The following is a 72,089-nucleotide window of genomic DNA, read 5'->3' as shown; positions in this document are numbered from 1 at the left end:
CTTTCATGGAGTCTGTTTGGAAACGCTGCATATTCTCCATGTGGCCACATGGGTTTCTAGCAGCACCTTTGGTTTCCTCCCATATCACAAACTTGCTGGTAGGTGAGTTAATTCACCACTGAAAATAACCCTCACTTAACACCCCACCAGCCTCCACATCCAGCACATAACTCTCTGAAACATCTACCATCTCCAAAGTGATGCCACCACAAGCACAGCTTTCCGTCCACCCCCCCCCCCCCTTCCTGCTTTCAGCAGAGATCGGTCCCTATGCAACCCCCTTGTCCATTCGTCCCTCCCCACTGATTTTCTTCCTGGCACTTATCCTTGCAAGAGGAACAAGTCCTGACACTTCACCTGTGAGTCTGTTGGAGTCATTCATATACTGTGTCCGGTGCTCCCGATGTAGCCTCCTGTATATCAGTGAGACCCAACATAGATTGGGAGACCACTTTGTCGAGCACCAATGCTCTATCTGCCAGAAAAAGTGGGATCTCCTGATGGCCACCCATTTTAAATCCACTTCCCATTCCCATTCTAATATGTCCCTCCATGGCCTCCTCCATTGTATTCCATTTGGGTAGCTTCCAACCTGATGGCATGAACATTGATTTCTCGAAGTTCTGGTAACCACCCCCCCCCCCACTCCATCTCTCCTTCACCATTTCCCATCCCCTTTTCCCTCTCTCACCTTATCTCTTTGCCCACCCATCGCCTCTCGCTGGTACTCCTCCCCCCTTTTAATTCTTCCATGGCCCTCTGTCTCTCTCACCAATCAACTTCCCACCTCTTTACTTGATCCCGCCCCCTTCAGGTTTCATCTATCACCTTGTTTTTCTCTCCCCCCACCTTTTAAATCTACTCCTCAGCTTTTTTTTCTGCGGTTCTGGTGAAGGTTTTCAGACTGAAACATCAACTGTATTCTTCTTCCAGAGATGTTGCCTGGCCTGCTGATTCCTCCAGCATTTTGTGTGTATAACGCTCTAGTTAACAGTTTATAGGAATATTAGTAGGGAAATGAGGGAGGATCTCATTCAAACCTACCCAATATTGAAAGGCCGAGGTAGATTGACATGAAAATGATGTTTCAAAGCCTCAGAATAGAGGAATGTCAGTTCAGATCAGAGATGAGAAGAATGATGAATCTATGGAATTTATTGCCTCAGACAGCTGTGAAGGCCAAGTCATTGGGTGTATCTAAAGCAGAGGTTAATAGGTTCTTGTTTTGTAAGGGCTCAAGGGTTACAAATAGAAGACAGGAGAATGGGGTTGAGAGGGAAAGTAAATCAGCCATGATCAAATGGCAGAGCAGCTCAATGGGCTAAATGACTTAATTCTGTTCCTATGTTTTATGCAAAATGAAATGATGGGAATGCTCTGAGAGCTGGTATAGGCTTGATAATCCAAGTGATCTCCATACACATAAGGAAATATAAGAAAAAATGTTAAAAGTTATAAGGGAAGAGATCTCAAGGTCATAGGTGCAGCAAACCTAATTTAAGAGTAAGCTTAAGTTGAGAAATAAGCGTAAATGTATTAAGTCTAAGTTGGGCTTATCCTCAAATTGAACAGATGTGCAAACATACATAGTAAGCCATAATCAAGGTTAAACAACAGATGTTGATTAAAATTGGAAAGATTAAATGATGTTAAGTTAGGACAACATCACAGATACATTAAACATGCCTCAACGATCTTTGAACAACAAATTGACAATCTGCAGAAACGTAATTAATGAAGGGAATAATTGAGAACAAACAAAATAAATACTTTAAGTATTGAAGTATGAAGTACCAGTGAATTTTAAACATTTTCTAAATAAACCTTGTAAGATATTTCTTGGCCAAAACAAAGTTTGCATTATTTAATAGACCAAAGACTATATCATCAGAATGAAGAATTAATCAAGTTTTGGATTGGCACAAAGAGAGGGAGAGCATAATGTCAGCAGAATATTCAGTTTCTCACCTGCTCTTGCAGTCACAGTGTTAGTGCTGCTGGTCTACTTAAGCTTCTGTTCTGTAGTGATGCTGGAGACATAAAGATGAACACTTCATTGAACATCAAGACAGGCAGACTCTTGTTGGAGATGATCATTGCCTGACTCTTTGACAGCATGAATGCTTATCAGCCTATGCTAAATGTTGTCCAGAGTTATGAATGAATTTAAATGTTGTGCAGTCATCATAGCTAACTCAGAAACAAAACTTCAGAAACTACTCACTATAGTGGCAGTAGAAAGTAATCACAGAGGCCTCTCAATCAACACCAAAAGACAGAAAGCATGGTCATCTCCAGAAAGACAAACATCCCACAATGCGTGATCAAGATCGGAAATACAAACATCAAACAAGTCAACAAATTCAGATATCTTGGCAGCCTAATAACAAGTAATGGCAGGTGCGACACAGATATTAAATACAGAATAGCAATGGCGAAAGAAGCTTTCCAAAAAATGAAGACCATACTAACAGACAGAAAGATGAGCACGTACACTAAAAACAGAATAATGAAGTGTTACATTTATTCTATCCTGACTTATGGAAGTGAATGCTGGACCATTTCTCCAGCAATGGAACAGAGACTAGAAGCAGCTGAATTATGGTTCTACAGGAGAATGTTAAAAATATCATGGACCACACACACATCAAATGAAATTCTCAGAAGGGTCCTAGCAGTTTGATCACTCATACCAACAATAAGAGAAAGACAACTCAGATTCCTAGGACACGTCATGCGGAAAGATGAACTAGAAAAACCCACACTCTCTGGAAAGATTGAGGGGAGCAAACCTAGAGGAAGACCTCGGCTTATGTACATCAAAAACATAACCAGGTGGCTACACATTGAGGAAATGGAAGACATCCAAAAAACGAAGGATAGATCTGTATGGGAAACCATGGTCACCAAAGTCCACATCGGATATGGTACCTAGACAGACAGCAGTTATCACCAAACATCCCCAGTTATAATGGAAGACTAGTCATCCATGAAGTAGTTGAAGTTGGTCGGGTCAGGACGCTGGCCTGAGGAACTCCTGTGATAACCTTTCTTTACGATTCAGAGTGTCACCAAGAAAACCGTGTAAAACTGAGCATCAGCTAGAAGATTACTGAAGAATAAATGTTCCTTGATTAACATAAAACTTTCCACTTCTTTGCTGATGATTGAAGGTAGACTAATAGGTCATTGATCATATTGGAGGCGTTTTTTTGTGGGCAGGCCAACCTAGGAAATATACTACATTGTGGAGTAGATACTACTTTTATAGGGAGGGAACGTCGACTCAGACCATGAGAGGCTTACATCGGGCATTTTCGTGCCTTACAAGGCACAGATTGGAAGTCTGTGTGGGGTTCCACTCCTCACACAGACACTGGAGAAATGTATGGTTAAGTGCCTTGCTCAAGGACACAAACACGCTGCCACAGTTGAGGCTCAAACTAGCGACCTTCAGATCACTAGACGAATGCCTTAATCACTTGGCCACGTGCCCAAACACTTTTATAACTGCACAGGAAAAGCTTGGCTGGAGGTGTAACTAATTCTGGCGTGAGGTATTCAGTAGTACATCTGGGTCGTTAGTCGAGTCCCATGGATTTGCTGCATCCGGTGGTCTCATATACTTCCTAATGTAAGTTTCAAAGGTTCAGAAGTTCATTTATGATCAAAGCGTGTATCTGTATGAAACTCTGAAATTTGTCTTCTCCAGATAACCACAAAACAAGGAAAGAAGATGAAAATCATTCAGAGAGAAACAACAAATCCACCCCTCCTGCACAAAAAAGAACAGCATCCAAATCATCAATCCCCAAAACACCCCCACCTTGCACAAAATGGAACAGAAACATCAACCCCCAAAAAGTAAACCCCTCCCAGCACAAAAAAACTAACAGAACACAGCAGAAAATCAACCCCCAACCTCTTCCTCTCACACAACAAAAGGGAGAATGAATGGTGATTAAAAAAAGAACATAAAAACTGTAAGTCTGAAAAAGTCCACAGTCTATAATGCAATAGTTCAATCCAATCCAAAAACACAGAACCATGCCACCATCCTTCTGTCATTCATCAGAATTTGTGAAATTTATTACCATAGGTTCTTGATGGGACATGGCATCAAAGGTTACGGGGAGAAGGCCAGGGAATGGGGTTGAGAAGGGGCATGATTGAATGGCAGAACTGACTCGATGGGCCATCTGGCCTAATTCTGCTCCTATATCTTATGGTTTAAAAGAGAGGGACGCCACATCAGGCAGAGAAGCCTAGCTGCCTGCCACAGTGAGCCACACAGCGATAGGCCACTCCTACTCTAGCAGTGATCAAAAGAAAAGCAGTTGGCACTGAACTCTCGCTTGCCACACGCATTCGTCTCGATGCCTCAATCTTCCTAGACACTTCGGTCGGCGATTAATGGATGCCCTAATCAGTGAAATGGAGTCAAACATTGGCTCACGCCCCATCTCGAGTCCATCCATTTATGCGCTCGCTTCCAGAATCTTCTCAGAGACAGCAAAGCAGTGGATCATTCAAACGATCTCCAAACTGTAAATCACAGGCTCTTGCTTGTATTCATGAACACGAGAAAGTCTACAGAAATCCAAAGCAACACACACAAAATGCTGGAGGAACTCAGCAGGTCAGGAAGTATCTATGGAAATGAATAGATAGTCAACGTTTTGGGCCAAGACCCTTCTTTTATTTACCATCATAAAATTCTTCTCATGTCCTTTGATAAACTGGACACGAGAAGTGGAAATGTTTATATATGATAAAGGGATACATGTTACTGAGGAAGCCCTTATTGAAGTATAAATGTAGTCAACCATTGTGTGTACTTTTGGGAAGACAGCAATTCTGGCAGTGTTCAGTAATTGAGGTATCACTAACTCCTCACTGAAATCACAAAACTTTCACGTTCCTCTATGAGGGTACATTCTATCTAATGCTGCACTTAGCAGCCTGCTGAGAAAATTCAGATAACAGCAGGCAGCCACCAGAAATTATCTGTTATCCATAAAATTGCCAGCTACTTTGGCTTTCGCTTCCACAGAACAAGAAGGCACAAGAATGTTCCTGAATGTCGTCCACAGAGCGTCACATACCTGCTTTTCTTTTTGCACAGTTTCAGAAAACTTGACCCTAAAACAACATCTTTCACTGAAGAAGTTCAGGTACAAAATGGTGCCTACAGAAACTCCCTCTGTTGAGGGACTTTGAATCAGAATCAGGATCAGGATTAATATCACTGACTTATGTCCTGACAGCAGCTATACAATGCAATACAGAATAATGAAAAATAACTGTGAATACAGTAAGTATATATGTATTAAATAGTTAGAGTAAACAAGTAATGCAAAATAAGCAATAAGAAGTGAGACAGCCTCTGATAAAGATTCAAGAAATTGAATTATTAACTATTTCTCTCTCCACAAATACTGTTGAGTATTCTAAGCTTTTCCTGTTAGAAAAGTCCCCTTTTAAGTCACGGGTATAGCTCATCTGCAGTTCAATTTCCTGATTATTATTGTCTGGGTCTTTGAGCTCCAATCTATGTTGATATCAGCAAAAGTGTGCCTGGTATGGTCTCAGCATGGATGTGACTGGGAACATACCAGTTACACTGACACAAGAGATTTTGCAGATGCTGGAACTCAACAGTACGCACACAATATGCTGGAAGAACTCAGCAGGGCATGGAGAACTATGAAGTGTTTTGACGTGAAACTTTGACTCTTTATTCCTCTCCATAGATGCTGCTGGACCTGCGGAGTTCCTAAAGCATTTTGTGCCTGTTGCTCAGGCACACTGACAATGGCTGCAACCAAGGCTCTTCCATCTAATTTTACAACAGCCACAATTTCATTTGGAAATAATCTCTGATATCTTTACAATGGATAAGGTTGATCTTGGCCTGTACATTCTACACACAGGTGGAATCTTTTTTGTGATTTTACTTTATTTAAAATGTTTTAATCATTTTCAGATGATTTAGTATTTTTATACTTCTGCAATTTGTTTAAAAGTATTTGTTGTTTATTTGAATTTGGTAGTTTTGAAAGCATCAGAATGCCAGAGACATTAAGAAAATTGGCACCTTTGAGAGATGAACAGGGTGCAGCAATAGATAGAGCTGCTGCTCTGTCTCCAGTGATCTGGGTTCATATGTGATCACCATTGCTGTTCGCGTGGAGTTTGCATCTTGTCCTTGTGATCATATGAGTTGTCTCTGGGTGCTCCAGTTTTCTACCACATCACTAAGACGTTCAAGTCTGTAAGCTGATTGGCTGTTTTTAACCGCCCCTGGTGTAAGGGTGAGTGGTAGAATCAGGAGGATCGGGTGAATGAAAAATGGGATTAGCATAAATGGGTGCCTGGTGATTGACACAGGCTTATTGGGCCTAAGGACCTGTGTGAATTCCTACCAGGCATATGGCTTTACCTGCTGCCAACAGTTTGTTTGTGTAATAAGTTCTTTAGGCCTGTGCAGGACACCAGAAAGTGTTGGGCTCCAAAACTTTTAGAGCACCTGAGTTGGTTAATTGTTGTTTAATGGCAGTCATTAATCATTTAGAGTTCCTCGTGTATTTCTCAAGTGACTTGCTCTTTGTAATATGGTCTCCTGGAGACTTCTGCAAAGCTTATCAAGTATACTTTGATAGGCTCAGGGGTTCTGTGTTACTTGTAATCTTTAACCCTGGAGTTCCCAACTTGGGACCCCGGATCCCCTTGCTTAATGGTATTGACCCATGGCATAAAAAAGATTGGGAACACCTGATTTAAATGAATGCCCGAATAGTGCTAATCGCAGGGTCCTAGTTTTGAGAGTGTTACGTCTCGCAATGTCGCTTGGCCCAGCCACAGATATTCTTTTGGAATTATTAAGAAGCAACTTTCATCGTTGTCTCTACATCAGAGTAATCCTTTTCCTCTGCACTTGGGTTCAAATATTGCCAGCACACTTGGCGACAGTTTGGCCATTTTGTGTGTGAGGCTTGTTCCAGCTCACCCACATGACAGAATTGGATTGTGTGAGGTTATAGCTCTGCACTGAGCCTCACTAAGCAAGTAGTGGGTGCTGACTTCCATCATGTTCGGTCTTCTGAATGGAGATCAGTGAACGACCTCAGAGTGGAAGTGGTGAGACGCCTCAATAGATTTGGACTGTGATAACGACATCGTGCATCACAGCTGCAACTCTAATATTGCTTGTGTGAGCTGTAATCTTTGCTAAATAGCTGAACAAATAGTACAAGAACATGATGAAAAGGATAACCTTTCCAAACATAATAAAAATTGTCATTAGTTGGTTGATTCATGAAGTAGAAATACAAAGGTCACAGTGTGATCCTTATTAAACAGATGCACTGATAGAAAATTAACAAATTTTAAAGTCGAAAAATCACTTGGCTAAAGGCAAAATCCTTATGATCTATAAGTAGAAAGAAACTGAAGGTGGATAATAATTTTGCATTCAGTTTTACATAAAATCGTTCTGTGAAGAATACATTATATTTCCAATCAAAAATCTATGTTGTTAAAGGTAATTTGTCACAAGAAATGAGAAAATCTAGCACTGAACAATCTGTGACGTGTAACATGAATTACAAGATCTATGGCATAATGCACTGACAGATGAACATGTTGCCCATGTCAAAACCTTATCAAGCATTCATACTATGTGATGCTATATTGTGCAAGATGCAATAATGCGGTTTAAGGCTTATCAGAACATTGCAAATGCACCATCTACAAAGCCATATATTCTTCCTGAGACACACTGAGACAACTTCCACACTCTGCTTTCTTCAGATGAAAGCTAACATTTCATAAGCCATATAATTATAGTCACAGAGTAACACAGCATAGAAACAGGGCATTCAGCCTGTTCCAAACACTGCCTCCACCCTTAATTGTGGCTACTGGATTTTAATGGTCATTGCACATGGACCTCCCTCTCTTAGTCTATAGTTCATGGCTTCCCATAATCTGCAAAATGTTATGGCAGAAATTTCAGACTTTCCATAAAACCCCTCTTTACACTAACATAATCAAGAATTTAACATGTTAAATTTTAAATGCAATCATTGCCCTTGGTAAAATAGCAGAAAAAGAAACCTGATACAAATGTATATGAAAGCGCTTCCAGGATTATGTTGCTGACTTCTAACAGTCCACATAAAAATCTAATAGATCTCCTGAGACCTTCCAGAGAATTGTTTGCAGTAGTGCCAGAACGCATCTTACTAAGAACAATTGACAGAACTATAACAGCATAAGACTAACACATACAAAAGGCTTTAGGAACTCGGCAAGTCAGGCAGCATCTATGGAAGAGAGTGAAAAGTCAATGCTTTGAGCTGAGACTTCCCCAGGACTGGAAATGAAGGGAAAGGAGCTAGAATAAGAATGTGGGGGGAAGTGAAGGAGTGTAAGCTAATAGGTGATAGGTGACACCAGGTGAGGTGTAAGTTGGTTAGGTAGGGAGGGGGAATAAAGTTACAGGCTGGAAGGCAATAGGCGGAAGAAATTAAGGGCTGAAGTAGAATCCAAAAGGAGAGGACAGTGGGCCTTGGAAGAAAGGGATGGATCAGGGAATCAAAAGGCATTGATGGTAAGTGAGGAGAAGAGAAAGGGTGAGAGGGTAATCAGAAAGGGGAATGGAAAAAGAGAGAAGAGGGAGGGGGGAGTAATTACCAGAGGTCAGAGAAATTGATGTTTACGTCATCTGGTTGGAGGCTATCCAGATGGAATATGAGGCATTGTTCCTCCAACCTGAATTTGGCCTCATCATGGCAATAGAGGAGGCCATCAACAAACATGTAAGAATTGGAAGAGGAAGTCAAATTGAAATAGGTAGGTACGAGGAGATCCTGCCTTTTGTGGTGGACAGAACAAAGGTGCTGAGGAGGTCAGAGTATAAGACTGGGCTTCCCTGGACAAGAGAACCTGTGCAAGGTTTCTAAATTCACCTAGTCCTATTCAAACTGCATTCTTCACAACACTTCAAAATTATTTGAAAAAAGAATTGATGCTTTCTTTTAAATTGCTCAAAATTGAATTCACCTATTTACTTTATTAAATGTACAAATCACATCTAAAAGCAAATTTACCCGGAGAGGATTGCACCAGTAAATGAGGAAATCCTTGCAAGTGTGAGCCATAGGCTCATGTTGATTAAGTCTCTGCCCTTTGTACACATTGCCCATTGCTACTACCAAGTGGATGGCTTAGTGAGGTCCTTGGAACATCGCTGCTGGGGTTAGCGCTGAGAAGACAATCAAACTTAACTATCTAGATCAGTGGTTCCCAACCTGAGGTCCACGGACCCCTTGGTTAATGGTATGGGTCTATGGCATAAAAAAAGGTTGGGAACCCCTGAACTAGAGGAAGGTAAAGTTATAACAAGGTTTCTGTAGATGAACCTGCTGAAGGACCATTCCCAGATGTAATCATTCACTTGAGCAGCATTGAGTGCAAACCAAATGCAGTGCACTTTTCCTCCAGTTCCACTAAGTTAGGGCTGTTGGGAAGGCCTACAACATTAGCTGTGATCAGTCATACAAAAAGTAGGAGTGCATTGTGCAAGAGTTATTGTTAAATGGTGGATTAATTTGTCTGCACAATATCGTCAGTGTCTCCGACACAACGTCTGCTAGCCCTGGTAAGTGGCCTGTATCTCTTGGAGTAATCTATTGTGTCACTGCTCCCAACGTGGCCTCCTCTACATTGGTGAGAACAGTCGTACATTGGCGGACCACGTTGTTGAGCACCTCTACACTATCTGCCACAATTGAGACTTCCCGGAGGCCAAATATTTAAATTCCATTCCCATTCCCATTCCAACATGTCATTCATGTTGATTTATTCTTTTCCATAGATACTGCCTGGTCTGCTGAATACTTCTAGTATTTTGTGTGTGTTGCTTTGAATTTCCAGTATCTGGAGATTTACTCATGTTTATGCTAAATGGAACATTGTTTCTCTTTCTCTGATCACTTAAGCAAGACGTGAAAAACACTGGATCAATGACAAAGTCAAAGAAAATTTATTATCGAAGTATGTATATGTCACCTTAGATGATTGTGAGATTCATTTTCTTTGCAGACATTTTCAGAAAAATAAATAAATACAGTATAATTTATGAAAAACTATATGCAAATAAAAAACACAAGAAATTCTGCAGATGCTGGAAATTCAAAACTACACACACACACGCACAAAATGACTCAGAGTCAGAATCAGGTCTAACATCACTGGCATATGTTGTGTAATTTCTTAACTTAGCAGCAGCAGTACGATGCAATACATAATAACATAGAAAAAAATAAGTAAATCAATTACAGTGAGTATATATACTGTATATATGTATATCAAATAGTATATCAGGTTGCAAGCTACATTGAGGGAATACAAAGTGTTGCTCCTCCACCCTGAGGGTGGCCTCATCTTGGCACAACAAAGCAGTCTCCCAACTGATGACGGCTCTCATCAGTGTAGAGGAGACCACATCAGGAGCACCAGACACAATAGAAACACCAGTAGATTCACAGGTGAAGTGTCGCCTCGCCTGGAAGCAGTATTTGGGGTGAGGGAGTGGGTGAATGAGCAAGTGTAACACTTTGGCTGTTTGCAGGGATAAGTGCCGGGAGGGGGATTAGTGGGGAACAATGAACTGACAAGAGAATAACGAAGGGAGCGATCCCCTCAGAAAGTGGAGGGTGGGAGAAGGTGAAGATGTGTATGGTGGTAGGGTCCCTTTGGAGGTGGCGGAAGTTGTGGAGAATGGTGTGTTGGATATGGAGGCTCATGGGGTGGTAGGTAAGGACATAAGCTATTCTGTCACTGTTAAGGTGGCGGGAAGATGGGGTGAGCACAGATGTCCAGGAAATAGAGGAAATGTGGGTGAGGACAGCATCAATGGTGGAGGAAGAGAAACTACCCTTCCTGGAAAGGAACAGATCTGGCGGAGACAAGGGAACTGAGACACGGAATAGCATTTTACAGGACACATGGTGGGAAGAGGTAGGTCAAGATAGCCATGGGAATCAGTAGATTCATAAAAGATGTCGATCAGCAATTTGTCTCCAGAGATTGAGACAGAGAGATTGAAAAAGAAGAGGGAGGTGTGAGAAATGGACCAAGTGAGCTTAAGCGCATGGTGGAAGTTGGAGGTAAAGTTAAAAGAAAATTGACAAGCTTAGCATGGGTGCATGAAGCAGCACCTATGCAGTCGTCAATGTAGCAGGGGAAGATTTATGGACCATTACCAGAAAAGGCTGGAACATGGACCAACAGATAACTAATGTGCAAATAGACATAGAACATAGAACATAGAACATAGAAGAATACAGCACAGTACAGGCCCTTTGGCCCATAATGTTGTGCCGACCCTCAAACCTTGCCTCCCATATAACCTCCCCCCCACCTTAAATTCCTCCATATACCTGTCCAGTAGTCTCTTAAATTTCACTAGTGTATCTGCCTCCACCACTGACTCAGGCAGTGCATTCCACACACCAACCACTTTCTGAGTAAAAAACCTTCCTTAATATCCCCCTTGAACTTCCCACCCCTTACCTTAAAGCCATGTCCTCTTGTGTTGAGCAGTGGTACCCTGGGGAAGAGGTGCTGGTTATCCACTCTATCTATTCCTCTTATTATCTTGTACATCTCTATCATGTCTCCTCATATCCTCCTTTTCTCCAAAGAGTAAAGCCCTAGCTCCCTCAAATGAAGACAAACTATTCAAAACTAATAATAAAACATGTTGTAGACTCCTTGAAAGTGAATCTGTATGTTGTTGAATCAGATCAGAGTTGAGGTGAGTGAAGTTACCACGCCCATTCAGGAGACTGATGTTTGAAGGATAATAATTGTTCCTGAACTTGGTAGTGTGGATCCTAATTTTCTTGTATCTCCTTCCGGATGGTAATAGCAAGAAGAGATCATGTCCTGGATGGTGGATCTGCCTATACTTTGCACCTTCAATGGGTCCACATGCATAAAAAGACCAGGCCGGGGTAACTAAAGATAGATGGGAGTTCCCAGATATACTGAAGATTGTTATCATTCCCACTTCCTCTGCACTGTTGCTGACCTTTAGAGCAGCCTCTACAACAATCTGCGGCTGCCTTATGGTGAAGATACACAGAACTGAAGTGAGGATGATATAAACTCAGCTCACCCTTTAGCACTGAATGTGCAATTGTCTAATCTGAATTTGAATTCTTCATAGCAGAACATACCACTGAGTGTACTACATGGAATCAAAGGCTGATACTTTAAAATTTGGCAGCACAGTAGGCTGTGAAGGCCATGCTATTGTGTATATTTAAAGCGGAGGCTGATCAGTTCTTGATTCGTATGGGTATCAAAGGTTATGGGGAGAAAGCAGGAAAATGGATTTGAGAAGAATAATAAATCACCCATGATGGAATTGCAGAGCAAATCAAGATGGGCCAAATGGCCTAATTCTACTTCTACAGGTATGTCTTTTAGTCTGATGGTCTCACTGAGCAAAATGTGGAACAGTTCATTCCAGATCAGATCTTTTGGCTTGGCTTCCTCAATACTTGAGTACCGTACCTATGCTTTTCTGCAAGGCCACAGCTGCTATTGACCTGAAACCTGAGCTGCCATGTAAATCTGATGTAAATTAATTAAAACATTAATATGAATTAAAATAAAGAAAGCAATCTACTTACTTCCAATTACCATTTCCACGCAGGTTGTCAACTCCATTCAAATGAATAAGACCACAGTGGATATACTTAGCAAAGGGTATAAAGCTGAGATACTGTGCATTAAATGTACTTGGACACCCAGCTCAAGACAACCAGACTGAGCATTAACTTCAGGTTTTTCAAACAACCAGTCTTTCAAGTTAGCGGTGGACCTGACACACCTCTGGCTTGAGAAACTGAGTTGATATTTCTAGTCGATGCCGTGAAATAAAAATACAGAATGCTGAAGGAACTCAATGGTTCAAGCAGTGTCTAAGGACGCAGAAGGTGTCAATTGATATTTCAGGTCCAAACCCCTTATCAACACCAATGCACAATCTCGATCCAAAACTGAAATCATCCAGTGATCTGTATTTTTGTTCCTGATCACAGTTTCTTCTGTCTTGTCTGGAAATGATATTCCATGTTCTCAGTGCACAGATGCTATGCATCTCCAGTATTTTCTGTTTTTATATTAAACTTAACTTGAATGTCAATTAAGGTGAGCCTCAGTATAAATTGGACTTTGTGGCCTTAAACGTAATTAATTCTAATTCTGTGCTATTTACCTTGTTCATTGCATTCTATACACATAACTCTGATGGCGACCTGGCCATGCAGTAGATCAAATCAGACTGGAACTAAATTACGCTGAGTTGCTGCGGCTTTTTTTCCCAGTCCCTTCTTATTTGTGACTGATTTAACGAGACATGGTATAACAAAATGTGCTTACGTCAATTCTTTTCAGTGAGAAATTTCTGAGGTAAGCATTGTCTTAAGTGTTTTGCAAGTCTACTAAACCAGCAACACTAAAATATGTTAACACATTCCTCTGTAACAATCCACCCTCAACACCTCTCACCACTTTATTTCATCAAGAGAATTATGTAAAGAGCTGTGGCCATGAGACATGGGGTAAAGTTGGAGTGTAACTTCTGACTCAACTTTGACCAACCTCTCCCCGCCAACTTGACAGATATTTGAAAACCTCCAGCCACTGTGCTGGAATTTCTGGAATATAATGATATAAGCTGAGCACCTTCAGCCCCATTACACATCTGAGCCAATGTCCATATTTCCATGTCATTTTTAAGAAAAGAAATTAAGTCACTTTCAGGGATGATGAAATACAAGAGACAGAGCTGTTTCCACATCTGAAATTCCAAAAAAATTCTGATTTTTAAAAATGTATTCATTCTCAAGACAGGATAATGCAAAGGTGGTGATGAATCAGCATTTAGGAGGGAGATTGAAAATCTGGCTGAGTTGTGCCACAACAACCTCTCACTCAACGTCAGCAAGACCAAGGAGCTGATTATTGACTTCAGGAGAGGTAACTGGGGGTCCATGAGCCAGTCCTCATCGGGACATAAGAGATAGGGAGGGTGAGCGACTTTAATTTCCTCTGTGTTGTGAATTCAGAGGATCTATTCTAGGCCCAGCAGGGGAGAGTCATTACAAAGATAGCACAGAAGTGCCCCTTCATTATTAGAAGCTTGCAAAAATTTAGCATGTTATCTAAAACTTTGACAAACTTCTATGGATGTACGGTGGAGAGTGTATTGACTGGCTGCATCACAACCTGGTATGGAAACACCAGTGCTCTTGAATGGAAAATCCTGCAGAATGTAATGGACGTGGCCCAGTCTAACACAGGTAAATCCCTCCCCACCATTCAGCACATCTACAAGTAGCGCTGTCACAGGAAATCTGCATCCATCATCAAGGACCCCCACCACCCAAGCCATGCTCTCTTCTTGGTACTGCCATCAACAAGGTGGTACAGAAGCCTCAGGACTCACACCACCAGGTTCTGGAACAGCTTTTACCTCTCAACCATCTCAACCACCAGACTCTTGAAGCAGAGGAGATCTGTTCACTCAACCTCACTTGTCTAGTCACTGAAATGTTCCCACAATCTATGGACTCTCTTTCAAGGACTTCTCATCTCATGTTCTTGATATTTATTTCTTATTTATTTATTATTATATTTTCTAATTTGTATTTGCAAAATTTGCTGTCCTTTGCACACTGGTGGTTTGTCTGTCCTGTTGGGTGCAATCTTTTATTAATTCTATTGTGTTTCTTGAACTTACTGTGGCTGTGCACATGAAAATGAATCTCAACCCCCCCCTGGAAGTTTTCATGTTTTATTGTATTACAACATTGAATCACAGTGGATTTTGTTATAATGTGAGCTTTATTAAAAGTAAGTTAATACTAATTAGGATAATGGGGGTGGGGGTTTACTTCTGTTCTTTATACTTCCAGTGTGCTTTGTATATAGTGTTCCCGCCATGCTTTACAGGTTGTGAAAACCTTTTTATATACATATTGGTTTTGACATTCGAGATAAAGTTGTTTCTTTGGCATGAAGTTGTCGAGTGTGCCTTTTTCAAAGTAGAAGTTACCACATATTTTTGGCGACGAGGTGAACTGGTTTTGTGGACGTGTCGACGCGTTTTGAACGGGAGCAGCAGTGCCAATAAGGGCCCTCGTGTTCAGATGGCTGCATTTGGGACTATCGTTGAATTTGTGGAGGCAATGGAAGACTGGCCGGAGTATGAGGAAAGGCTAGGACACTTTTTCTGTACTAATGGAATTACTGAGGAGGCTAAGAAGCACTCTATTCTCCTGAGTGTGTGTAGGGCAAAGACTTACAAGCTAATAAGGAATTTAGCCACACCACAGAAACCAGGGGACATTCCATATGATGAACTGGTCAAGCTCGTGGGGAACAACTACAATCTGAAACCTTTGGTGATAATCCAACAGTGTAAGTTCCACAGCCATTTCAGGAAGCCAGGTCAGTCTGTGGCTAATTTCGTGGCCGAGCTTCGGCAGCTGTCGGAGCATTGTGATTTCGGAGCGGTGTTGGAAGACATGCTCCGTGATAGATTGGTATGCGGCATTAATAATGACGGCATACGATGCCGCCTGTGAGGGGAAACCCCACCGTTGACTTTCAAGAAAGCCTTAGAGATTGCCCAAGGCACGGAGATGGCTGCTAATAATGTCAAGGATATCCAGAAAGGACATGGGGGGGTCGCAGTCGGCGGCAGTGCACCAAGTCAGGATGGAGATTGGTAAACAGGCAAAGCGGGTGGAATGTTTCTGGTGTGGAGGGACGCCCTATGCAAATGATTGCAAATTCAAAGACCTTTGCAAATTCAAAGACACTGTCTGCCATGCTTGTAGCAAAAAGGGGCATTTAGTTAAAAAGTGCAGAAGTTCAAAGGGTAAGATTAAGCCTGGGCAGGGGAAAGCTCAACAGGCTCAGGCAGCCACAAACCATATAGAAGAAGCAGATGAAGAGGCAGTGTGTGCCAAAACATGTTTGCGGTGGAAACAGATGAGGAACCATCTGAACCATATTATGCCACAGTCACTGTCAGGGGAAAGTACATTAAGTTTGAGATTGATTCAGGGGCTACTGCATTGGTCATTAGTGAGGAGACCTACAGAAGGACATGGGGGTCCAACCTGTCTCCCATTAGACCGTCAAAGCTCAAACTTAGGACCTATACGGGGCAGCCCATACCTCATTTAGGGGAGTTATATGTGGACATTTCAGCTGGGGGTCAGAAGGCTGAAGCCAGGCTAGTGATAGCTAAGGGCAGGGGACTCAATCATTTGGGTCGCGATTGGCTTCGCAAAATCCGGCTAAACTGGCATGAAATTAAGGATGCACACACGACGGAGGACATTCTGCAGCGGTACACTGGCGTTTTCAGGGACGAGCTGGGCACATTGAAAGGCATGACAGTAAAACTCCATGTCAACCCTGAGGCTACACCACGTTTTTTTAAGCCCAGGCCGGTGCCCTATGCCATGAAAGGCAAAGTCGAGGAGGAGCTGGAACGTTTACAGAGGCTGGGCATTATTGAGCCCGTCCAGTTTTCAAGGTGGGCGGCTCCCATTGTTCCAGTTTTGAAGGCAGATAAAATGGTGAGGATATGTGGGGATTATAAGCTTACGGTGAATCAGGTCTCTAGGCTGGAGGAGTACCCATTGCCACGGGTGGATGACCTGTTTGCGACCCTGTCAGGGGGTAAGCTGTTCACAAAGCTGGACATGAGCCACGCATATCAACAGCTGCTGCTCGACGAGGATTCAAAGGAGTACGTCACAATCAATACGCACAAGGGATTACTCAAGTACAATCACCTGGTGTTTGGAGTGGCGTCCAGCCCTGCCATTTTCCAAAGGACAATGGACACTTTGCTGCAGGGGATTCCGCACGTAGCAGTGTACCTTGATGATATTTTGATCACGGGGGCTACAGAGGTGGAACATCTGGCTAATTTAGAACGGGTGCTGAAGAGGTTCTCAGGTGCAGGGCTGCGGTTGAGATGTGGAAAATGTGTGTTCCTGGCATCCAGTGTGACTTACCTGGGACACAAGATCACAGATGAGGGGTTTTGCCCTGTGGAGGACAAAGTGAGAGCTATTAAGGAGGCCCCAAGCCCTAAGACCATCATGCAACTCAGTTTATTTTTAGGCATGGTGAATTATTATGGTAAGTTTCTTCCTGACCTCGCAAGGGTTTTGACCCCACTGTATAAGCTGCTTCACAATGACACTAAGTGGCAGTGGGGTGAAGAGCAGGAGAAAGCTTTCAATGAAGTGAAAGGATTCCTCCACTCAACGAAGCTGCTTGTTCACTATGACCCAGACAAGGAGATCACCCTTGCATGCGACGCCTCGCCCTGTGGACTCGGGGCAGTTCTCTCACATGTAATGGAGGACCGCTCAGAGACGCCTATAGGTTTTGCTTCATATACCCTGACAGCTGCTGAGAAGGGATATTCACAGCTAGACAAAGGTCAAACGCTTTCATCAGTACCTTTATGGACGCGTGTTTACAATTTATACGGACCATAAACCACTGATGAGCCTGTTCAGTGAGACCAGCTGCATCCCACCACTAGCCTCAGCCAGGATACAGCTGTGGGCTCTTACATTGTCAGCCTACCAGTATGCTATAGTGTACAGAGTGGGTGGGAATAATGCAAACGCCAATGCACTGAGTCCACTACCTTTACCTGAGACACCTGTTACTATATATGTGCCTCCAGAGACTGTGTTTTCATTGGAGAGGTTGTCAGAAACACCTGTAAAGGCGACCTAGATCAGGCAGTGGACAGAGAGGGACCAAGTCCTGTCCTAACTCAAGACTTTTCTTTCACAAGGTTGGCCCAGAGTCGTGGAAGGAGAGGAACTGAGGTCTTATGCCAAACGCAAGACAGAACTCAGTCTGCAGGATGGCTGCATTTTCTGGGGGGAGAGGGTTATTGTGCCTCCCCCTGGCTGTTCACAGATTGTGGAGGAAATTTATGGGACTCACCCAGGAGTGTCTCGAATGAAAAGCCTTGCAAGATCCTACGTTTGGTGGCCAGGAATGGATCAGGATCTGGAGAACAAGGTAAAATCATGCACGCAATGTCAGACTAATCAGAATATGCCACCACCAGCTCCTTTGCACCCATGGGAGTGGCCAGACCACTCCTGGTCTAGGCTACATTTGGACTTTGCTGGCCCTTTTATGGTAGATGCGCATTCTAAATGGATCGAAGCTCACGTCATGAGCAACATCACAGCCCCCTCAACCATAGACAAACTCAGGCAAGTGTTTGCAGTCCACGGGCTGCCTGACACTGTAGTCACTGATAATGGCCCAACGTTCACCAGTGAGCTGTTCAGTGAGTTCATGCAGCAGAATGGCATTCATCACATTCGGACGGCCCCTTTCCACCCAGCCTCCAATGGTTTGGCTGAGCGGGCTGTTCAGACAGTGAAGGAAGGTCTGAAGCGGATGACAGGGGACTCTCTTAGCATTCGGCTTTCACGTTTCCTGTTTAAATACCGCCTCATGCCACAGACTACGACTGCCTGTACGCCAGCAGAGATGCTGATGGGGCATAGGCCCAAGTCAAGATTGGACCTGCTGCGCCCGGACATGAAGGCGAAAGTGGAGAGAAAGCAGGAAAAGCAGAAGGAGGGACATGATCAACATGCGCGAGAGAGGCTGTTAAAACCGGATGACAATGTCTATGTGAGAAACAATCAGCAATGGCTGCCTGGGGTTATTCTTAAGCAGAGTGGTCCCGTCTCCTATGTTGTTAAACTGACTGATGAGTGTTTTCCGCAGACATCAGGACCATGTGCGTCTGCGTCGTGATACCGGCTCAGAGGCAGACAGTTCCATTTGTGAGACAGACTACAGTGGAAGGATGTATACCAGTGACTTTGCCAGAGGGCGAGACGCTGGCAGAGGGTCGGGATCCCCTGAGGAGGATGGACAGACACACAGACCCCTCTCATGTGCCCAAAACCAGATCCACCCAAAACACCCTCACCAGCGGGGCCTGCTGGGTCACCGGGGATAGTGCGCAGATCACAGCGCACTCGTAAACCTCCTGACAGACTGAATCTTTGACAGGACAGTTTTTTGTTGTTGTTAGATTGAAGGTTGAATCTGTCATGTTTTCCAGGTGTTTTGTATTGTTAAACTGTTGCTGAGATACTAGAATAAGTTTTTAGGGGTACGCAAGTTAATAACACCACATATTTTCTAGCTTTTTTACATTTGGGGAATGTTGGATTTTAAAGGGGGAGAAGTGTTGTAATGTGAGCATTATTAAAAGTAAGTTAATACCAATTAGGATAATGGGGCGGGAGGGGGGTTACTTGGTTTATTTTTACTTCCGGTGTGCTTTGTTTATAGTGTTCCTGCCATGCCGTACGGGTTGTGAAAGCCTCTGTATATACATATTGGTTTCGGCGTTTGAGATAAAGTTATTTCTTTGGCATGAAGTTGTCGAGCGTGTCTTTTTCAAAGTAGAAATTACCACGTATTTAATTTGGCTTTTTGAATACTGATCAACAGAAAAAGACTCCCTGGCATCAAAATGCAAACAGATCTCTACAAAGTGATCTAAATGAGTTACAACCATAAAACACAAAATAATTGATTGCTTAATTATTCAGCCATCATCCTTTAATATGACACCAAATCACCACTGGTGCAGCCAGTTGGTTTTAGAAGTCACATAATTAGTACAGTTAAATCAATCATCAAGAAATAGAGAGAATATAGCACAGCTGTAAATCTGCCTAGAGCTAACCAACCTCAAAAACTATGTGACCGTACAAGAAGAGGACCAGTGAGGGAGGCCAGCAAGAGACCAATAACAGCTCTGGAGGAGTTACAAGCTTCAGTGGCTGAGATGGGAGAGACTGCACACATAACAACTGTTGCCCGAGTGCTTCGCCAGTTGCAGCTTTATAGGAGGTAGGTTGGAAAAAAAAACTCACATGAAATCTCAGCTAGAGTTTGCCAGAAGGTATGTGGAAGACTCTAAAATCCTCTGGAAGAAGGTTCTGTGGTCTGATGAAACCAAAATTGAGCTTTTTGGCCATTAGACTAAATGCTATGTTTGGCATAAGCTGATTACCTCACATCATCAAAAGCACACCAATCCTATCGTGAAACATGGCGTTGGCTACATCATGCTGTGAGGATGCTTCGCTGCATCGTGCCCTGGAAGGCTTGTGAATGGAGAGGGTGAAATGAATGCAGCAAAATACAGGGAAATCCTGGAGGAAAACCCCATGCAGTCTGCAAGAGAACTGCAACTTGGGACAATATTTGTTTCCCAGCAAGACAATCACCCCAAGCATAAAGCCAAAGCTACACAGAAAGAGCTTAAAAACAACAAAGTTAATGTTCTGGAGTGGCCAAGTCAGAGTCCAGACCTCAATCCAATTGAGAATTAGTGGCTGGACTTGAAAAGAGGTGCTTACTTACGATTCCCATGCAATCTGACAGAGTATGAGCAATTCTGTAAAGAAAAATGGGGAAAAATTGCAGTGCCCAGATGTGCAAAGCTATCCAAGCCATGCTCTCTTATTGGTACTACCACTGGGAACTAGGTATAGAAGCCTTAGGTCCCACACCACCTGGTTCAGGAACAAGTCACTACCATACAACCATCAGGCGTCTAAACTGGCGTGGATAACTGCACTCACTGCAACTCTGAACTGATTCTATGACCTGCAGACCCAATTTCTCGGCCTCAACAACTCATATTGTTGGTATTACTTCTCTATTTGCGCAATTTGCCTTCTTTTGCTCATTAGTTGTCAGTCTCTGTTTATGTATAGTTTTTTGAAAATGCTCTGTATTTCTATTTTTTCCTGTAAGTTGGGTGGTTAGGTGGAGATACGTCGTTACCAAAGGAGGTGTAAGGCGCTCCTTCCTTCCACTAGCCTGCAGGTCACCCTTGCGCAAGGTGTGGCGTCAGCTTAGCACCTCCGATCAGGGTCATTTGAAGTCATGGGAGCAGATGGTGGATGGTTGCAATGAGCAGCTGGTACATATCACAAGTCCTGGTTATGCGACCACTGACACCCAGCAGACAATCTCTGAAGAGAATTGATAACAGCTGGGGTGACCTGTCTTGTAAAGACACTGCCCAGAAGAAGGCAATGGCAAACCACCTTTGCAGAACAATTTGCCCATGCCATATGACACAGCACATTATGAATGAACGCATGCCTGCATGAACATAAATTTCCATTAGACCATAAGACCATCAGACCATGAATTTAAATGTAGTAAATGGTAAATTTACTTTTAACTTAAACATACTTCAGACTTATTGTTATAACAGAGAGGGGAAAACAACAAGGCATTCAACAAAATGGAGCTCTGGTTATGCAAGGGTTAACATATCAGCAGCCTGAAACATAGACTGAGCAGACTGGCCCATCAGTTTTGCTCTGGTCAATCCATTTTTGTGTTGACTACATAAGAAGTAGACGATTGAAATGACAATAGCACTTCAGCAAACATATAAATGCTGAATAGTAGTGTAAATCTTCTGCACTTTGAAAATATAGAATATCATCCAACTTCTCTGAGCAACATCAGTACATCATCTGTGTATAGCAAACGTCAAGCATCTTCAGGAGCTCATTTAAAATTCTGACTTGGCTTCCATCTTATATCACGTTCTTATAAAGATATTATTCCGGGTTATTTATGGTGTTTGAGTGATTTCAGCAGTCATAGGTGAATACAGTGTGGCAAGTTCCACTCCCACTGTGGAATTAGCAAGCAGCTACAATCATCCCTTGTTAAATTGTGCTCGAAATGCTGGAGATTGATATGTTATCTGACAGGAGGTGGTGTGGGGAATATAGGCAGAGACAGGAATGCACAAATCACCTAGATGCAGATTTCAACTAGGAAACCTGTGAATTTGCCTAAATGCCACAAAGTTTGTTGGCTAAGACAGCAGAGAATGGGGAAGAAGCTGAGGGGGACGAATTGCTCTTTAGATGCTGAAAAGTTAAAACAAAAGCAGAAAATTCTAGAAGCTCTCAGCAGCCTAGGCAGTATTTATTTACAGTATTGAATGAAATATAGTGCAGAGTAGCCCTTTCCGGTCCTTCAAGCCACACCGCCAAACAATCACCCGATTAAGTCCTAACCTAATTACAATGACCAATCACCCTACTAACTGGTACGTCTTTGGACTGTGGGAGGAAACCGGAGCACCTGGAAGAAACCCATGTGGTCACAAGAAGAAAATACAAGCCCCTTACAGGCAGTGGCAGGAATTGAACCCGGGTGGCCTGTACTGTAAAGCTTTGTACTAACCACTGCGCTACTGTGCTGTCCAAAATCAGGGGGGTGAAACAAACATTTGATCCTTTTTGGATCATCAGAACCGGAAAAGTGAGAATATAGGACTTGAGAGGAAATAGTGGGGAGAACAGAGGACCATCTCTAATTGGGTGAAGGCTAAAGTTGTCAAAGCCTCCAGTTATAGCTGCTCCAGCTGTTGATTTTTCTCATCATTTTTCCAGTGATCTGAAACATTGGTTCTGTTTTAGTCCTCACTGATACTGTCTGGCATGCTGAGTGCTCCTGAATTTTGTCATCTGGTTTCAGAAAGAGGATCTTCTGTCCATCTTGGCTGATAGATTCTATCCAGTCAAACACACTTCACTATGGAGGGGTATACACAGTCAACATTTTGGTCCAGAACTCTTCATCAGGACTGGAAAGGAAGGGGGCCGAAGCCAGAATAAGCAGGTGGAGGGGAGGGAAAGGAGTACAAGCTGGCAGGTGTTGATAGGTGAGGCAAAATGAGGGCGAAGGTGCGTGCATGGAGGAGGGAGGGATGAAGTTAGAAACAGAGAGTTAGTAGGTGGAAGAGGTAAAGGGCTGAAGAAGAAGGAATTGATGTAATAGGAGAGGACAGTGGACCATGGAAGAAAAGGAACAGCCAGAGGAAGATGTAGAGCAGATGAGGAAAAGATAAGGGGTGAGAGGGTGATGAGAATGGGGAATGGAAAAGAGAAGTAGATAAGGAGAGGAACTATTGGAAAATGCAGAAATTGATGTTCTTGCCTTTATGTTGGAGATTGGTGTCAGGATGTCAGAATGGAAATGGGAAGTTGAATTGAAATGAGTGGGATGAGTGGCCACTTGGATATCTTGTCTTTTGCTGCAGACAGAGCAAATGTGCTTGACAAAGCGATCGCCCAGTCTGTGCTGATGTGGCCCCACTGGGGAGCACCAGGTGCAATAGATGACCCAGCAGCCTCACAGGTGAAGTGCTTCTTCATTGAGAAGGACTGTTTGGAGTCTTGAATGGTGGTGAGTGAGGAGGTGTTGGGGAAGATGTAGCATTTGTCACGCTTGCAATGATATATGGCAGATGGGAGATCAGTGGGGATGGTCAAGTGAACAAGGGAGTCAGATAGAGTATGATCCAATTTGAAAGTGGGGGGTAAGGGAAAGATGTGCTTAGAGGTAGGATCCCACTGGAGATGGTGGATGTTACGGAGGATGATGCACTGGATACTGAATCATCAGTAAGATGATATCTTTTGACAAAAGAAGTTTATTTTTTGTAGAGAAGCAGAATTGAAGCAGAGCCGGAACCTGTCCTGACAGCAAGGAAAGACCCAAAGTTCAATCCATTTAAGTGGTGGGCCAAATTGGAAAGATCAGGTACGGGACAAACTGAGGCTCATGGGGTGGTAGATAAGGACAAGGGGAATCCTATCCTGTTATGATGGCAGGAGGATAGGGTGAGAGGAGTTGTGCAGAACTGGAGATGTGGATGAGTTGCAAGTTCCTTTTTTTTTTGCTGGTCTTTTTTTAATGGCTTCTTTTGGGTTTCTTCGTTTTGTGGCTGCTTGTAAGCAGATGTACCTCAAGGTAGCATAATGGATACACACTTTGATAATAAATATACTGTGAACTTTGATAAAAACACAATAAATAAAGGATCAGGTAAACAATTTGATTTCTGAGCTTCCTAATTCCACCTCATGATATGACCCAAATGGTTGGCACATTGATTCCTGTCTCTGTTTAGCTGAGATTTACAACATAGAAAAACACTCTTGTATCAATGTCATGGATGAAAAAGAGCAGGTATATCCTTCAAGGAATGACAGTGGCAATAAATGATACTACTATCTAAATCAGAATCAATTTTCTTTGGGATATCTGTTGTTACACTGTTCTTAAAGTATTGCTCTGCCTGCTGATGCCCATTTTTTTCCTACAAGTACTTGTTCTTCTCATGTAAGCATCAGAATGTTTGAGTACAATAATTGGGACATTATTTTACAGCTGTACAAGGTGTTCATGAGACTACGCATGGAGTATTGTGTGGTCGCCAAGCTAAATGAAGGATATTGTCATTAAGCTAAAACAGGGGTTCCCAACCAGGGGCCCTCAGACCCCTTGCTTTCTGGTATTGGTCCATGGCATAAAAAGGGTTGGCAACCCCTGAGCTATGAGGTGTTGCTCCTCCAACCTGAGTTTAGCCTCATCATGGCAGTAGAGGAGGCCATGTATGGAACGGCTTCGTCGAGGAAACCCGACGCAGATTGGGGGACCGCTTCGTCGAGCACCTCCACTCCGTCCGCCAAAACAGACAGGATCTCCCAGTAGCCACCCACTTCAACTCTGCTTCCCACTCTCATTCAGATATGTCCATACATGGCCTCCTCTACTGCCATGATGAGGCTAAACTCAGGTTGGAGGAGCAACACCTCATATACCGCCTAGGTAGTCTCCAGCCCATTGGTATGAACATAGAATTCTCCAACTCCCGGTAATTCCCTCCCCTTCCCTTCCCCTATCCCTATGTCACTCTTCCCCCTCCCCCAGCTGCCGATCACCTCCCTCATGGTTCTGCCTCCTTCTACTACCCATTGTGTTTTCCCCTATTCCTTCTTCACCTTTCCTGCCTATCACCTCCCTGCTTCCCCTTCCCCACCCCTTTATCTTTCCCCTTACTGGTTTTTCACCTGGAACCTACCAGCCTTCTCCTTCCCACCCTCCCCCCACCTTCTTTATAGGGCCTCTGCCCCTTCCCTCTACAGTCCTGACGAAGGGTTCCGGCCCGAAACGTCGACCGATCTTTTCCACGGATGCTGCCCGACCTGCTGAGTTCCTCCAGCTTGTTGTGTTTGGGAGGTTAAACGGGTGCTGTGAAGTACCCTGGTGAATGGTGGGCGAGACTGAGGAAGCAGCTGGAATTTAGTGCATGGGATGGAGAATTGTTCCACACCAGAGAAACACACTCAAAATGGTGGAAGAACTCAGCAGCCCAGGCAGCATCTATGGAAATGTATAAACATCAACATTTCAGGCCGAGAGAAGGCAACTTCCAGTAAATCAACAATGCATCAGGAGCTTCTGATACTTTTTATGTGGGGTCTCCCTCTATGGGCATCATGGTAGCGTAGTGGTTAGCAGCAAACTTTACGGTATAGCCGACTCGGGTTCAACTCCCACCACTGTCTGTAAAGAGTTTGTACGTTCTTCCCATGACAGCATTGTTTTCCTCCAGGTGCTCCGGTTCCTTCCCACAGTCCAATGATTAGTAGGTTAATTGTTCATTGTAAATTGTCTCATGACTAGGCTCGGATGAATTCAGGAGATTTAAGGATTCTTAAGATTGTTATAGCCAGGGATGGTAAGGGAGACAAGCTCCCACTCCCTATAAGATGCTCCCAATGGCATATGCCTCAAATAGCCTCTGATAACCAAGTCCAGCTCCTGGCCTTCATGTGTCGCTTAGCTACTAAGCATGGCAGAACCATTTCTACTGACAGGAGAAGGGTAAAAATGGGTTACTGGTGCCTTAAAACCAATTGCTTCGGGCAAATGGGGCTCATCAGATGTGGTTGACAGCTCATCTAGAAGAAAATCTCTGATCTCAAACCTCCACTGCCTTGTGGCTATACCCACTCACAGGGAAGGTTTTGGGAGTAAACCCCAAGGGATAAATCCAGAGCTGAAGTTCCCTAAGGTAGACCTACACTGAGTTCAATGTTGACTGACAACTCCTGCGGTGCTGTTGTATCGGTCTCTGCCGTTCCATCAGATGCATGGAGAGGGGGAGCGTGCCACATGGACAACAGCTTATACTGCATACCTTACTGCCCAGGCTTGTGCATCTAGACAGCTAGGACACAACATCCATGGTCAAGTCTGACCGATGGAGGCCTCAGGAATCAGGGAACTGCTGGCCGGCATGGCTCAAAGACCAGAAGGGCCTATTCAGTGCCATCCAGCAATCAGTTGATTTAAAAATGTTTTTGTGCAGAAGTATAAAACTTTCGTTCATAAAAGGTTTAATCTTATTGCAGTCTGGGAGAGGACGTGAGGCTAATAACTTACAGCTTTTGGCTGACTGAGGAAAAGGGTGTTTGAAGAGGAAGACGTCAAGCCTGGCACCAAACTCATGGTTGACTGGATAGCAGTGCTTGTTAGCCTAGTAGAGAATTCTCTCACTACTGCATTTTTGCTCACTAAACTTCCCTAAGTCAGTGATTGCTTTTTCAAAATGTTCCATTTTCAAATAACTTTGCTTTAATGGAGTTCTGTGAAGAACCATTGACTACAGCAGTTTGTGGGGCAGATATACTGACACGTTGGCAAACAGCAGACTTCCTGTAATATTTCCCATCCACAGAATGGGTTATCACTGTCCGTTGACAATTTGCTTTTACTGTTGTGCACTATCTGAAGAAATGCGTCTGTTTTAAATATAATTTTTACAAGCTGACGATTTGAAATGTATGACATTGTAGGCATGACAATGACAGGACATGAATATATATACATGTATTTTGCGTGATTATATTACTGATATCCTTTATCTTTTTGCTATCTTGTATGTATGAGGACTGGGCCTCAGGCTGCAGTGTCACCTGTTCACAGCTGCCAGGAGAGAGGCCTCAGAACCAATGTGCTCCAGTAGGGGCAGTGTGGCACGGTGTCCAGGCTGGAGTCAGGGCTGCCTCCCCAGGCGTTCACTCGGCAGAAAGACAAGCTCTGTTGTGGTTGTCTGCAGACTTTGTTGGCATTGGATGACTTGAGTTTGGACTCTTTCATTTATTGGCTGTATCTCTCTGTCTTATACATGCTCTTTGTACTGTGTGTGATTGTTGGTGCTGTGTTTTGCAGCTTGACCCCAGAGAATGTTGTCTTGTTTGGCTGTATTCATGAGTATTCATGTATGGTTGAATGACTATTAAACTTCAATTGAATCAAATGTATTTTTGTACCTAGTGTTAATAGTGAAACACTCTGGTAGACATTTGGCACAGTGCCTAACATTCCTGAAAGATGAAGCGCTGTAAAAGTTGGTCTCTAAATATTGGTTGACATCCATTGACACAATTAGGTTACAACTGCATGATGGCTGCCTCTGTGGTAAAGAACCTGCTTATCATTCAAGAGAATTGGATTTGAGCCCAACTTCAGACAAACACAGCAAGTGGAGACCAGAGCACCAGCTGTGGCCCCTGTGATCTACAGGTACAGATAGTTCCACAGAATTGTAATGCATAGCCAAAAAACTTTGATCATAGGAGGAGTTGTTAATAATAACCTTGAGAAAGCAAAAGGAAAACAATCTCTTCACCCCTCGCACCAAAGGTAATTCAGACTGTTTTTTCCTATGAGGCACCATAAAGCTGAATGCAGTAGACATTAGATAATGCACGTTTTAAGAAATTGAATCCGTTTGAAGTACTTGCCAATTATTGGGAATCTAATGGTACATAAATTATTAAAATGAATATAATATTGTATTTATGATGTTACATGTTACAGACACACTAGTGTAGAAATTTTACTGCACAGTGCAATAAATTTATTTGCTGCTGTGAAGATGGCAAATTGATTGCAGTTCCACGGTACATGTGATGCTCCAAAACACATTGGTGCTTGGACATATGCAGTATCACCCCATGCCCTTCAACATGGGTGTGAGTGGCATTCACACAAGCCATTAGGGAATCCAAACCTTAATTTGCAGGTTGAGTTGGTGGTGAGGAAGGCAAATGCAATGTTTGCATTCATTTCAAGAGGATGAGAACATAGCAATAAGGATGTAGTTTTGAGGTTTTATAAAGCGCTAGTGAGGCTTCACTTGGAGTATTGTGAGCAGTTCTGGGCCTCTTATCCAAGAAAAGATGTGCTGACATTGGGGAGGGTTCAAAGTAGGTTCACCAAAATGACTCTGGGGTTGAAAGGCTCATCATGTGAGGAGCGTTTGATGGCTCTGGGCCTATACTCACTGGAATTCAGGAGAATAAACGGTGACCTCATTGAAACCTATCAAATATTGAAAAGCCTCAATGGAGTGGATATGGAAAGGATGTTTCCTATGATGTGAGAGTCTAAGATCAGAGGACACAGCCTCAGAATAGAGGGGTGTCCGTTTAGAACAGAGATGAAGAGGAACTTCTTTAGCCAGAGAGTGGTGAATCTGTGGGATTCATTGCCATAGGCAGCAGTGGAGGCCAGGTCATTATGTATATTTAAAGCAGAGGTTGATAGATTCTTGATTAGTCAAGGCATGATTGGATACGGGGAGAAGACAGGAGATTGGGGCTGAAAGGGAAAATGGATCAGCCATGATGAAAAGGCTGAGCAGACTTGATGGAACAAATGGCGTATTTCCACTCTTATATCTTATGGCCTTATGGTCACAGGTTGCCCATGCATTGACAATGAATATGAATACTGCCTCAGTACAGCTTAAAAAGAACCTTTTCAAAAAACAACACCCATGTTCCAACTACTCCTTTTAAGTTTGTAACTTCACATACTCCTCTTCACTACATTGGGGCTAAACCATATGAACGAAAGGCTTGTGCTCTTACACAAAAACAGTTCAGAATTAGAATCATGTTGCATATCACTGGCATAGCTCATAACATTTGTTAACTTTTCAGCAGCAGTACAATGCAAAACATAGTAATATAGAAAAAATTGTGAATTACAGGAAGTGTGTGTGTATATATATAAAATAGCTAAACTAAATAAGCAGTGCAAAAATAAAAATTAACATGTAGTGAGGTAGTGATCATGAATTCAATGCCCATTCTGAAATCGGACGGCAGAGATGATGCAACCATTGTTGGCAGAATCTCTGATGGTGACAAGAGGGCATACAGGTACAAGATACACCAGCTAGCTGAGTTGCATTTCAGCAACAAAATTGCACTCTGTGTCAGTAAAACCAAAGAGCTGATGGTGGACTTCAAAAAGGGTAACTCGCATAAGTCCTCGTGGAGGGTGAGCAATTTTAAGTTCCTGGGTGTTAATATCTCTGAGGATTTAATCAGGCCCCAAAATATTGATACAGCTATAAAGCAGGCAAGACAGTGGCTTGCAGAAAGGGGTGCATGTCTAAAGAATCACTGGATCCTCACATGTTGCTAATCTAACATGTTTTTCTTGTATGAAATCTTCCGGCAACCCTTTCTTTCATAAACTCCATTTCCAACCTAACGTTCACCCTCTTCTCAGTGGGGTAATTTACCAACAAGTGACTGGTGAGTCACAGGTATCCAGGTCCATTTCAAATGCTGAAGTTTATGATGTAAGTATATGTGACTATCCTCCTTCTCATTGGGTTTGGAGGCTTGTGTGCCTCAAGGCCTGGAGAGCTATGCTGGCTAGAGTCAGGGCCTTGTGCTTTGGCTCTTGGTAGGGTCACGTATCCAAATCAGTCAAAGGGTCGAGGCCAGTCTAAGAGTGGTCCACTGGTCCTCCAGGTTCCGATGTTTAGCCAAGGGCTAACAAACACTGACTGGTCAAAAAGATTCTTACAGAAACTGCTTCTATATCTGTGTGTGATGGTATGGACAGACAGAGATGGAGGACCTTCATTGCTGCCCTAAACACCAGCAGTGTAATGGGCAGAAAATAATTTGTGACTACCTTCCATTTTGTAACATGTCTCCTCCTGCATTTTCCAACTTATGCAATACTGACTTCATTTTGGCAAGCTCTAATGGCAGAATGTAATTACTCTGATATCCTACACATCTTTGTGATGTGGACGGAAGCAGAGAACTCTGAGGAATAGCACACAGGCACTGGAGAATGTACAAATTCCACACAGGTGGTGTAGTAGCAAAAAAATTGATCCAAAAATATTGATCCAAAATCGGAACAAAACAATTGCTGCCAGCCTGCTAATTCAGACAGAGTTGTTATACTTGTGTGACACGACCACAGCTCGGATTCCTTTTCCAATCATGTACTAGCAATTAACAAGCATTGTAAGACACTAAGATATAGGAACAGAATTAGGCCATTTGGCCCATCGAGACTGCTCTGTCATTTCATCATGGCTGATCCATTTTCCCTCTCAGCCCCAATCTCATGTCTGAGCATTATCTCAGCAGTCAGCAAAGACATGACCTCTGTGGTCCCAAGCCACAAACTGCCATGAAATGAGCATGAAAATCTAACTTATTCCCTTCACTTTTACCATGGCCCCTACTCATGTGAAGAGCTGCCTTAATAAACACACAACACAGAGTACATGCGTTGTACATATGGCACAGGACATGAGGACTGACCTCGGATCTCTGGAGTTGTGCTGCACCAACACTAACTGCAGCATCATTATGTTGTCCAACCTTTAGCATGTTGCCTTTTATGCTAAAGACATTACAAGATTCAAGATTCAAAGATTCAAAAAACTTTATTGTCATTCTAACCGTACATCAGCTCTGCAGGGCAGGTTGAGATAGCGTTTCTCAGGAGCACTGCAATCATAACATAACAAACGCAACACTGAATAATAAATATAACAATAGATAGTAAAACACAACAGCCACATGTCAGTTAAAATCAAGTTATAAGTGTCCAGTGCAAGTTAAAAGTGTCCAAGCAGAGTCAGGTAGAGCAGCGATTGAGCAGTCTGACTGCCTGTGGGAGGAAGCTGTTTAGTAGCCTTGTGGTTTTAGTTTTGATGCTCCTGTAACGTTTGCCTGATGGCAGAAGAACAAACAGTTCATGGAGAGGGTGTGAGGGGTCTTTAATGATGTACCGTGTCTTCTGGAAGCATCAATTCTGAAAGAGGTCTTGGACAGAAGGTAGGGAGACCACAATAACCAACCAACAGTTTAATGCAATAGCCTCTTTCTTCTTATGTACGGCTATTTGAGCAACAAGATCTTAAAGTTCTATGTTTAAGTTTGCAGATCCACTTGACAGTTTTGAATGAGTCTGAGTGTACAGATCCTGCACCATTATTAAAGAATCATTTGGGATAAGAAATGGTCTCTGGGGAGCCATAAACCTACTGGCAAAGACAGAGAACAAAGTGGGTCTTCTTCCACTTCCATATTCTGCTTGAGTATCATAGAACAGCCTTCTCCAGCTAGTTTGGAAACATCTTGGTCAATCAGGTTCCTGAGCAAAGTTAAAATCCAAGACTTTCATACCCAGGTCCTGTACCAGAACATTATTGGAGAGTTGGTGTTTATCCATGTACGGCACTTTTCATGAACAGTAGCTGAATATCAGAGGTATCTTCATCTTCAAATCACCGTTATGTGCTCAGAAATCTAGAAATTAAATTGGGATGAACAAGAAGAAAATTTCTGGTTTTAGTAGGAGTTACAGCTTACTATACTCCATAGCATCAAGAGGAAAGGGTGTAAGAGAGATTTTAGGTCAAATATCATTTATCTGAGGGAAATCTTGATCAATTTCTCATTAGGAGAACATTAGAAATGGGTTGACATGATCTTGAGCCTCAACACCATATTTTCACGTTAATTCTTCATTATTGTTTAAAAATTTATCTCACTCAGTTTTAAATGTACTGAATGGAATAAGCGATGGAAAATCATTAACGTACTCAAGATCTGAGTAATAAGAAGTTCCACATCATCTCTGACCTGGTGAAGTCTGGTAAAGTCACAACCTGAGAGTAGATCCCTTAACTCCAGAGTCCTGCTTCCTCCCAGATAAAGATAAAGGTCCATTAAATAACATTGCATGTGACACCAGTGGTTTGACAAGTACTATTCTAAGTTACTCGGCTTAATGGTAACCAGAGTAGTCTTGAATAAATCTGGCAAAAGTACTCCTCTAGTACAAACTTATAATCTTAGTAGAACACCTTATATTACATCAAATCCCTCCCCCTTCCTTTATTCCCCACTCAGACCTTTTACCTCTTCTCACCTGCCTATTCCTTCCCTCTGGGTCCCTTCCTCCTTCCTTTTCTCCTATGGTCCACTCTCCTCTCCTATCAGATGCCTTCTTCTCCAGCCCTTGACATTTCCCACCCACCTGGCTTCACCTACCACCTTCCAGCTATCTTCCTTCCCCTCCCCCCACTTTTTTTTTATTCTGTTGTCCTCCCCCTCCCTTCCCAGTCTTGAAAAAGCGCCTTGGCCTGAAAAGTCTACTGTTTATTCATCTCCATAGATAGTGCTGAGCTCTGCCAGCATTTTCTATGTGTTGCCTTGGACTTCCAGCATCTACAGAATTTCTCATCTTTATAATCTTGAATATTCTCTGTCTTGGATTCATGCTCCAAATTAAAGACCATTTCACATTCAAGGCCCTGACCTTGGAGGCATTACTGGAGATTCATCCCTTGCTTCTCTAACTTGGCCTGAAAGTCATATGATTGTAACTTCTTTGCATCCCTATTCTTTCATTAACCTGGCTGGTGTTATCCCTACCCCTGACCCATATCAGACACGGCAAATATCTCAGTATATTGCTTTCTTAATAGGAGCTCAAATTCAGTATATTGTGTAAGGTACTGCAGGAATTGAAATTGCGACCTATCATTTTGAAAGCACTGATCTCAGTTTCCAGATTCTAAACGAGTTTTTAAGAAATCAGTCAACAGGTGAGGTCATACATTTTCCTTCGGCACCAAAAGAAATTACCTTTAATACCATATATGAAAACAGAAGTTACAGATCCTGCTGATATTATAAGAAAATAGAACAACACAAAACAGGGACAGGCCCTGTAGCCCAACATCTCTGCACCAAGTATGATGCTAATCTAATTAATCCTGTAGGTCTGCACATACCTGTATCCATCTGTTCTTTGCATGTTCTTCCGGCTGTCTAAATAGCTCTTCAAAGTTCAAAGTACATTTATTTTCAAAGTATTATACATTATAGAACCTTGACTTTTGTCTTCTAACAGGCAGACACGAAACAAAGAAACCCAAAAGAACCTATTAAAAAAGGCCTGTTGAACACTGACTGTGCAGAGAGAGTAAAAACACATTATGTAGGCAATAACCATGAGCAGCTAGTGTTCTGAACTGCAGTCTGCAAAAGGAGTCCCATAGTTCAACACTGTTCAGCACAGAGTCATGAAGGAGCAATCTGGAGCAGCCTGTCCCTCGCCTCAGCTCCCAGCGCCCTGACCTTTTCAATCAGACCTGGCACCTAAATCTCCATCCAGGCATTGGGTTCAATCGCTCTGGGACCAGGACCTACCACCTCGATTCAGCCAGTTCGGCTCTGTTTTTAAACCTCTATCCAAACATTAAGTTCAGTTGTCCCGATCCACTCTGGTGCCTGAACCCCAATGCCTTGATTCAGCCCTGTGCTAAAGTCTCTGTCTAAACATCGAGTTCAGTCGCTTTAATAAGCTCCGGTGCCTGGAGCTCACCGCCTCGATTCGGCCTGTAACCAGCTCTCCGATTCTAAACAACACTAAAATTGAATGAACGTTGGGTCTTCCTCACCTCGCCTCGGTTCTGTCACATCGAATTGTCTTCAAGTCAAAGAGAAGATACTGACTATTATCTGTGAAGATCGTGCCAGAAAAAGTGTGATTAACTCAGTATTTAGTCATTTTCCTTATTTCGTAGGCCATCAGCCAGAAGTCTCCAAGGTTCACTAGCGCCATCTTAAACCAGAGATGTTAGGGAGGCACGGTAGTGTGGTGGTTAGCATGATGCTTTACAGTAGCAGTGACCCAGGTTCAATTCCTGCTGCCTCCTGTAAGGAGTTTGTCCATTCTCCCTGTGATCCCATGGGTTTCCTCTGGGTGCTCTGGTTTCCTCTCACAGGCCAAAGCTGTACTGTACTGGTTAGTAAGTTAATTATCACATAACTGGGCTAGGATTAAATTGGGGGATTGCCGGATGGCGCAGCTCAAATGACCAGAAGGATTTATTCCACATGGTATGTCAATAAATAATAAGCAATAAAAAATTGTCGTTCTCGTATCCACTTCTATCGCCTCCACTGGCATCAAGTTACAGGCAGCTGCCACGCTCTGGGCAACAATCTAGCCTCGCAAATCTCCTTTGAATATTCCCCCTCACCATAAACTTGTGCTGTCTAATACTTGACATTTCCACCTTTAGAAAGATACTCTGATTATCCATTCTATCTCCTTGTATTTTTGCATACTTATAACAGAATTCTATGAAAGGTGACGCAGAGCAAAAGACCAAAGCCCCTGCTGCAAAGAATTCTCCTTGCATTTGCAAACACCAGGCCAAATGTTTCTTTTAAGCTTTCTTGTGTAAAATTAATTTATCCTGAAATCAGCCAGGAATGACTCAGTGTGCATTCAATCTAAACGTGGGATAACAAACACCTTTATGTACGGTACTGTGCAAAATTCTTAGGCACATATATATAGCTCTGGTGCCTAAGATCTTTGAAAAGTACTATAGGAATTTTATGAATTGCACTGCAGTGGTGCTGCAAAAAAAACAAATTTCATGACATATGTGAGTGATGATAAACCTGATTCTGATATGGATCTCTATTGTGGACTGAGAGTGGGAAGGGGGCAGGGAGAGGGGAACCATGGTTGGGAAAAGAAGAAGGGAGAGGGGAGACAGCAGGAACTACCCGAGAGACATTCTGTAATGATCAATAAACCAATTGTTTTGTTTAAATGGCTTTGTCTGGTGTCTCAGGGCTGGGTGTGTTTGCACCCATGCCAACTCCCACCCCTGGTACTCTTTCTCTGCCACCTGTCACACACCTCTCGCACGGCACTCCACCCTAGCCATTCCCAACATCCTTTGTTCCCACCAGATTTACAAACTCCATGTTGACAAATAGAGTACTATACAAAAGTCTTAGGCACCCTAGCTATATCAGATTAGATTATGAGGAAACTCAGTCCTCGTTTATTGTCATTTAGAAATGGATGCATTAAAAAATGATACAATGTTCCTTCAGAATGATATCACAAGGAAACACAGGATAAACCAAGACTAAAACTGATAAATCCATGTAATTATAACATATAGTTACAACAGTGCAAAGCAATACCATAATTAGATAAAGAGCAGACCATGGGCACAGTAAAAAAAAGTTTCAAAGTCCCGATAGCCTCATCATCTCACGGAGGCGGCAGAAGGGAGAAACTCTCCCTGCCATGAACCTCCAAGCGCTGCCAACTTGCCGATGCAGCACCATTGGAAGCACCCGACCATAGCTGACTCTGTGTCCGTCTGAAAACTTCGAGCCTCCGACCAGCCCCTCCGACACAGCCTCTCCAAGCACCATCCTCTGCCAAGGGCTTCAACCCTGCCCCAGCCGCCGAGCAACAAGCAAAGCCGAGGACTCAGGACCTTCCCCTCCAGAGACTCTGGACCACACAGTAGCAGCAGCAGCGAAGCAGGCATTTCAGAGGTTTCACCAAATGTTCCTCCATGCTCTCACGTCCGCCTCCATCAAATCAGGATTGTGCACGGCACCCTACTTGACAAATAACAGATATTCATCTCCGGAGTGGCCGCTGCGAGCTGCGTCATGCCGCCGTCTTCTCCTTCCTTCTCATATATATATGTGCCTAAGAATTTTGCACAGTACTGTAGTTTAATTCACACTCACCCTATATTGATTTATGCCAGAATATTGTTGTTCTTTTCAAGGGCATGGTAAAGTATATATTATTCAAAATGTTTTATTGCAACCTAAGAGAAGCTCCTTTTCTAACAAATACTGTTTTGTGGTATATAAACAGAATTTTTTAAAGTTTCAAATATCTGTCATCTGCACTTTGATGTTCATTTACTGGGCAGTAGTTCCTACTTTCCTGGTACATGCTTCTAATAACATGAGATATGTTAATAATCTGTGGATTTATTCAAAACTATTTTATTTGATTGAAATGAATTCCAAAGTTTCTTATTTAAAATGTTTGGGGTAGCACGGTCATGTAGCGGTTAGTGCAAATCGATTTACAGAGCCAGTGACCTGGATTCAGTTCCGGTACCGTCTGTAAGGAGTTTGTCCATTCTCTTACTGACCACATGGGTTTCCTCTGGGTGCTCCAGTTTCCTCCCGTGAGGGGCATGGATAGAGAAATGCAGGCAGGCTTTTCCCACTGTGCTTGGGTGGGACTATAACTAGAGGTCATGGGTTAAGGGTGAAAGGTGAAAAGTTTAATGACAGCATGAGAGGAAACTTCTTTGCTCAGCGGTTCATAAGAGAGTGGATCGAGCTGCCAGCACTAGTGGTGGATGTAAGCTTGATTTCAACATTTAAGAGACACTTGGATCGGTACATGGAAGGTCGGGGTATGGAGGGCTATGGTCTCATTGCAGACCGATGGGAGTAGGCAGTTTAAATGGCTCACCACAGACGAGATGGGCTAAAAGGCCCGTTTCCGTGCAGTACTTTTCTATGACCTTATGACTCTATTCCAAAAAACATAACGGGTTAAAAAAGTAATTGATCATAGACTGTAATTGGGCAGCACTGTCTCGTTAAACTGGAAGTGCCTGTTACCGTGTTGTATCTCTAAGTAAAAACAAAACACAAATTTAGAGAATTCTCATTACAATGATATATATATTTTTTTAAGTTTTGGTGTGTAAGATGAGGACTAACTGACATGCAAAGCTTAATGAGAAACAATTACTAACTATTCCCAATCCCTGATCTACAGATGGGTTCACAAAACTACAGCTTAGTATTTAAAAAAAAACAATTTATATTTTGTCACAATCAATACCAAGTGAGCGACCCTGTCAAATGGCTTTTATGAATCCACCCATTAAGATAATTGCCAGTTATAAGAATCAGTAATATTCCCCTCTCTGTCTGGAACACTGCAGGGTATAAGTTGGATAAGCGATGTATTTTGTGCCAGCACTGTTGCCACTAACTTCATTGCTTCAGCCTACGGGCTATTTGCTCAAGATATTTGCAACTTTGCGGCTCAGCTGTCATATCACCTCCGAGCATAAATGCATCAGTGGATGTCTCGCTGAAATGGCTCAACCTAATCATAGTCCACTGTGTGAAACATGCTGGTGTAAACTGGTTACAGTGCACCACTAGAGGTGAGAGCCCTATGTTCTGATTAATCTCTAGATTGCATATTCTCTGTGTCGAACATTGTGGAGGTGTCCAGGGCAATTCAGACACTCTCAATAAAATCATACATGCCGCGGCTCCATGACGGAAGCCTGTTCCTAGCAGATGGCAGTTTTAATGCTCCATTGCTAAGAGAACACTAAAAGATAAATAGCAAAACCTGAGGTAAATTGTGGACTGAGTGGGTCTGTTCCAGAGGTTTTTATTGGCAAGTAACAAGTTAGATTGACCTATATGGAGGTAAAAGTGCAAGGCAAGCAGTGCTTCACTGAGTTCCCTCGCTAGTGCTCTTATTAAAGGATGCAAATGACCCTTTATTATTTAAGCGAATATGACAAACAGCAAATCAAGCTGTAAGCTGCCTTTTGAAGCAGAATTCATTTGCCTATTACACAGCAACAACAGTGCTGTCTGCACATTAAGCTGGCTGACAATCTTTCTTTGCAGGGGCACTGATGAAATAAATATAATTAAATCAGGGATGATACAGATACACAAGGGCTTGGTTATTTCTTTTAAGATTTTCCAATGTAAAGGCTACTCGTAAAATTATGTCTTTTCAGTGAAATCATTAAGAAAACACACGGACAATCTAAAATCATGCTGTGCATCAAACAAGCATTTTTTTGTTTTTAATTATTTTAACAAAGAATTTCTTGAAGCAAACTGTAATATAGAACACCGATGCTTCTCAAAAAATAAGACCGTGGAGTCCTTTGTTCTTAAGTTTAAAAGACTGTACATTGTGACATAATTGGTTTGAGAGACAGAACAGAACATGGGAAGAACTCAATGTGTCAAGCAGCATCTTTGGATTCGCAAGGTGTTTGTCAATGTTTTGGGTTGAAACCCCGCATCAGAAGAGGCTCTCAATCAGGGCGGGTTCCTGAGGCAGGATCTTGACCAAAAACATCAGTGTACACCTTTTGCCTCCACGAATGCTGTTTGACCTGCTGAGTTCTTCCAGTGTCCTGTCTATGTTGTACTTGTTTAAAACATTTTTCGCGAAGTTGTAGATTTATCATCAATGAACTACAATTCAGGCGTCCTTTCTTACCTTGTCAAACCTGCCTCAAGGTCTCAGTTCATGTACCTGAAATAATTCTTTGTGGGTAATGTAGACCAATATAAGACTATAGGACTGTATGATATAGGAGCAGAATTAGGCCATTTGGCCCATCGAGTCTGCTCTGCCATTTCATCATGGCTGATCCATTTTTCCTCTCAGCCCCAATCACCTGCCTTCTCCCTGTATCCCTTCATGATCTAACTAATCAAGAATTTATCAACCTCTTCCTTAAATATTCCCAAAGACTTGACCTCCACAGCTGTCTGGTGCAATGAATTCCACAGATTCGCCACTATCTGGCTAAAGAAATTCCTCCTCATCTCCATTCTAAAAGGACGTCCCTCTATTCTGAGGCTGCGTTCTCGGGTCTTAGACTTCCCTACCATATCCCAGAGAGTTTTAAGAAGATACTAGACAAGTAAATAGCTAGATATATAGTCAACTCATGACAAAATAGTTGTTTAAATCTTTAATTATGACCGTCATGTAGTTGATGGCTATCTATTATTTTGAATACTCCCCAAAACACGTTTCATTCTTTGCAATCTTCATCGGGCTTATTTCTGCTCCTCCAACCCAATAGTTGACACATTGATAGCCAGGACAAATTGCTTTGTAGTTTTATATAAAACATCTATTTGACCATAGTAATTAGAGTGGTTTTGATTGTTACCTGCAATACCAAAAACAAGAAGTATCTGGGAAGAATTATCTGATAAGGACAGGGAGAAAGAATGGATACAATAAAGAGCTAACACAATTTAGCATATTACTCTCATCTACAATATGGATGGACTGGAATAACTGAACACCATCACTCAGCAATTAGCATTCTTTTTCAGTATAACACTATCTCTCCTTGCAAGAACGAGTCATCAGTTTCTAAGTTTTAAACAAAGAAGCCATCCTATTAACAAAGGGGGTGAAAACTTAAAATGACCCATTGTACTTGTACCTAGGAACAGATTTGACAATCGGTCTCATTGCTCCCCCCACCCCCCACCCCCACATCCAGGACATTTACCAGAAACACTATGTTCGCAGAGCCCTTAACATTATCAGCCCTAACCCTAACCTATGCAACCCACAATTGATTTTACCTCCTACAATCATGCGGAAGATGTACAAAGAACACAAATTATGCAAATTTATTCAAAACTAATGAATTTTTGATACTCACTGTAATAGAGTTATAGAAAACTACAGCACAGAAACAGGCCCTTTGGTCCATCTAGTCCTTGCCGAACTATATAACCTACTCCCATCGACCAGCACCGGGACCATAGCCCTTCATGTTCCTCCCATCATGTACCTCTCCAAACTTCTCTGAAGCATTGAAATCAAGATCACATGCACCACTTGCGCTGCCAGCTTGTTCCATACTCTCATCACCCTCTGAGTGAAGAAGTTTTCCCTCGTGTTCCCCTTTAGCATTTCATCTTGAAGTCGTTGATCTCTACAACACAGAAACTTGTCCTTCAGCTCAACGTATCTATGCCAACAGTTACCTTCTGACTGAGCTACTTTCACTTTCCTGCACTTGGTGCATATCCCTCTATATTAGTGGTTCCCAGCCTGGGGTCCATGAACCCCTTTTTTAATGGTCTTGGTCCATGGAATAAAAAGAGATTTGGAACCCCTGCACTAAAACTATCCTATCCATGTACCATATAACCATATAATAATTACAGCACAGAAACAGGCCATTTCGGCCCTTTAGTCCGTGCCGAACTCTTACTCTCACCTAGTCCCACCAACCTGCACTCAGCCCATAACCCTCCATTCCTTTCCTGTCCATATAGCCGTCCAATTTAATTTTAAATGACATCGAACCTGCCTCAACCACTTCTGCTGGAAGCTCGTTCTACACAGCTACCACTCTCTGAGTAAAGAAGTTCCCCTCATGTTACCCCTAAACTTTTGCCCTTTAACTCTCAACTCATGTCCTCTTGTTTGAATCTCCCCCACTCTCAATGAAAAAAGCCTATCCACGTTAACTCTGTCTATCCCCCTCATAATTTTAAATACCCCTATCAAGTTCCCCCTCAACCTTCTACGTTCCAAACAATAAAGACCCAACTTGTTCAAATGCCAAATGTCCTTCAAAATACCATAATCATATCCACCTCTACCACTTCCTCTGGCAGCTTGACACGTTTTTTTCTTTATGATCCTTTCAGCACAGGAAAGCATTGAGCCGGAGATATACAATGGCTGGCTAAACAATCTTCCTAACAAAGTGTCATGCAGTCATGCTTTAAATGTAGAGTTAACAAGCAACAGCCAGCTGCCGTAGATTTGACAACTCAAATTACAAAATTATAATGAAGACAAATAACACTCCAGACAAGGCCACGCACATTTTCATTCTGAGGTGAAACTACAAGCTATTCAAATGTTCTGCTGTTGCTAGGCAGCCATCAGCAGGTAAGGAAACATTTTTCCTCCATATTTACCATCATGTACTATTTCAAGATGAAAGACTACACTCAGTGGCCACTGCATTAGGTATGCTGTACACCTGCTTGTTAATGCAAATATCTAATCAGCCAATCATGTGGCTTGCAACTCAATGTATAAAAGCATGCAGACATGGTCAAGAGGTTCAGTTGTTGTCCAGTCCAAATGTCAGAATGGGGAAGAAGTGTGACCTAAGTGACTGTGGAATGATTGTTCCAGAACAGAGCTGGGGGAGCTAGACTCAGTGCAGACTGTGTTGCTGCCTGCTACAGAAAGGTGTCAGAATCTTAGTTTGCAGTGTAACTGGGAGTGGCTGTTGTGGGTGTTTCTCTTGCTTCTTGGACACCGGCAATGTAAAATACTACAAGTCCAGTACACTGGCTTATTGGTGACACCAACGGAGAAGGACGACCTCAGTTGTAGACAACAGGAGGCCTCATGCCTCTGGCTTGCCTGTTGCAGCAGTCCAGGAGAGGAGATGCCAGAGGCAGTGTGGCGTAGCTTCCATGCTGGATTGGTGGCTAGCCTCTCGCTGAAAGACAAACTGAATTGTGTGCATGTGTGCGTAGGTTCATTTGCAGACTGCTGAGAACTGATTGTCCTTGTCAACAACACCCATGCACCTTAATTTACAGGACAGGTGAACTTGGGCTGTAAATATATATTTTGTGTGACTCTAGATTTACTGCTATCGTAATTTCGTAATTATACTTGCTATATGTGTCTTGTGTTGTGTTTAACGATTGGTTGTATTCATAAACGGTTGAATGATAATTAAACTTGAACTTGTCTTTGGAATGTGGGAGGAAACTGGAGCACTGAGAAAAAAACAGTGTGGTCACAAGGAACACACAAGCTCCATATAGACAGGAAGAACTGAACCCGGGTCGCTGTCGCTGAACCCTGGTACGTTATTGTGCATGTTGTTCTCAGAGCAGTTAAGAAGACTGATGATAGGGAAATGAATGAATGATTCCAGCATCATCTCTGTTTAAAAAAGGGGAAAGACAATCATGAGCAATAATTAATGTAATGAATGCCTGTACAGTTGTGGGTCTGGTGCACTTAAACCTCCATCACTTGCGTTTGAGAGGCTGAAGATGGAGACTGTGTTGTTATTACCTTTACTACGAGAATTAGTCATTCAGAATAATAACAGTCCTCAATCACTCACAAAAAAAAATCGGTTTTATTTACCAAGCAATTAATTGATGAAGGAAGGAAACAAGCTTCTAATCTTAAAAATATTAGTGTTACTATGTACTGGCAACAATGAAAACATATTTAGAAATCAGAAAATACTTCAGTAAATAATTATTCTTTGCTAATAGAATTAGTTGGTTAATAATAACTCCATAGTAGATTTATCAGGTCTTAAATAAAATGTCCATTACACTGTCTCACATTCCATCATTTTATTATCATTTCTGTCCATGTTGGAAAATATTAGAAAGTTTTCTCCATTCTTCATAATAAGGCATACAAATAAGCCAGCTGTCTTAACTTCCATCAGCTGCCAAAGTTTGCAGACTAAACCAGTGAAGCCAGCATCAATGGAATCTTCATTGAAAAACACAGCGAAAGCAAAAAACATAATAACAGAAAGATGACATTTTATTGTATTGTCATCAAGCTCAGTTGTAATTTCATGGCAAAATACAAACAAAAATGATTTGAAAATGTACACAATTCTATTCATGTAAGTGTCATTTAAGAGCAAAATGCATAGCAGCTGCATTTGTACATTGCCTGATTAAGACCACAGCTTTGTGTGAAGTATTTTTATTTGTATTAAGTGTTGTGAGCAGCTTGGCTGTCTTTCTTTAAAGAAGCGCCTTCTTGCATTGAAGGTTCACTAGAATGAGTCCTGAGAAACTGACATTTATATTCACTAGTGTTTAGAAGATCAGGAGGGGATCTTGTAAAAACCTACAAAATTCTAACAGGAATTCACACCACTATTCTCAAGGACAGCTTCAATCCTACTGATGTCAGACTCTTGAATGAACCTCTCATATACAAAAAAGATAAACTCTTGACCTTCCAATCTATCTCATCATTATGACTGCACTTTATTTTTCTGCCTGCATTACAGTTTCTGTGTAACTGCAACATTATATTCTGAGTTTTGATTTTCTTTTCACTGTGCCGATGTAGTTATATATGGCAAAATCTTTGCAAATGGCATGCAAAACATCATCTCCTTACTATATCAGCTCCTGCCTGACAGGTGACTTGGATCCACTCCAATTTTCCTATTGGAGTAACAGGTCCATAGCAGATGCCAGCTCAGCTCATTGGCTGTTCACACAACCCTGGACAGCAAAGGTGCTTACATCAGGATGCTCTTTATCGATTACAGCTCTGCATTTAATACCATCTTATCCTCAAAACTAATCAATAAGCTTCAAGGCCTTGGCCTCAATACCTCCTTGAGATTCTGGACTTCCTCACTTGTAGATCCCTGTCAGTTCGGATTGGCAACAACATCTCCTCCGCAATCTCCATCAGCGCAGGTGCACCACAAGGCTGTGTGCTTCGCCCCCTGCTCTACTCACTTTACACCTATGACTGTGTGGCTAAGCACAGCGGCAACACCATATTTAAGTCTGACACCACTGTTGTGGGCTGTATCAATGGTGGTGATGAATCAACATACAGGAGGGAGTTAGAAAATTTGGCTGATTGTGTAATGACAACAACCTCTCAGTCCGTGTCAGCAAGACCAAGGAACTGATTGTCGACTCCAGGAGAGGGAAACCAGAGCATTTCTCATCAGAGAATCAGAGGTAGAAAAGGTTATCAACTGTAAATTCCTGGGAGTTGTTATTATAGACATAGACATAGACATACTTTATTGATCCCAAGGGAAATTGAGTTTCGTTACAGCTGCACCAACCAAGAATAGAGCATAAATATAGAAATACAAAACACCACAAACAATCAAACAACAATATGCAAACTATGCTAGATGGAAATAAGTCCAGGACCAGCCTATTGGCTCAGGGTGTCTCACCCTCCATGGGAGGAACTGCAAAGTTCGATGGCCACAGGCAGGAACAACCTCTCATGACGCCCAGTGTTGTATCTCGGTGGAATATGGCCGGAGTGCAACAGCAAAAAGTTCAATATCTGGTCTACAAACACATTTCTCGATCATAATATGACTAGGATTGCACCATCCGTTGTTAACCAGAACAGCAAGCCCCCAACTCCTTTACGCTTACTGCTCTCAGTGCACTTCCGGTCAGCCTGAACCGGGCTGAGAGGATATGCCCTGGACCCAGCATATAAATGCGTTTACAAAGAAATACAGCAGTGCCTCTACTTCCTTAGGAATCTGCAGAGAGTTGGCATGTGATCAAAAACTTTGACAAACTTCTATAGACGTGTAGTGTAGAGTGCATTGTCAGGCTGCATCACAGCCTGGTATGGAAACACCAAAGCCCTTGAATGCAAAATCCAACAAAAATAGTGGATTTGACCCAGTACATCACAGGTCAAACTTCCCAACCATTCAGCACATCTACACGAAACACTGTCATGGCATCCATCATCAGAGATCCTCACCACGCAAACCATATTCTCTTTTCACTGCTGCCGTCAGGTAGAAGGTATAAGAGCCTCAGGACTCACACCATTCATCGCACCTTCCCCCTCAACTCCCTGGGAAAAAGAGAGCTGGCTGGTCACTGTATCTACTGTATGCCTCTTATAAACCTATACATCTCTATTGTCCTCCTTCAATACAAAGAATATCCGCCATCAAATTTCTGAATGGACTTTGAACCCATGAACATTACCTCACTACTTTTTTGGACGACTTATTTAATTTAACTTTTTACCTTTTAATATATATATATACTTCTTACTGTAATACAGCTTTTATTATTATGTATTGCAACGTACTGCTGTCACATAACAACAAATTTCACGACACTTGCTGGTGATATTAAACCTGATTCTGATTCTAATTATGAGAAAAAGCCCTAGCTTAAGCATTCCATGTTCTCTAATCCAAGCAGCATCGTGGTAAATCTGGTAAAGATATATAGGGAGACAGTTTGATCAGGCTATTGAACATAAATGAATAGCTCTGCTCATACTTAACGGTGGAGCTTCCTTGAGGGGCCATCTATCTTACATCTGCTCTTTGTCTTCTATGTTTCCATGTTCTCTCTTTAGATAGTATGTTCATCATAATCTATTTTATTTTACAAGCCATGAAAACTAGCCAAAGTTTCAGATTAATTGCACTATTATTTGAAGATATTGAACTATGTCTCAGAAGTGGTTGGAAGTAGTTTGAATTGTTTTCCATTGTTTGAGCTTTCTTTACTTCAAGCTGTGCTCACATGCTGCTCAGAAGGACAGATCTAAGATTCAATTACCCATGCAAGCAACTAACCAGAAGCCCCAGAGCTTCTGTTGCGATTAGAATCTGACCTCTTATTAACACTATCAATGCTGTTTTCATTTTTCACTGAGGTGATAACGAACTGCATTGACAAGATGGCGCAACGGTTTCCTGAGGAGAAACTATCTAATTAATTTTGTGTATATAAAAATTAAATACTTAACCTAGAAGATATAGAAGATACAAGCTCCAGATTTTTCCCACTCTGTGCTGACAAGCTATAGGTAATGGAAGTAATTGCATTCATTCATGTCCAACTGCTCACCAAAACAAATACAATATTCTGTATACTGAAGGTATTTGATTTTGAAAATGTTAAGCATGCACATAAATTAATACTGCAACTTAAAATGTTTTTCGTTGACTTTAAAGGTAAAACAAAATCAACAGAAGCTTTGTAAAGTAACTGTCCATAATTCAGCACAGCATGGTTGCATAGCGACTAACATCGCTGTCTGTAAGGAGTTTGTATGTTCACACTGAGTCCTCGTGGGTTTCCTCTGGATGCTCCAGTTCCCTCCCACATTCCAAAGACATACTGGTTGGGAGGTTAATTGGTCATATGGGTCTTGGATCCACTCCAATTTGCCTATCAGCATAATATATTCATTTCATTGGCTCTTCATACAACCCTGGAACATCTGGACAGCAAAGGGAAATACATCATGATGTTCTTTATCAACTACAGCTCAGTATTCAATGCTATCATTCCCTCAGAACTAATCAATCAGCTTCAAGACTTTGGCCTCAATAACTCCTTGTGCAATTGGATCCTTGACTGCCTCTCTGCAGACCCCAGTCAGTTCGGATTGCCAACAATATCTCCTCCACAATCTCCATCAGCACAGGTGCACCACCTGCCTCTGTGCTTAGGCCCCTGCTCTATTCACTTTACAACTATGACTGTGTGGCTAAACACAGCTCCAATGTCATACTTAAGTTTACTGTGACACTACTGTCACTGGCTAAACCAAAGAAGGTGACAAATCAGCAAATAAGAACTAATTGAAAACCTGGCTGAGAGGTACCACAACAACAATGTCTCACTCGATGACAGCAAGACAAAGGAGTTGATTATTCACTTCAGGAGAAGGAGACCAGAGGTCCATGAGCCAATATTCATCAGAGGATCAGAGGTGGTGAGGATGAGCAACTTTAAACTCCTTGGTGTTATCATTCCAGAGGACCTGCCCTGATCCCAGCACGTAAATGAAATTACGAAGAAAGCACGGCAGCAATTGAACTTCTTTGGTAGTTTGTAAATATTCCGTATGACCTCTAATACTTTGACAAACTTCTACAGGTACGTGGCGGAGAGTATGTTGACTGGTTGCATCACACCTGGTATGGAAACACCAATGCCCATGAATGGAAACTCATACAAAAAGTTGTGGATGTGGCCCAGTCCATCACAGGTAAAGCCCTCTCTTTCAGTGAGTGCATCTGCATGGAACCCTGTCACAGGAAAGCAGCATCCTTCATCAGGGATCCCTACAAACGAGGCCATGCTCTTTTCTCACTGTTACTATCGGGAAGAAGATACCGGAGCCTCAGGACATGCATCACAAGTTCAGGAACAGTTGTTACCCTCAACCACCAGGCTCTTGAAGCAATGGGGATAACTTTATTTAGATCAGTTAGATTTTATTCCCTGTTTGCATTTTTCAATGGCTGAGAATGTTATGAAAGAAAAATGGTGTTGTCCACTATCTTCACCAAAAAAAAATAGCCAAATTAAGGTAAGTGGCTCCACAGGGCTAAAATTCTTCCAGGCACTTATAAAAAGTTTATTTTGTAGAGTCTTGCAGCATGGAAGGTCTGTCAGTGTCAAGTGTCTGTAATAATTCAATGAAGATGCCCCGTCACTGAACTGTTTCTACAGCCTATGGTCTCACTTTCAAAGACTCTTCGTTGCTTATTTACCTGTGCTGTATATAATGACATATATGTACGTTGATAATAAATTTACTTAGAATTTTGACCTTAATTTGGTAGCGAGGGCTTGTTGAGTCAGAAGGGCTGTTACTGTGTATCTCCAAATAAACTAAAGTAATCTGAGTACTGCATATATTAGTTATTGGCCTTTGTGATCCAAAATTCAGCTCCCTGACCTTCAGAAGTGGGAACAACAGAACTTCGTCCAACAGAGTGCAATGAAAAATGTTACAGCTGGTTTGGGAAAAAGCTGCAGTTTTTCACCATCAATCCCTGGTGCCCCACTTGCTTCCGATTACATGAGCGATTCGACAAGCCTGCTAACTCTCATTAGGGATGTGTGGCTGTTCCAGAAGAGCAGACAGCTTATTTTTATACATATTTTCAATTTGTCCAATAATTTTACGGTTTTAATATTTATATATTTCTCTTAAGAATTTAGGTGCTTATGCAGAATCTGAAATTTGACACGTTCGGAGGGCACATTAAACTATACCTACATTACACATGCATGGATCCAACTTCTTACTGAGTTCAATGATTACTGGCTACAGTGCTTCAGCCTGGAAATCATATTCTGGTCAGGATTCAACTTAGTGAATAAGAAACATTTTTCAAGTAGTGGACAGAGTATTGCTGTGTGTTGATGACCCCAAATTAAATGCTGGGCACCTTTCTGTGTGACTATTGTAGAAGGCATTTTGAACTGTGGGCTAATTATGGTGGAGGGATTACTATGCGAAGGATTAGTTTAGTGACCGGGTCAGGTTAGTAGATCAGTTAGATTTTATTCCCTGTTTGCATTTTTCAATGCCTGAGAATGTTACGAAAGAAAAATGGGGTTGTCCACTATCTTCACCAAAAAAAAAATAGCCAAATTAAGGTAAGTGGCTCCACAGGGCTAAAATTCTTCCAGGCACTTATAAAAAGTTTATTTTGTAGAGTCTTGCAGCATGGAAGGTCTGTCAGTGTCAAGTGTCTGTAATAATTCAATGAAGATCATGTGTTATTCACTGCAATGTACGTGTTGTTTTAAAGAGATAACTTGTTACTGCTTGTTATGCTGCTCGTGTTCGGGGCAGCACTGAAGGTCCTCCATCTCTGTATATCCTAGCACACAGATATAGAATGCTTCACTGCTGTTTCTGGAACAATTCTGTTGACCAATCAGGATTGTTAGCCTTGAGCTGAATCCCCAAACTTGGAGAACAAGCGGGCCATTCTTAATCTGGCCTCTACCTTTGACCTGTTTGGCATGGGTGACCCCGCCTGGAGTCAAAGCACAAGGCCCTGACTCCAGCCAACGCAACTCTCCGCATCATCAAGTCACACAAGTCTTCAAAACCTATGACGTTTGTGGTCCCCTTAGAGGTTTGAAGAGATACTAGTTCCATTAAACACCACTGCAAAGTTGACGTTTAGGAAGAAGGAAGTAAAACAAAGGTGGATCTGAATAACAAAGCTTCCACTAACAATTGTCCAGCATCTATTTGTTGGGTGTAATTGTTGCTTTCTGCTTGAGGTGGATATGAGGCTGTTTGTCCTCTTGGCACTCAGGAAGTACCTTGCAAAGTCAAGGTCAAGTTTATTGTCATATTACAGAAGCATGTGTGCTTGGGTGGCAATGATAAGCTTACCTCCATCTGCATCACAGGCACATGGCATCATATAAGCTGTATTTCCAAGTAAAATATAAATAGGCAAAATCAATCGGTTACAAGACAGAACTCAATTAGAACAAAAAAAAGTCAATTTATTGCAAAATGGTCATAGTTGAGCTGTAGGGTTTTGCTGGTTGGTTCAGGAATGAATAGTTAAAGGGACACTCACAACACGCTGGAGGAACTCAGCAGGTCGGGCAGCATCCGTGGAAACGATCATTCAACATTTCGGGCCAGAACCCTTCGCCAGGACTGAAGAGGGAAGGGGGCAGAGGCCCTATAAAGAAGGTGGGGGGAGGGTGGGAAGGAGAAGGCTGGTAGGTTCCAGGTGAAAACCAGTAAGGGGAAAGATAAAGGGGTGTGGGAGGGGAAGCAGGGAGGTGATAGGCAAGAAAGGTGAAGAAGGAATAGGGGAAAGCACAATGGGTAGTAGAGGGAAACGGAACCATGAGGGAGGTGATAGGCAGCTGGGGGAGAGGGAAAAGTGAAATAGGGATGAGGGAAGGGAGGGGGAGGGAATTACCGGAAGTTGGAGAATTCTATGTTCATACCAAGGGGCTGGAGTCTACCCAGACGGTATATGAGGTGATGCTCCTCCAATCTGAGTTTGACCTCATCATGGCAGTAGAGGAGGCCATGTATGGACATATCAGAATAGGAATGGGAAGCAGCCGGGAGATCCTGTCTGTTGTGGCGGACGGAGCGGAGGTGCTCGACGAAGCTGTCCCCCAATCTGCGTCGAGTTTCACCAATATCGAGGAGGCCGCACCGAGAGCACCGGATGCAATAGATGACCCCAACAGACTCACAAGTGAAGTGTTGCCTCACCTGGAAAGACTGTTTGGGGCCCTGAATGGTGGAAGGGAAATAGCTGTTCTTGAACTTGGTGGTATGGGACTTCAATCTTCTGTACCTCCTGCCCTGGCCAATGGTAACAGTGAAAAGATAGTATGGCCTGGTTGGTGGGTATCTTTGATGATGTACTGTATGTTGCTTTCTTCAGTCAGTGCCTCCTGTAAATACTACCAATGGTGGGGAGGGATGTCCCTGTGCTGTATTGGGCAGAGCCCACCACCCTCAGCAGCTTCCAATATTCCTCTGTACTTGTATTGCCATACTGCACTATGATTCAACCGATCAGGATACCTTCAGCAGTGCATGTGTTAGAGTGTTCTCAAATCAAATGAATTTTAATTATCATTCAACCATACAAAGATACAGCTGAATGAGCTCAGGTCAGAAACTTAATAAGTCAAATGTCCTTAACCCTTCCCTCTTCTTCTATTCCCCACTCTAGCCTCTTATTTTCTTCTCACCTGCCTATCTCATTTCCCTAGGTCCCCTCCTCCTTCTCTTTATCCTATGGTCCACTCTCCTCTCTTATCAGATTCCTTCCTCTCCAGCCCTCTATCTTTCCCACCCACCTGGCCTCACCTATCAGTTCTAGCCATCCCCCTTCTCCTGCCCACACCTTTTTATTCTGGCATCTTCACCCCTTTTCTCTCAGTCTTGAAGAAGCGTCTCGGCCCATAGATGCTGTCTAATTGAGTTCCTTCAGCATCTTGTGCGTTGCCTTGGATTTCCAGCATTTGCAGACTTTCTTGTGTCTTTTAGTAAGTCAGAGATGCCCAATGTGCTATGAAAACACCATAAATGTATGGAAGAAAGTTAAAGCATTTTTTCATTCCTTGGTCACCTTCATCTTCTAGTTCAGTTTATATACAGGGAAACAGCCAAACAAAACAACATTCCTCTAGACCGAGGTGGTCAACACATGTAGCTCACACAAATTTCACATAAAGTAATATTACCACTGGGAAGTTAACAACTAACAAGATGTACTTATGACACAAGTTAAAAAGTAAATTATATTCACTACTGGTGCTTCATAATTGATGAGACCTGGGTGGTGACAGGGTATTCAGCAGGCTTCTGGCCTGGGGGAAGCTAAAAGTTCTTGTCCTGATGCTATGGTACCTTCTGCCTGATGGTAGGAGGTCAAAGAAATTGCTTGACAGATGAGAGGGATCATTGACAATTCTGAGTGCCTGCGTATGCAACGCTCCTGATAAATATCTCTGATGGGTGGAATCGCATACACTGTTCAATGCTAAACGAACAACAATCCTCGCAATCCTTTGCAGGGTCTTGTGGTCAGATGCCTTGCAATTCCCGTACCGGAGGGTGAGGTGCAGCTGGGCAAAACAGTCTCTATGGTGCTTCTGTAAAGATTGGTTAGAATGAGGGGAAGGGGTTTGTGAGGGATCCTCACTTGCCTCAGTCTCCTCAGGAAGTGAAGATGCTGTTGTGCTTTTTTGACTAAAGGGGAGGTGTTGAGGGACCGGGTGAGATTGTACATTACATGTATTCCCAGAAACCTGGGGCTCCTAACTCTCACTGCAGAAAAGTTGTATATTTGCTATGAGGAGAGGTCAGCCTGCAACATTGTAAAGTCTACAATCATTTCTTTCATCTTGTCCACGTTGACACCTCTGGTTTAAATCCCTGAAGCCTGCATGACTGCATTTGATCAAAGCTTTACAGGCTGAGCTAGGAAACAGCTGCAGGCGTTCAGTCAAATCCCAGAAGAACGCCGGATTCTGGCACAATAAAAAAGGGCTCAGGGACTTGCTCCCATGGCCTCTTGTGCTCTGGGCACAGAGATCTCAGCACAGCACCACCTGAACAGAATATATTCACAGTACGAGTCTCTGGCATCCTCCAACTGATACTCCAAAAGCACATGGCCTGTCCAATTCATGAGCGGGTTTTGAGGTAAAACTTGCCACTGCTCGATCTGAGAAGCCTGTCTGTTTAAATGATGCAATGGACATTGTTCAAACAACCAGGCTTTCTCATGCGCAACAATACAATGCCATACATTATCTTCATTTCGCTGTGCTGAAGGTCAAGATTAAAATCAAACAGAAGTCTTAATTACAGTAACATCCACTTCAGAACAGACTATAATTTATAGCTTGGGCCTGCATAGGCATCACACTCTACATCCATTGTTTTCTGCAGTGTGGTTTGTGCTTCCCAACCTTTGCTCTGTCATGGACCAATGTCATTAATGTGCACCCCAGATTGTGAACCCCTGAAATTTAATACTGACATGGATTAGTCAGAACTGAAATTCTCTGGTATGAGGGTTGCTGGAAACAGAGATTATCACTGCATTTAATTAGTATCAGAATCAGAATTAGGTTTAATATCCCCGGCATGTGTTGTAAAATATGTTGTTATGTGGCAGCAGTACAATACAATCGATAATAACAGAGAAAATAAACTGTGCATTATAGTAAGTATAGCTATGTTTAAAAAGTAGTGCAAAAAATAGAAATAACAAAGTAGTGCGTAGTGAGGCAGCATTGTAAACTATTACCAGGTTGGGGACAAGAAAATGCTAACAGTCAAGGATCCTATTGGGTTCTGGGCAGTGAGAGCAGTTTCCTGATATTGCTGGGGCCAAAATATTAGTGCGAAAGAGTAGTAACTGCCCAGGGATCACTTCCTTGCGGATCAAAGGAAGGTGGGAGGATTCGCGTCTTGGATGGAGAGTTGTGAACCCTCATTATGTTAATGAGTCAGGGGATTGTAAAGATATGCTCTGTGGAAGATTTTGGGCTCGGAGCCTAGGCTGACCGGTGAGTTATGATTGGAGGGTTGAGGGCAGAGGGCGGGATCTGTGTGTGCGAGGGTGCAAATGGTAGGGAGGAAGTGTAGGAGAGTGGCCCAACCTAGTGTAGCTTTACCTGGAACTTTGGTCCAAGTCCTTGGTTCCCTGAATGTTGCTGCACAACATAAGAACATAAGAAATAGGAGCAGGAGGAGGCCATCTGGCCCACTGGGCCTGCTCCACCATTCAATAAGATCATGGCTGATCTGGCCATGGACTCATCTCCACCCACCTGCCTTTTCCCCATAACCCTTCATTCCCCTACTCTGCAAAAATCTGTCCAACCTTGTCTTAAATATATTTACTGAAGTATCCTCCACTGCTTTATTGGGCAGAGAATTCCACAGATTCACCACTCTCTGGGAAAAGAATTCCTCCTCATCTCCGTCCCAAATCTACTCCTCCAAATCTTGAAGCTGTGTCCCCTAATTCTAGTCTCATCTATCAGTGGCAACTTCTTTCCTGCCTCTATCTTATCTATCACTTTCATGATTTTATATGTTTCCGTAAGATCTCCTCTTTTTCTTCTGAATTCCAGTGAGTACAGTCCCTGGCAACTCAATCTCTCCTCATAGACTAAACCCCTCATCATCTCTAAAATCAACCTAGTGAACCACCTCTGCACTGTCTCCAAAGCCAGTATATCCTTCCTCAAGTAAGGAGAGCAGAACTGCACACAGTACTCCAGATGTGGCCTCACTAGTACCCTGTAGAGTTGCAGCCTGACCTCCCTGCTTTTAAATTCAATCCCTCTAGCAAGGAAGGCTAACTTTCCATTTGCTTTCTTGATAGCCTGATATACCTGCAAACCAACTGTTTATGATTCATGCATTAGCACTCCCAAGTAGCTTTGCACAGCAGCATGCTGCGATTTTCTACCACTTAATTAATAACTGCTCTTTCACGAGTTGATAGGGAGGTAAAGAAGGCAGATGGCATGCTTCACTTTATCAGTCAATGCACTGAGTTCAAGAGCCAGGAAGCTATGTTGCAAATGTATTAGGCACTGGTAAGGCCACATCTAAGGTATTGTATTCAGCTCTGGTCACCACATTATAGGAATGATGTGAAGGCTTCAGAGAGGATGCAGAAGACTATAAGACATGGGAGCAGAATTAGGCCATTCAGCCCTTCAAGTCTGCTCCGCTATTCCATATGGCTGATCCTGGATCACACTCGACCCCATACGTCTGGCTTCTCGCCATATCCTTTGATGCCCTGACCAATCAGGAAACTTAAATTCCACTTAGAGTATACCCACTGACTTGGCCTCCACCACAGTCTGAGGCAGAACATTCCACAGATTCATTACTCTCTGGCTAAAAAAATTTCCTCCTTACCTCTGTTCTAAAAGGTCATCCCTCAGTTTTGAAACTGTGCTCCCACCGAAGGAAACCCCCTCTCAACATCCACCTTATCTAGTACTTTTAATATTTGGTAGGTTTCAATGAGATCCCCCACATTTGTCTAAATTCCAGTGAGTACAGGCCCAAAGCTGCCAAACACTCCTCGTATGTTAATCCCTTTATTCCTGGAATCGTGCTTGTGAACCTCCCCTGGCCCCTCTCCAACAACAACACATCCTTTCTGAGATATGAGACCCAAAACTGTTGACAATACTCCAAGTGCAGTCTGACTAGTGTCAGCATTAACCTCAGCATTATCTCTTTGCTTTTATATCCTATTCCCCTTGAGTATTCTTTACCACAGACTCAACCTATAAATTAACCTTCATGGAGTCCTGCACAAGGACTGCTAAGTCCCTCTGCACCTCTGATGTTTGTATTTTCTCCCCAGTTAGATAAGAGTCTGCACTTTTGTTCATTTTACCAAAATGTATTATCATATATTTCCCACACTGCATTCCATCTGCCATGTTTTTGACCATTCTTCCAATTTATCTAAGTCTTCCCGCAAATGTATTGCTTCTTCAGCACTACCTACCCCTCCACCTATATTCGTATCATCTGCAAACTTAACTACAAGGCCATCAATTCCATTATCCAAATCATTGAAAAACAGTGTGAAAGTAGCAGTATCAATACTGAGCCCTGAGGAACACCACTAGTCACTGGCAGCCAACCAGAAAAGGCCCCCTTTATTCCCACACGCTGCCTCCTGCCTGTCAGCCATTCCTCTATCCATGCCAGTATCTTGCCTGTAACTCCACAGGATTTTATCTTGTTCAACAGCCTGATGTCTGGCACCATATCTAATGCCTTCTGAAAATCCAAGTAAATGACATCCACTGCATTTTCTTTGTCCACCTTGCTTGCTACTTCCATGAAGAACTCTAATAGATTAGTCAGGCAATATTTCCCTTCACGGAAACCATGCTTACTTTGACTTATTTTATCATTAGTTTCCAAGTACCCCAAAATCTCATCCTTAATAATAGACTCCAACACTTCTCCAACCACTTAGGTTAGGCTAACTGGACTATAATTTTCTTTCTTTTGCCCTCCTCCCTTCTTAAAGAGTGGAGTGACATTTCCAGTCCTCCAGGGCCATGCCAAGAATCAGGTGATTCTTGAAGGATCATGACCAATGCATCGGTTATCTCTTCAGCAACCTCCCTCAGGAGTCTGGGATGTAGTCCACCTAGTCCAAGTGACTTATCCACCTTAAGATGTTTGAGTTTGCCTAGCACTTTTTCCTTTGTAATAGCAATGGCACTCACCCCTGCTCCCTGACGCTCACAGACCTCTGGCACACTGCTAATGTCTTCCACAGTGAAGGATGATGCAAAATACCCATTAGGTTCATCTGCCCTTTCTTTGTTCCCCATTACTACCTCACCAGCATCATTTTCCAATGGTCCAATATCAACTCTCACCTCCCTTTTACTCTTTATATAACTGAAAAAAACTTGGTTGTATCTAGCTTTATATTATAGGCTAGCTTGCCCTCATATTTCATCTTTTCCCTTCTTATAGCTTTTTTAGATGTCTTTTGTTGGGTTTTAACAGCTTCCTTATCATCGAACTTCCCATTCACTTTTGCTACCTTGTATGCCCTTTCCTTGGTTTTGTTGCAGTCCTTAACTTCCCTTGTCAGCCATGGTTGCCTACCCCTGCCATTTTATAACTTCTTCTGTGGGACATATCTATCCTGTTCCTAGTGAGCTATTCCCAGGAACTTCAGCCATCTCTGTTCTGTCATCGTCCCTGCCAGTATCCTCCTCCAATCCACCTGGGAAAGCTCCTCTCTCATGCCTCTGTAGTTCCCTTTATTCCATTGTGACACTGATACATGTGATTTAAGCTTCTCTCTCTCAAATTGCAGTATGAGTTCAATCATATTATGATCACTGCCTCATAAGGGTTCCTTTGCATTAAGTTCCCTAATAAGATCTGGGTTTTTACACAACACCCAATCTAAGCCTTTCCCCCAGTAGTTTCAAGCAGAAGCTGGATGTGGAGTAGTGAATTCATAGCTCTGAAAAACATAAGGGTGCACAGAGACAAAGAAGGCCTCCCTGCCTCCACTGTCAGGGAGTTGGACCTGCTAAGGCAGTTTGAGTGGTTTGGCCACCCCAATATTGTCAGGCTGCCTGATATGTGGGCCACCGTGAGAGCAGGTCGAGAAACCAAGGTCACCCTGGTGTTTCAGCATGTTGACCAGAATTTGAAAAGCTACCTGGAGAAGGCCCCAGCGGCTGGACTGCCCTCAGAGATGATATAGGATCAAATGAGGCAGTTGCTGAATGGCCTGCAGAAGAGGTTTGCCAGGATATTGCCTGGATTGGGGAGCACATGTCATAAAGGTGTTTGGACAAACTTAGGTTGCAGAGAATCAGATTCAGGCTTAATATCACTGGCATATGTTGTGAAAAATACATAACAAAAATTGTAAATTACAGTAAGTATATATATATATAGTTTAAAAGTTAAATTAAGCAAGTAGTGCAAAAAGAGAAAAAAAAGTAGTTGGGCGGTGTTCATGGGTTCAATGTTCGTTCAGAAATCTGAAAGCAGGGGTGGGGCTGTGGTGGGTGAAGAAGCTGTTGCTGAATCACTGAGTGTGTACTTTCAGGCTCCTGTACCTCCTCCCTGATGGTAGCAATGAGAAGAGGCTGAGGGGAGAGAGAGACATGATAGAAGTTTGCAAGATCATGGAAGATGTATACAGAGCGGTGGACGGCATCTTTTTCACAGGGTCAAAACGTCTCCCACTGGAGGGCATGCATTTAAGATGAGATGGGGGTAAGTTCAAAGGAGATGTGCAGGGCACTTCTGTTTTGCACGGAGTGGTGGGTGACTGGAATGCCCTTCTGTTGCTGCTGGTGGACCCAAATATGAAAGAGGCATTAAAGGGGCTCTTAGAGAGGCTGTTAGAATGTACAGAGAATGGAAGGGCGTGGTTCATGTGCAGGCAGAAAGAATTCGTGTAATGAGAGATTATTAGCTTAATTATCACAATGATACTGTGGGTCTACTAGCCAGTTCTTGCACTGTACAGTAGTGTTTTTTGTCCCACGTTCTGTTTTAAGTTTACTTGCTTTCAGTAGCTCAGCGTTGGCTGTTCCTCGGAGCAACGTGCACTGTTTTCCTGATAAATGCTTCAGAAATAACTTGGCGTGTGAACTGATTTCAGCTGATGTGAGTAAGTGTGCAAAGCTGATTCACAGTCAGGAATGTTTCTGATGCATCGGAATTTCTTGCCCACGCACTGGATTATCTGCTTTTCATTTAAAGTAGGAGAGAGAGAACAAAGATTTCATGAAAAAAAAATTTTCAGGTTGTTTCTGGATTAGTTGCAATTGAGGTTATGTTCTTGGCATTTTGATAATGTACAAGATAATTGGCTGCAAACTTAAAATTCCATAATAATGGCTTTTCAGAAAAAAATTTTAAAGACTGTAATTCTCTCCAGTAATAATCGCAAGAGTAGTCCTTGTTATTTATTTTTAAGACATCTAATTGAATACTTGTTTAAAGACTAAAACAAAGATCATCCCTGTGAATAATGAAAAACCTTGGTATTAGCATTTTAATTCTGAGATATTGGAAATAAAATCATAAATGCCAAATGCACTCAGTGGCCACTTTGTAGGTATATCTGTAGGCCTGCTCTAATCAGCCAATCATGCGGCAGAAACTCAATACCTAAAAGCATGCAGAGGTTCAGTTGTGTACCAGAAGGGGAGTTTTTTCAGTATCTTAGATAACAGCTGATCTCCTAGGATTTTCACGTACAACAATCTCTAGAGTTCACAGAGAATGGTGCAAAAGCAAATATAGCATCAGTGAGCGGCAGTTCTGTGGGTGCAAATGCCTTGTTAATGGCAGAGGTCAGACGAGAATGACCATTCTGATCCAAGTTGGTTCAAATCACCATGTGCTACAACAGTGGTGTGTAGAAAAACATTTCTGAATGCACGACACGTTGAATCTACAATAACAGAAGACAACAGAGTACGGGAGGAAAGTAATAAAGTGGCCACTGGGTGTATCTTTCTGAAAGACTGGATCTGTGACAACATACAGGCCAAAGGAACAAAAGTGCTGGCTTTAGATAACTAATGATGCAGCTTGATGCCTTTCTCATAACTCTAGCATATCCTATACACACTATTGAATCTGAAGTAAAGAAATAGCGGATGAATGAAATAAGGCAAAAATTTTTGGCAGAAGTTCATTTTGGTAGAATTAAGTTGCTGCAGGGCAACTCTTTAGCACTTACTGTGACGCAGAACTATGAATGATTGAAGCAGTTTATACACAGAAATGAAAATGTTACATATTTCTGCCTGCGGACTTGGAATTCTCCATGCTCAAAACATATTGGATTTTATTAGGCATCATAACATGATTCAAAAAATCGACTTGAAGGGCATTGCTCAGGTCTGATTGGCTGAGATTATGTTTGGCTATATCAATAGCAATTAACCCGTAACACCTTTGACTGACATCTAAACAGCTTTGTAAGCCTGAAACCAGTTTGGAGAGGAATTTCAGATAAATAAATGAATTAAATATTTATTTCTGTGATGACATCAATTCAACTTTTAGTTTCCATTAATTTTAAGGCTGACGTTTTCATATAGTAGTCCACTTTTTTAGGAGCATAAGATATAGGAGCAGAATTAGGCCATTTGGCCCATTGAGTCTGCTCTCCCATGTTATCATGGCTGATCCATTTTCCCTCTCAGCCCCAGTCTCCTGCCTTCTCCTCGTGTCCCTTCATGTCTTGACTGATCAAGAATCTATCAACCTCTGTCTTAAACATTCCCAATGCTTTGACCTCCACAGCTGCCTGTGGCAACAAATTTCACAGATTCACCACTCTCTGGCTAAAGAAATTTCTCCTCATCTCCATTCCAAAAGGTTGTCCCTCTACTTTCATGTTCTGTCCTCTGGTCTTAGACTCTCGCATCATAAGAAACATCCTTTCTGTGTCCAGTCTGTTGAGGTCTTTCAACATTCAATAGGTTTCACTGGGGTCCCCTCCATTCTTCTGAATTCCAGTGAGTAGAATCCCAGAACCATCATATGCTCCTCATGTGACAAGCTTTTCAATCCTGGAATCATTTCCGTGAAATTCCTTTGAACCCTCTCCAATGTCAGCACACCCTTTCTTAGATAAGGGGCCCAAAACTGATCACAAAATTCCAATTGAGGCCTCAAGAGTGTTTTATAACATTACATCCTTACTTTTATATTCTAATCCTCTTGAAATGAATGCTAACATTGTACTTGCCTTATAAAGGCTTATTAACTAGAAACAGTTTTCTAAATTAACAAATCTATTGCACATATATTGAAAATATGAATAATGATTGAGAGGTAACCACTCACTTTTTAACTAGTTAATATGATTTAACTATGACATTGCTAAACTATCAATTATATCTATATAGATATACATACGTCCAGATGTAGGTCAATGGGACTAGACAGCATATCAGTAAATGGGCTGAAGGGCCATTTCTGTTCTATGACTCCTTGTCGTGTCGTGACTAGGCTGATAATAGAAGGGCACATTTTGATCAACCAGTGAAAATGTTCACATTTGATTGTATCCTCCTAACCTACCGTGAGCTTTGCATGACTCACCATTACCTTAACAGTAAGTTCTGGCCCACTATTTCAATGAGCTGCAAATAAAAGATAAATAGTATTTGTACCACTCAAGTTCCAAGCAATGACCACTTCAAGATAAAGAAGTTCTAACCATCTCCCTTTCAATGGCATTGCCACTATGATCAAAACCACAAACAGTATTGCTGACCATTAATTGAACTGCAACAGCCATGTCAACAGAACCGTATGAATGCATGAACAATTCATAGGCTGGGTATTCTGTGTCGGTGATTCATTTGACTCCCTGAAATGCAGCCACCATCTATAAGGCACAGATCAGGAGCAGAATTAAATAGCCTCTTCTTGCCTGGATGAATGTAGTTTCAGTGAAAGTTAAGAAGTGCAGTACCACCAGACATGGACTTGCCCCATCCTAACCATTCATTACAAACACTACAGATGCATTTTAACTCCAGGCTGTAGCTTCTACAAAATATATTGCAGCAAATCTTGGTTCAAGCACCAAGCCTGTGACCTCCATCACAATGAAGGACAAGAGAAACACGTACAAATTGCTGGAGGATCTCAGCAGGTCAGGCAGCATCTATGGAGGGGAATAAACAGACCATAAGACCATAAGACAAGGCTGCAGAATTAGGCCATTTGGCCCAGTGAGCTGGCTCTACCATTCCACCAAGGCTGATTTATTATCCTTCCCAACCCCATTCTCCTGCCTTCTCCCTGTAACCTTTGACATCCTAACTAATCAAGAACTTATCAAGCTCCTCTTCAAATATACACAATGATTTGGCCTCTACAATCAACCGTGGCAATGAATTCTTCTGCATAGGTAAAGACATTCCTCTTCAACTCTGTTCTAAATGGACGTACGTCTGCTCTAAGGCTGTACCCTCTGATCCCAGACTCAATACCGGGACACCACCAGTCACCCGCAGCCAAACAGAAAAGGTCCCCTTTATTCCCAAAGTTTGGCTCTTGCCAGGCAGCCAATCTTCTATCCATGCTAGTATCTTTACTATAATACCACGGACTCTATTACACAGCCTCATATGCAGCACCAGCACCTGGTCAAAGGCCTTCTGAAAACCCAAGTAAACAAAATCCACTGACTCTCTTTTGTCTGTTATTTCCTCAAGCAGTCAATATTTTGGTTGAGATCCTTCATCAGGACTCCCTCTATAGATGCTGCCTGACCTACTGAGTTCCTTCAGCATTTCATATGTGTTAATCTGGAGTTCCAGCGTCTGCAGAATCTGCGCTACTGACAAGAGATGCAGGCACTTGGAAATTCCGCTTGATACAAGTTCTTTTACAAGTCACACATCTTTTTAAATATATCACTGCTCTTTTATTAGTGAGTCTAAATACTGAAACTTTTCAGTCAATAGCATGAAACACAGCTGAAGGAAAGCAGCATCCATCATCAGGGACCCCCACCACCCAGGCCATGCTCTCTTCTCACTGCTGTCATCAGGATGAAACTACAGGAGCCTGAGGACTCACACCACAAAGTTCAGGAACAGTTACTACTCCTCAACTATCAGGCTCTTGAACCAAATGGAATAACTTCACTTGCCCAGTCATTCCCAGTCTTGCAACCAATGGACTCACTTTCAAGGACTCTTCACCTCACGTTCTTAATATTTATTCCTTATTTAGAACATAGAACATAGGAATCTACAGCACATTACAGGCGATTCAGTCTACAATGTTGAGACGACCATGTAATCTACTCTAGAAACTGCCTAGAATTTCCCCACCGGCCCTCTGTTTTTCTCTGAACTCCATGTACCTATCTAAAAGTCTCTTAAAAGAGCCCATTGTATCCACCTCCACCAACATCACCAGCAGTGTATTCCACTCTCTGTGTGAAAAAGTTACTCTTAACATCCCCTCGTACCTACTTCCAAGAATCTTAAAACTATGCCCCCTCACGTTAGTCATTTCAGCCCTGGGGAAAAGCCTCTGGCTAGCCACACGATCAATGCACCTCTATCAGGTCACCTCTCATCCTCCGTTGCTCCAAGGAGAAAAGGCCATTTATTTATTAATATCTTAATACTTTATTTTTGTATTTGCACAGCTTGTTGTCTTCTGCACTTTGGTTGAATACCCAAGTTGGGCAGCCTTTCATTGATTCTGTTATGGTTATTATTTTATAGATAAGCATGCCCACAAGAAAGCTCATCTTCGGGCAGTATTTGGTGACACATATATACTTTAATAATAAATTTACTCTGAATGTTGTTGTTGTGCCTTAACCAGAAGGACTGGATGGACCTAGGAAGGTGGCTCATTCTCACGTTTTCAAGGGTAGTTAGGAATGGACAATAAATACTGGTCTTGCTTTTTATGCCCACATCCATAAAGTGAATAAAAAGACTGATCTTGCATGCAGTGCATTGGCAAGGTACTTTGATAATTGATTTTAAGGATAAAATTATATATCTGCATCGCTCAATGCCTCTTTCAGTTTAGTCTTTGTTCCAAAAATACTCTAAAGTACTGTAGGTTTCTGCATTGCTTATCAAATTAGAAATAACTGTTTTTCTTCATAGGTCCTTTTTCAAACCCATGAAAGACTGTAGCATGCCTTCTACACAGTCCCTATGCTCTGCATTCAATACATCCCCTCCAGCAGAGACTTAATATATCTGATTTGTCAATGTCATCACCACTGTTAATCTCTTCACAAACCACGTCAACTTTGAAGTCTGAAAATGATTCATTCTACAATGAATTTGCAGTTTGAAGTTACTAGCTAGGGACAGAAATTCATTTAAAAATAATAGAGAGGCTGAATTTGCTTTCAATTTAGATGTCGAAGGAATGAAGTGCATTTTTTTAAGAAAAATTGATATGATTGTCCAATTTTCTTTGGAGAGTCAATGTTATCAGCAAAACTATTCTAATAATGAATGAATTGCTTTCAAAACAGAAAATACTGATTTGTTCAACATTCAAAAATGTTATATAGTTTGTAACAAATCATTCTTACAGAAACGTGCTGAAGACTTTTTAAAGGATTAACATGTTGTGATATTGGAGAATAAAGTGATCTAGATTTGAAATAAACAATGCCTAGATTGTCAGACAGCTTACTCATATCTCTAGAGTACTGACATTAAATTTAGAATTTAAATGTGGAATATGTTTTTCCAGTGCAAATTCAATCTGAATTTTAAAACTGTGCCAAAAGCTCTGCTAGAGGGTTGTTATGCTGTCTCGGAGAACTGAGTCCTAATCCCATTTTTGAATGCTATATCGTAAGTTTTCTTCTTGAGTTTAGAAGGAAGATTATAACCATTTTTTCCATGTCCTGCAAAGGTGAGAAAGAATTTGAACTCAACATGGTCCTTTGCTGGTACCAAATACATGTTTTTTATTCAAAATATAGTGTTGAAAGCAACAGTGGAAATGCATCATGTTATCCATTTTAAGAAGGAATGGTACCTGTGGGGCATAATATGGATATTCAGAAATATTTAAGATGTCTTATTTAGCATTGACTCACTAGCTGCATGCCTCCCAGACATTCCTCCTTCAAGTAACAGGGTAGAATCTAATAATTCCTTCATGTCCCAGAAGGTGTGCTATGGTGAAATTGTGCAGAATGCTATTGAGAGTTTTGAGGGAGGCCCCAGCAACCAAATTTTGCTGTGAGGCTATAGACCATTGTGGAGCTGGAGGTGGAGGCCACGCTGGTTACGGATCTTGGATTCTGATGAAGAGCCTCCAACCTGAAGTGTTAACTCAGGTTCACTTGCTACAGATGCTGAGTACTTCCAGAATTTTCAGTTTTTATTTTGGATTTCCGGTAACTGCAGCCTTCTTCTTTAATTATTTTAAATTTTGGTGGGATAATAAGGGCAATAAGATTAAGCATTAAGTATGCAGACTAAAACCAATACATAGTGTACAAGATATGCTGTTATCATTGCCATTCGATGTTGCACCAAAGCTTCCCTGCTCTTCCACTTTACAGCCCTTATAAGTAAGACTGAATTCCAATATCCTACTGAATTATATGCTGTATTGGATGCTTATTATTTGCTTCATATACTGTAAATCATAAACCCCTATTACCATAATATTTTGTAGTTTCATTCTATTTATATAATAATTTGTTTTTCTTTTCTCCTTCCAAAGTGGATAATCTCACATATTCCCACATTATTCTTCATCTGATAACTTTTGGCCTTCTCATTTAGCCTATCTAAATTTCTTTGAAGCTCTTTGTGTCCTCCTCACAGCATACTAACCCACCTATTTTCATCATCAGCAAAAATGGCTGGAGTGACTTTCATCACTGAACCCATTAATGGTTAATTACTGAATGATCGAAGCCTCAGCAGCCCACTGACTACAAAATATCTGTCCAAAAGTAACCATTAATCCCAACTCTGTTTCTTTGCAGTTAGCCAATCATCTGTGCACAATAATATATTCTCCCCAATTTCATCCTGATCTTATGCTGTAATCTTTGATGTGGCACCTCATTGCTTGCTTTAAGAAACCCTAAAACCTTACATCTACCCGTTCACTTTTATCTGACTTGTTTGTTACATTCTTAATGGATTCTACATAATTTGTCAGACAAAATTTCCTTTTGTAAAACCTTGATAACTTTGTTTCATCATCTTATGAAATTACAGAATTCAGTATTTTCCCATTAACAGATGTTAAGCTAATTCACCTCTACGTTTCTGCTTTCTGTCACTCTCCTTTCTGGAACATAGGTGTGCATTCACAACACTCCCCACCCACTGCGATCTCTCCTGAATCCAAGGAATTTGAGTGGATTGCAATCAACACATCCACTATCCCTGTACTCTGAAGCAAATAGGAGAAAAAGGAGTGGTGGGCAGGATCAAGGTGGGGGAGGGGGAATGACAGAGGTGAAATAAACTACCTGTAATTATATACAATCTAATTACAGTGATGAAAATCAAAATCAGAATCAGAATTAGCTTTAATATCACCAGCATATATCGAGAAATATGTTATGTGGTAGCAGTACGTTGCTGTAAATAATAATGAAAATTCCAAATTACAGTAAGTATCTATTTTTTAAAAGTTAATTGAAATAAGTAGTGCAAAACCAGAAAACAAAAAGTAGTGAGGTAGTGCTCATGGGTTCAATGTCCATTCAGAAATCTGATGGCAGAGGGGAAGAAGCTGTTCCTGAATCACTGAGTGTGTGTCTTCAGGCTCCAGTACCTTCTCTCTGATGATAGTAATGAGAAGAGGGTATGTCCCGGGTGAGGGGGGTCCTTAATGATGGATGCTGCCTTTCTGAGGCATTGCTCCTCGAAGATATGCAGGATTGAAAGAAACTGCATTTGCTGGATGTCTGATATAAAAATGAAAAATGCTGAAAAAGCTCAGCAGGTTGGACAGGATCTGTGGAAACAGAAAAAGTTAATGTTTCAAATCTAGGTCCCTTTATCCGATGAAGGGTCCCCCAGCTGAATGATTAATTGTTATTCACTCTAAAGACGCCGTCAAACCCTCTGAATATTATTGTTTTCATGATTTCAATGAAAATTAAAGTCAGACTGGGTGTATAGCTGGAGATATAAAAGGCTGCAGATGCTGAAATGTGGACAGAAATCTGCTGAAGGAAATCAATGGGTCAGGCAATATCTATAGAGAGGAATAGACAGTTGACATTCTGGGCGGTGACTCTTTATGTGGAATTCATGTACAATTTATGGCCAATCCACAGAAGCCAATTTTCGATCACAGTGGATACTAACAGGGCCACACTATATTTATTCAGATACAGTGTTGAATAGACCCTTCAGGCCATCAAGCTACACTGCACAGCAACCCTGATTTGACACTATCCTTATGACGAGACAATTTACAACAGCAATTAACCTCCCAACTGGAATGACTTTGGACTTAGGGAGGAAACTGGAGCACCCAGTTGGGAGAACATACAATCTCCTTACAGGCAGCTTTGGGAATTGAATGTAGGTCACCTGTACCATAAAGCATTCTGCTAACCACTACGCTGCCATGCTGCTCCTGTTTAACACCTTATGATTTCTGGTTTATTTTTATTGCATATGGCAGAGCGGGTTAGTAAGGCATCTATCACATGTCCAAGATATTAGCATCAGCTGCATAATCAGTGTACAACCTCAAAATTATGCTGACTCAGTGGGACTGCCTTGTCTACAAAGAGCTCAATATTTTTATAAATAAATTGGCCCATCAATTAAAAGGAATCATATTACCAAATTCATTGGGTTATATTGTGTAGCAATGCGTTTTGCCATATGCTTAGAACCATCATCATTTTGACAAGTAATACAATTTTCCTTTGATAAGATGAATGCTTGTGTCTAATGTGCTTCAACTTAACAATGTATAAAGTGCACAATAAAGTACCTCTACATCTATCTATATCTTTCTTAGTGGAATTTTATTACAATGTTCATGTTCATTACTGGTGTCATCTCCAATTTGATACTCGGTCCATTTTAAAATAGAAGGGAAGTTGCTTTATTAAGGCAGAGCGTGGGTAGAAGTTAATAAAATAGCATGCAAAAATATGTGCAAATTTTATCAACTTGTCATCAGTAATAAAGATAAACGGTGTGTGGGGAAATTCACTATCTGTAAATCTTATAATCCTTTCCTCGACTTTCTGCAGATACAGAAACTGCTGAAGTATCACAAGCAAAGCCCATTCAATCTTGTATAGAATACAATGAAACCATGAAGTACGTATGCCCGGTGAAATAAAAATATTTAGTTTTGCCAGCAGGATTTGGATTTTTAATTGAACTATCTTAGCATGTATGAGCGAATTCACATGAGGCATAAAAATGGGTTTGGGAATCAAACACTTACATAGCACAGCTGCTCAAAGCCTCAAAGGTTCATTTCAGTATCAGAGAATGTATAAAGTATACTGTGGTAAACCATATATATATATATATATATATATATATATGTGTGTGTGTGTGTGTGTTGTAACTGGGTTACCTGTCTGGACACACCCCTCTGTTGACTGCTCCTGTGGCTCCTCCCACAGACCCCTGAATAAAGGTGATTGTGTCACTGCTCCTCCCACAGTCCCGGACAGACATACACAATGGACGTGGATCCATTTTACTGTTAATAAAAGCCTTTCAGTATTTACTCTACTTCCAGTCTTTTGGAGTAATTGATAGTGCATCATATACAACCTGAAATTCTTACTCTTCGCTGACATACATGAAGCAAGAAGCTCCATAGAGTGGATGATAGAACATCAAAGCCCCGAAGCACCTCCCACGCACCCACCCACCCCACTGTTTGCGTCGGAATGTGCGTTTCATCCATTCAGATAAGAAGCACTACAAATAATGGAAATCTGAAGGAGGTCTAAAAGTGCTGACACTGCACAGCAGGGCCATTAGCACCTGAAAGAGAATAGGTCAATATTTCATGAACAACCTTCATTAGAAGCATCATCAGTTCAGATAAAAGTTACGATTGAAATGGCATTCAAGCTTTTTCCCCATATAGAACGATTGACCTGTTGTGCCTTGTTAGCACTTTCTTGGTCATTCTGCTCAACTGATGCATATTTCCTCGAGGATTTATGTTTTGGATTCATTCAAAGGTGTGCCTGAAAAGCAAAGCAGTTTGAATATAAACTGAATATATCACAGGTAAAGCTCTCCCAACCACTGAGCACACCTACATGAACCATTATCATTGAAAAGCAGCAGCCATCATCAGAACCTTCGCCTCCCAGGCTAAGCTTTTTACTCACTGCTGCCATCAGGTAGAAGGTACAAGAGCCTCTGGACTCACTCCACCAGGTTCAGGAACAGTTACTGCCCTTCAACCATCAGGCTCCTAAACAAAAGAAAATAACTAAACTCACTTGTCCATCCATTGAGATGTTCTCACAACCAATGATCTCACTTTAAGGACCCTTTATCTTGTTATTTCATGCTCTCGATATTTATTGCTATTTATCTATATTTGCATTGAAAACAGTTTGTTGTCTTCTGCACTCTGGTTGATCTTTCATTGATCCTGTTATGTTGCTAGTCTACAGATTTGCTGAGTATGCCCACAGAAAAATGAATCTCACGTGTCTGTGGTGACATATATGTATTCTGATAATAAAATTTACCTTGAACTTTGACATGTAAAAGCAATGAAAAATGTCCGCTCTACCCACTGAGCATGTAGACAGGAGTCTTCGTGTCTATGATCGGTAGTTCATACTGTCTTATGTGGCCTTGTACAATGAAATGTTAACTGGGAAAACTAGCATAAACTATTTCTTTTGAAATATTTCATTTTTCCTTAAAGAGATTTAGGGAATAGTTGGAGAGAAGCTACAAAAGAGAAATGCTGTTTACCATCAAAACTATAACCGTCTATATAACCACAATAATTCAAAGAGATCTATTTTCGATCAAGAAGACGTGAACTTCATTCATCTCTACCTTTTGATCTCCCATTACAAATCCCTATCCATCCTTCTGAAGTGAAAGGTCAATTGAATCTTCCATGACAGTCCACCTCGCCTCAAGCTATAGTATCCAAGTCAGGCAAAGTTCCTTTCTTTAAAATAAGAATCAGAAATGTTCATATCAATATCTGAGAACTGTTACCATAGAAACTAGACAAAGCTCATTTGATTCCATTCTCATCCTTATAAGGAAATTATCCTTTGAGGCTGAAAAATTGCAAGGGAGCAAAGCACATTTTATTCGTTTAGGCCAGGGAGTAACAGACAGCATGAATTTGCAGCTTCCCACATTGTAGTTACCTACAAATAGTTTCAGTCTAAAGTGATATCTGAAGCATGCACATACCTATAGTGCGCATCGCACTGACAACAGGTTAGTGAGAGGTTAATTTAAGTGCTTCTAACCAATAGTTCCAAGAGGTTATACACCTTCAAGTATTCATTCAGGTATATCGTAAACTCAGTGAGGGATTTCGTCTTCATCACTCTTTAAGGTTGCAGGTTCAAAATCATCACTACGTTGAGTGAAACAACTTCTTGTAAAACTCTCCTGTAATCATTCCATTAACTAATCTGTACATCACCCCCACTGATCTTCCTCACCGTCACAACTTGGTTACTGATCTAGCTGCTCATCAAAACAAAACATGACAGTGGCTGCATTTCATTAGGAGTTTTAGGAGATTAGGTATATCAACAAGGACACTTGCAAGTGTCTACGGATGTACATTGGAGAGATTCTAACTGGCCGCAACACCACCTGGTATGGGAGGGTTAATGCACAGGACTGAAAGCAGCTGCAGACAGGTGTGAACTCAGCAAGTTCATTATGGGCACTGGCCTCTGTAGCATCCAGGACATCTTCAAGGAGCAATGCCTAAAAAAGGCAGCATCCATCATCAAGGATCCCCATCACCTAGGACATGCTGTCTGCTCATTGCTATCCTCAGGAAGAAGGTACAGCAGCCTGAAGACACACATTTATGATTCAGGAACAGTTTCTTCCCCTCTGTCATCAGATTTCTGAATGGACATTGAACCCATGAACACTGCCTCTACTTTTTTCTTACACTTAATTTAACTATTTTATATATATACATACTTACTGTAATTCACAGTTTTTATTATTATGTATTGCATTCTACTGCTGCCTCAAAAACAACAAATTTCATGACATATGCCAGTGTTATTAAAGCTGATTCTGATTCTGACTTCTGGTCATCTCATTGCTGAAAGGGATTTGGAGATTTATGATGGGGTTGCTAGGAATGGAGTATGTAAGTTGTGAAGAATGTTTAGAGAAACTGGGACAATCTTCTGCAGAACAGAAAGGGGAGGCAGAGGGGAGAACAACTGAGAAGCTGAAAATCACACAGTGTTAATTTAAAATATTAGGGAAAAGAATGAGAGGGGAAGTGAAGACAATGTCTTTTCAAACGGAACCTGAGGATATTGGAATTTGGAACTCATTGCTTGGTTGGGTGGTAGAGTATGTAGTAAGATGGCAGCACGCTCAGATGTAGCGACTTTTATGGGACTAACCAAAGGTGTTATTGTCTTTTTTAAACTTATTTTTTATGATTGCAAAACCTTGCTGAATATTAAGAACTTAAAGCACTGCATGTCTACCCCATCAGTGAGTTGCTTGCTGGCAAAGAAACTGAAGGAGCTGGACTTGGTGTGGACCTTGTTGCTGTCTGCAGCAGAGAAGTGTTGGAGTTAGTGCATGAAGGTAGTGTGCAGTCTAACAGCCAGTGATTGGCTTAGTCACTTTTCTTATGATTGCAAGACTCTGTTGGATTTTGGTAATGTGGAATGCTGCAAGCCCATTTCACTGGTTTATTGCAAACTGCAGGGGGAGCTGTGAGACTTCAACTGTAGCAAGGACTAGGCATCAAGCCATGGTGCCTTCTGTTTACAGCCACCCAGGAGAGAGGGAGTCGGAGTCAGTGCTGAAAGCAATGTGGCACAGTGCCCATGCTAGTGGCATCAGTGCCTCCCTCCAGTGTTCATTCAGCAGAAGAAAAACTGAATTGTGCTCGACTGCCAACTGCTGCAACATTCATGGAGACAGGGACTTGGACTATATTTTTCGTGTGACTGTGTTTTACTGCTATCTTCTATGAGCTATGTGTGCCTCTTGCTGTGTGTAACTGGTGATGTTGTGTTTTGCACCTTGGCCTTGGAGTAACGCTGTTTTGTTTGGCTGTATTCATGAGCATTTATGTATGGTTGAACCACAAGTCAACTTGAACTAGGAACTAGAGGCAGAAGCCACCAATTCATGCTTCTGAAGAGCTGTCAATCGAGATGAGGCCCTTTTGTAACATATAACACATATGCTGAACTTTGAAGTAGCCTCAAACCTGTACAATTAATTTGCTACTGACATGTTCACTTTGTTATCCACTGCCATTCCAGTGAATTATATATCTCCTACATGGATTTATGATTTTTCTCTTTTTGACATGCTGTTCCTCCAATTTATTATTTATCCTCACTTGATCCTTCCTCTCCATTCTGCTCACAGTTTATGGAGCATAGGCTGCAAACAACTCACTGAGCTTTCAGTGGAATTGACCCCTCACACCCACTTGAAGTTCCATTCCATTCAATTTCCCAGTCCTACAGAAGCCTTCTGAGAAGACAATTAAGGCAGGATTCATGAGCAACGGTAAGATCAGTTTTTACTAAAACCTAGAATAAAAAAAGTTAACAAACACAGAGACAAACTCAAAATAATTCCAGAACAAGTCAGAAAGTCATTTTGTTTCCTTCCCCTGTCAAATTTGGTTTCAATTGAGCAGGGGTTTCTAGAATGCCTATGAGATGGGTTTTTAGATCCCACAGGGGACCAGCTATTCTGGATTGGGTGTTGTGCAATGAAGTGGAATTGATTAGACAGCTTAAGGTCGAGGAATTTTTATGGACAAGTGATCATAATATGATAGTATTCACCCAAATATTTGAGGATAAGAAGCTAAAATCAGACCTATCAATATTAAAGTGGAGTAAAGAGAATTACAGAGGCATGGGAGATGAGCTGGCTAAAATTCATTAGAAAAGAACATTGGCAGGGATAATGGCAAAGCAGCAATGGCTGGAATTTCTGGGAGCAATTTGGAAGGAGCAGGGTATACACATCCCAAAGAGGAAGAAGTTGTTGCAAGGACGTGGCTGGGGACGAACCCAAGTGCAGGACACAGATGCTGAGGCAGAGTCGTTAGGCATAGTCCCTCCGTGAATGGGGAGTCAATATCCAGGAGACAACGTGACGCTAGAACTGACAGATCTCAGGAATAGGAAGCAAGGTTTACTCTCACAAGAGTCTACCAATGACCTGGCAAAGTTGTGTAGTGAGGCCATCATACTTATTTCACAGTCTTTGATGCAAACCAGGTGTACCATAATTGAGTAAGCTAGCAGCAATTGGAAATCTAATATTTGTAATTAGGGTATAACCAGGGAGCAAGGAGCGTTAAAGGGGAACAACCAAACAGAACCATGACAGAAGTATTCTAAAGGTAGGATGACACAACCGTGACTAACAAGAGAAATTAAAACCAACATAAAAGCCAAAGAGAGGGCATAAAATGGAGCAAAAATTAGTGGGAAGCCAGAGGATTGTGAAGCTTTTAAAAACCACCAGAGGACAACTGAAAAGGTCATAAAGAAGGAAAAGATAGTATACGAAGGTAAGCCAACCAATAACATTAAAGAGAATATCAAAATTTCGTCAGATACATAAAGTGTAAAAGAGAGGTAAGAGGATATTGGACCACTGGAGAGGTAGTACTGGGGGACAAAGAAATTGCATACAAACTGAATAAGTATTTTACATCAGTCTTCACTGTAGAAGACACTAGAAGTATGCCAGAGGTTCACAGTGTCAAGGGGATGAAGTGTGTGAAGTTGCCATTAT

Source organism: Mobula birostris, chromosome 9, assembly GCF_030028105.1.
Source record: "Mobula birostris isolate sMobBir1 chromosome 9, sMobBir1.hap1, whole genome shotgun sequence".
NCBI classification, from domain to species: domain Eukaryota; kingdom Metazoa; phylum Chordata; class Chondrichthyes; order Myliobatiformes; family Myliobatidae; genus Mobula; species Mobula birostris.
The sequence above is the reverse complement of the archived record's forward strand: the minus strand, read 5'-3'. Positions refer to the sequence as shown.